This window comes from Chiloscyllium plagiosum, unplaced genomic scaffold, assembly GCF_037043375.1.
Source record: "Chiloscyllium plagiosum isolate Xiang-an unplaced genomic scaffold, Cpla_swu_hap1 HiC_scaffold_21, whole genome shotgun sequence".
NCBI classification, from domain to species: domain Eukaryota; kingdom Metazoa; phylum Chordata; class Chondrichthyes; order Orectolobiformes; family Hemiscylliidae; genus Chiloscyllium; species Chiloscyllium plagiosum.
The window spans coordinates 48,714,028-48,786,116 of NW_028270159.1; the positions used below are offsets into that span (position 1 = coordinate 48,714,028).

General features: G+C 41.4%; 2 protein-coding genes across 3 annotated transcripts; both read right to left on the bottom strand.

The window, feature by feature from the left end:
* Nucleotides 1–1,022: 1,022 nt before the first annotated feature.
* On the bottom strand, nt 1,023–45,550 carry wdr31 (WD repeat domain 31). 2 transcript variants are annotated; one of them, XM_043719862.2, is made up of 10 exons: nt 45,119–45,550; nt 44,501–44,645; nt 23,128–23,257; nt 22,641–22,715; nt 20,405–20,549; nt 19,376–19,476; nt 15,924–15,991; nt 11,648–11,672; nt 6,072–6,234; nt 1,023–2,355 (listed from the first exon to the last, which is right to left on the bottom strand). In XM_043719862.2, the coding sequence occupies exons 2-10, from the start codon at nt 44,545–44,547 to the stop codon at nt 2,195–2,197; spliced, it is 915 nt and encodes a 304-aa protein (XP_043575797.2). In that variant the 5' UTR covers nt 44,548–44,645; nt 45,119–45,550; the 3' UTR covers nt 1,023–2,194. The 2 variants fall into 2 exon arrangements, with proteins under 2 accessions (XP_043575797.2, XP_043575794.2); XM_043719859.2 differs by having other exon boundaries at nt 11,531–11,672.
* Nucleotides 45,551–48,533: 2,983 nt separating this feature from the next.
* LOC122564727 (ganglioside GM2 activator-like) lies at nt 48,534–60,248 on the bottom strand. The gene is made up of 4 exons (XM_087998550.1): nt 59,973–60,248; nt 57,311–57,472; nt 55,669–55,851; nt 48,534–50,626 (listed from the first exon to the last, which is right to left on the bottom strand). Exons 1-4 carry the CDS (start codon nt 60,081–60,083, stop codon nt 50,471–50,473), a joined length of 612 nt encoding a protein of 203 aa, XP_087854676.1. The 5' UTR covers nt 60,084–60,248; the 3' UTR covers nt 48,534–50,470.
* Between the last annotated feature and the right edge of the window lie 11,841 nt (nt 60,249–72,089).

Consider the following 72,089-nt stretch of genomic DNA (forward strand, 5'->3'; position numbering starts at 1 on the left):
TTCCCATGAACCACGTATAACTCCAAGCAGTGCAATCAGTTTCCATTGACTTCGGTTTTAATGGAGTTCTTGAAGGTATATTGGTTCAAATGTTACCGTTTGTCAAGGCATTATTGCTGAAATTTAGCATTTACTTCCAAGTTTGCTCTAAGGTTTGATGAGTTCTAGAGAGCTCACGAAAGGGTGCACAAAGAACAGATTATTGATGAGTAAGGAGAAGAAGGTTGGGCGGCACGGTGGCACAGTGGTTAGCACTGCTGCCTCGCAGCACCAGAGACCCGGGTTCAATTCCCGCCTCAGGCAACTGACTGTGTGGAGTTTGCACATTCTCCCCGTGTCTGCGTGGGTTTCCTCCGGGTGCTCCGGTTTCCTCCCACAGTCCAAAGATGTGCAGGTTAGGTGAATTGGCCATGCTAAATTGTCCATAGTGTTAGGTAAGGGGTAAATGTAGGGGTATGGGTGGTTTGCGCTTCGGCGGGTCGGTGTGGACTTGTTGGGCCGAAGGGCCTGTTTCCACACTGTAAAGTAATCTAATCTAATCGAAGATGCCCCATTAGGCTGTTGGAAGTGGTGGCAATCACTGATTTTAAAAGAAAATTGTATGGGGACATGAGGAAAATAAATTTGCAGGGCTGAGGGTATAGAGTGAAAACATGGGGACTGAAACAAAAACAGAAATTGCTGGAGGAACTCTGCAGGTCCAGTAGCATCTGTGAAGAGAAAGCAGAGATAAGCAGAGCTATCCCTTCAGAAGGGGTAGGGCCAACTGGATTGCTCTGTATAGAGCTGTGCAGACATGATGGTTGAATGACCTCCTTGTCATTATGACTTCAAGGGGCCCATGATAGCATTACTGACACTGATTGAGGGCAGGTTGTTAGAGTGAGTTATTAGGTTGGATTTGTCCTGCTTTTCTGTGAATGATGAATACCTGGATCATTTTGTGTTTTGTTGGGTGTGTGACAATATTAGAAATGTGGTTGAAAAGTTTAAGTTTTATTCAATGATAACACAAGATCAAATCAAGAAAGAATAGATTTTAATTGCCGTGATCTACATTACAAATTCTGTTTAAAACAATATCACAAGACATTACACACTTTGGTGCAATAGTTACCAATCATTCTAAATTTACTTTTTTTAATGCTTAATCAAATTATTTTTTTTAAACCAATGATTAAGATCAGTAATTTTATCTTCCCCATTTCTATGTTAATTAAAACAAAGTTATGTACATCTTTGCACTCCAGCAAGTAATCTCCTATGATTACGGGAAGGATAACTTGCTTTGGTGCTCACTGCTGGGACAGGTGCATCACAACAGTTATCACAAAAACAATCCAGTAAGAACATTACAGACGAGAGAAACGTTCCAATTAAAATAGCACAGAAATGATATTATAAATACCAATTCTCCCATCAGTTATGCTCTTTCCTCTGTTCTCCGCCAATTATTCAGTAGGAACTATGTATGGAGGAGCCATGTACAAACTGAATAGCACCAGATTGAGGTCAGTTGCCAGCAGGAGGCACTGCATAGTTACAATGCTGCTGTATTGCATTGTCATCACTTCCCCTGACACATTCACATTCTTTCTGTTATTCACCCAGCTTTTCTCACATCATGACTAAATTGAACTCACTAACAGATTTGCAGAATACCTGGATACAGCTGTTTTTCTCCCTTAGTGTAACACCACATAGTACAGACTCTGATCAAGTGGGCTATGCTTTTGCAGTAAGCATATGGATGACATTTGACAGTAATGACTTTGTGAAGGTAAGAGGGATCAGCAGGATACAGAAGTAGCACTGTACTTACAAGTTTGAAATATAAAAGAAAATAATAACCTGCCCTGGAGCAGTTAAGGGCTCACCTCCTCCCCAGCCATTGCCTTCTTTCACCTTCTGCTTCAATCAGTCGATTCAATGACCCAATGGTTCCTGTCTGAACCACTTTCAGAATAAGGAACAAATGAATCATGATATAAATTCAGTGTAATAAATGAATCAGAACCAAATCACTCTAATCATCATTCTTGAGATCCACATAATACACAGACAAGATTCAGAGTAGAAAACTGACCAAAACCAGAGCTCACTGCTTTTTTCACCCATCGACTGCTGATTAGCTAAGGACCTGCTGCGCATGATCCCAGCTGTAATGCTACATTGTCACACTTGATCAGCCTGCTCAGAACCTCGCCACCTCAGTCAGGCTCCAGCTGTTTGAATGGTTCACTCGGAGGTGGTGAATTCCTGTATTAAAACTGCCGCACAGCAAATTTGCAGCATCACTGGAAGCTAATGACGTCAGGGGTCCTGCACCATCCAGGCAAAGGGAACTCACACAGACTATAATGCAAAGAGAAAAATATAGGTTGGTTAATGAGATTCTTCGACACCTCCCATCAGAATATCCAATATAAATAATTTACTTTTCACCACAGGAATCTTAAAAAGGTCTTAAGCTGGTTTGAACTCTTCATAATTCTATGCAGTTAGTAATTTCTCTTTTTCTATTAGAAAGAACTGCTGAAAGAAATAAAGCTGAACCATCCCACTGACTGAGCAGGCTGGGAGGAGACCACAGGAGCTTACTCTCTCAATCAGCAGTGAAATAGCATCAAGGCCAGAAAATAGAAAGGTTTGTGCAAGAAGAGAAAGTACCATTTAGCTGAGCCATTCCACACTGGAAAGAGGAAAGCTGAGTCTGCCCCATCTGCTCCTCAGCATTTGGACTGCATGATTGCCCAAACACTGCTTGAAACTAACTTTAGGGCATCCCAAAATGCAAATACATAAAAACATTCCAGTAAATGGGAATACATATTCAAAAACAAACATTGCACCCTCAAGCTAAGGTAGTAGGTGTGCAATGAGAAAGTATTTTTAAATGATTACTCTCAAAGGGTTTGCATGCCTGTTTCAAGGAAGCAGCGTGGCATCAGGACTTTAAGCATCAAGTACTTATACTGGTTAAGGAGCTCATTTTTGTATAAATATCTATTTAAACAGCCCCTCCATGTTGGTTTCTTTATGTAGTTCTGCCAATCTATTAAACATACTTGAGAAAATCTCTTAGAGGGATTTCCAACATTCCTTGTTTGGAACCATAAATTTTATCATGGTTTCAGACAGAGTGAAAAGTTCTTTATACACTTCTTTACGTTTTATTTACTAATTGTGTACCAAACCATAAGAGAAAGCTTTAAAGGATGTAGGGCCAGTTCACAGCCAATAGCAGAGAACCATCCTGACTAGTGAGATTGATTAATAATGCTAATCCTGCATTCCACCTGAACTGTACATTAGTATAACTACTCAATACTCCAACTCTGTCAAGAGAATATTGCTAGAGAGACAAAAACTGGGAAATACATAGCGATTTTCACAACTTTAATAACTCAAAGCAACTTAGAGTCATTGAGCACGGAAACAGACCTTACTGTCCAACATTTCCCACGTCAACCAAGTTTCCAAAACTAAACTATTTCCATTTCCCAACGTTTGACCCATATCCCATTAAACTCTTCCTATTCATGTACCTGTCCAAATACCTTTTAAATGGTGTAACTGTACCTACATCTACCACTTCCTCAGGCAGTTCATTCCACATAGACATTACACTCTGACAGAATTGCCCCTTGGACTCCTTTTAAATATTTTGCCTCTCACGTTAAAAATACGTCCTCTAGTTTTGAACTTCCCCACCCTAAGGAAAAGACTTTTGCTATTCATCTTATCTATGCCAATAAAGTATTTCTGAAATGTATTCACTGTTATGAATATGAAGAACAGCAGATAATTCAGTCACAGCAAAAAAGCAGTGCAATCAATGACCAGATCAGCTCCTTTGGCAATGTTGGTAGAATGTAAGATTTTAGCCAGGCAACAGCTCTTGGAATAGTGCCATGGTAACTTTAAAATCCATTTGAGACGGCAGATAGGGACCTCAGTTCACCAGCATGATTTAGCGTAAGGCAGCATGGTGACACAGTGCTTCACATTGTTGCTTCACAGCCCAAGGTTCGATTTCAGCCTCAGGTGACTGTCTGTGTGGAGCTTACACATTCTCCCTGTGTCTGTGTGGGTTTCCTCTGGGTGCTCGTTTCCTCTTACAGTCCAAAGATGTACATGTTCGATGGATTGGCCATGCTAAATTGCCCACAGTGCCCAGAGATGTATAGGTTAGGTGGATTAGCCATGGGAAATGCAGGGTTACAGGGATTTGGTGGGATGCTCTTTGGATGGTCAGTGTGGACCCGATGGGTTGAATGGCCTCTTTCCACTCGGTAGGGTTCTATGATCTCACCTAAAAGGTAGCACCTCAGACAGTATAGCACGTCCTTAATAAGGGTAGGAATGTCAAGGTTATGGAACTTATATCTATATATGGACTAATAACTGTAACTTGAAGTGTTTAAAATAACATATCATTAACATGGAGTGTGGCCTCAGAAATCAATTTCAATGCCATGAAGTCAGATATTCAGCCTAAAAGAGCACTGCGAAAGCACCACCGTTTTTTACTCTGTGAGAAGTATATGGCATTCATTCATGGTTTGCACACAGTGGAAAGGCTGAGATTGGGATTAATTCTGTAAGGATCATGGACATAAACCACATTCTCCCTTAATGGAAAAATGTGATGTCACCACCAGCTATCTAGGTTATATTGGATTTTGGCGTAAACCACTTCAGAGATATTAGTAGAAGAGCTGCAGAGCCAGAGCAGTACCACCTGCATCTGACAAATGCTGAATAAATGCTCTTCTATGTGAATGTGACTCTATATAGTTTTAAGTTTGAGGAAAGGCTTTGAACTTGCCTAATGTATTTACTTACATGAAGTTGTTAGTACCAAATTAATTTCTTAGGTCCGGACAAATGGCATCCCAGCCACAACTAAAATGTGCTTGCTTTGAGCAATGAAACCCACTTGTGTAAAATGGGATAAGCAGATCAATCACACCACAAAACGATGCATACTGGAACCTGCATCAAATAGCTTGGGTGGATCAGTTTTTGGTTTCTGCTGAAATCCTACAGTGGCTTAATCATCGGATATTACTTCTGAGATTTCAATAATTGTTACATATTTTTAGATGGATTTTAAGTTGTTTCACTCATCAAGGTAAATTGAATTATGTAGAATTTATTGCATAGAATCAGGCCATTTGGCCCTAACCCCCTCCTATTCCTTTCATCTCACCATATCTGTATAACTTTCCATTCTTTTCTCAGTCTTGTGCATCGCCAGCCTCCCCTTAAATACATGTATGCTGTTTGCCTCAATTATACCTTATGTCACTAAGTACAACATTCTGACTATTGCTGGACAAAGACACTTTTTGTCAAGCACTCAGCAGAACAATTTACAAGAGATACCAAAGTAATGGGAAACATTTGTAGCCTACCACAATACTAGAAAAGATTCTGCAATTGGGCAATATTTGCTACATAATTCAGAGTGTGTGAAGAATTAAGACAACAACCAATTTAAAGATTGCCAAACAGGCACACAGTATGGCTCACTTGCACATTCTACTATAATGCAACAGTTGCATATCTCTGCAATCCTGTGCTATAGAAAATCATGCGATGGAAAACCATTATACAAAATCATGCTGTACAAGCTTGCTATAGAAAATCTCTGTACCTGTTTAGTAGAAACTTCATGTTATTCAAACAGTGTCCGCAATTCATCAATCACGTTATAGCCAATTTGGGTTAATGAAACATGCGTTATCCCAGAACGACCATTAACTGGTGGCTATATAATACTGCCTTCTTTGCAGACAGAAAGATTATGAACACAAATACTGCCTGTTTCAACTCAACAAAGTAGTGGAAACAACTTCTCTATGTTTAATCCAATAAACATGTTCATAATTTTAGAAAACCTTTATTAGGTTACCCTTCAGTCTCCTATTTTCTTGTGAAAAGAGCTCCAACCTGCTTAATTTTTCCTGAGAAAAATTGCACGTTGCAGTATAACCTAGTTATGAGACACCAACTAAAGTTAGTTCCAAAATACTGTGAGATGTTGTTCAGTGTAAGGATAGTACCTGCAGTGTCACGATTCCAGATCTTCACAGTGCAGTCATGACCTGAGGTTGCAACTAAGGGGAATGAAGAAGTTGCATTTGGAAGAAATATACAGGCTGTAGTGGTCTGTAGGTGTCCGTTGTACTCGCACACCTTACGTTTTGCCTGTCTCAGATCCCATAGCTGGAAGAAGAGACGAAAACCATCCTGTTAAAAATCTTACTAGGTCTCTACCAATCCCTTAGCAGCTAACATTTATAGATGGCTATCAATTAAGGCATGCATTAAATTGACCTGCTGGCCTCCATTGGCAAAAACTCCTTTCTGCACAATACACATAAGTAATTGTTCTGTAACAAACTACCTTGTAAATGAAAAGTAGCAACTTTCTCTAATAGGGGCCCGACAAATCTGCTGCTGAGGATGGGAAATTGACTTGAAGTTTCAATCTGGACTATAGTTTACGTGCCAGATCAAACCATGTAAATGTCTTCAAATCCAGGGGACTATTTTTTTCTTTGTTAGATAGCACCATCCTCTTCTGGCAAATAAGGATGAAGTGTGGACATGACAAATAAAGCAGAGAAGTAGAAAGAGAAATCAGAAGTAAAGATACAATCAACAATGGTGGAACAGTTAAATGGGTTGATGTGAAAATAATATGGAAACATTGGAAGGTTTATAAGTGATAAAATGGATAATGTACAAGGTATTAAGGATAAGCTAGAGAGATGTAGGCACCTACACTATAGACTGATCAGTGGAGTTTTAATGTTTCTTGAAAATTACTCAGTGCTTCTCTCTACTCGATAGTGTGTGAACAAATAGAATAGGAAGGAAGGAGAAGAGTAGGATTATGAGAAACAGAAGGGAAAGAATCAAGCACTGGGTTCATATGAACCAGGGGTGTAAGAAACTACAGAAGGTGATGGGCACAGCCCAGACCATCACAGAAGCCAACCTTCCATCCATGGACTTCATTTACACAGCTCGCTGCCATGGAAAGGCTACCAGCATCATCAAAGACCCATCGCACTGTGGTAATGACCTCTTCAATCAGACAGAAGATGCAGAAGCCTGAACACATGCACCACAGGTTCAGGAACAATTTCTTCTCAGCTATTATTAGACTCATGAATGGACTCTCTAGCCTCAAATAATGCTGATCCTGCTAACGTTGATCTCACCTATTGCTAGCCCTGTGCAATGTAACCTGTACACCTCTAACTCTTTTTGATCTGTATATCCTTGCTTACTATAATCTGTCTTTACTGATCAGAAACAAAGTTTTTCACTGTTCCTCGGTACACATGACAATAAATCAATCAAATTTTGTGTGTTGGTTTGAAGAGTAGTCATGCCTCTTTTCCTGTGATTACAGATCATGTGCAGTCTAGCCAACAATTGGGAAGACAGCGTGTTAAGTGGAACCTGAGTCTGGTAGCCAAGTAGCAGCCTTTAGGAAAGTGAAAAAGCTGTTATTGTAATCTTTGGCCCATTACGATCCAAAGTGAGAGGTGGTGCTGACATGCGATGCCTCCTCGTATGGTATCAGGGCACTGTTGGCTCACCGTTGGCCCAACGGAGAAGAACGCCTAATAGTGAATGCTTCTCGGACTTTGACTGATGCCAAATGCAAAGTTTGGCGATCATCTTTGGTGTAAGCAAGTTCTACCAATATCTTTACAGATGTGAATTTGTCAGAGTAACGAACAACAACCCCTGCTAGGGCTACTTAAAGAAGACAAGGCTGTGCTGCCCATAGCTTCTGGTCGAATTCAGTCGTCGTCCCTTATTCTCAATGTGTACAAGTTGGAACACTGTCCAGGAGGCCAATTGGCTCGCGTGGACGCTTTGAGCCTTCTCCCACTGGCAAATATACCACCGGTGGTGCTGCCCCTGGAAGAATCTGTTCTAGTTTTAAACTTTCCGGGAACCCTTCCAGTCATTGCAGGCAATATTAGACTATGGTCACAAAAAGACCCAGTCGTAGCAAATTTAAAACAGCTGATGATGGGGGATCCAGAAAGGCCACCACAAATGAGATTGAAACCTGTCTGGACCCGACAAAACCGGATCACTGCAGAGGATGGGCATACTATGGGGAGCTAGAGTGACTGTCCCACGTAAAGAACGCTGCCAAATACTGGCTGAATCCCACCACGGTCATTCAGGGTTTTCCAAAATGAAAATGCTGGCATGAGGTTATGTCTGGTGGCCAGGAGTGGATGCTGACCTAGCTGTATTTATGGGGCAATGCCCAGAGTGCCAACAAAGGACACAAATTACTGCCAGCAGCACCCCCATATTCGTGGGAATGGCTGGGTAAACCCTGGACTCCGTTACACTTTGACTATGCAGGTCCTTTCACGGGGTCAATGTTCCTGGGTCATTGTGGATGCCAATTCAAAGTGGTTGGATGTGCAGAGTGTTCATTCAGCCATGATGTGTTTCTCAGCCCCGTTCTTCTGCTGCCTTCTCTTCATAACCCTTGGTGTCCTTACAAATCAAAACCACGGTTTTAAAGACACTCAGTGACATGGCCTCAACAGCCTTCTGCAGTAATGAATTCCACAGATTCACCACCCTCTGGCTGACAAAATTCCACCTCATCTCAGCTCGGAAGGGTTGCCCCTTCACTGGTTGATGATTGTTAGGTTTTGGGGAGTCACATAGTGGGTTATTGTCTGCGGTATTCCTAGCCTCTGACTTGCTCTTGTACCCATTGTATTGATATGGCAAATCCAGTTGAGTTTCTGATCAATGCTAACTCCCAGGACACTGAAAGTAGGGGATCCAGTAACACCATCGAATGTCAAGTATGGTGGTTAGATTGCCTCTTACTGGAGACGGTCATTTCCTGGCATTTTACGACACTAAGGGGCATTCCTGATGAAGGGCTTTTGCCCGAAACGTCAATTTTCCTGCTCCTCGAATGCTGCCTGACCTGCTGTGCTTTTCCAGCACCACTCTAGTCTAGACTCTGGTTTCCAGCATCTGCAGTCCTTGTTTTTACCCATTTTACAACATTAACGTTACTTGATCAGGATTGAGGACAAACAAGTCCTCTGGGCCTGATAGCCTACATCCTAGGTTATTACCCGAAGTGGTGGCAGAGATAGCAGATCCACTGGTTACAATATTTCAAAATTCTCTGGATATGGGAAAAATTCCAGTGGATTAGAAAAATGCTAATATAATGCCCTTATTCAAAAAGGGAATGCAATAGGTGGGAAATTACAGACAAGTTAATTTAACATCTGTTGTTGGGAAAGTGTCAAAGAAGCAATATCAGGACATTTGGAAAGTCAAAACACTACCCATCAGAGTCAGCATGGTTTTACAAAGGGTAAAGCATGTTTGGTTAATTTGATAGAGTTCTTTGAAGACATAACAAGCAAAGTGGGTAATAAGGATCCTGTAGTAGTAACATATCTGGACTTCAGGTAGGCATTTGATAAGGTGCCGTATGAAAGGTTAATTCACAATATGGGACTAGAGTAATTTATTAGCTTGGATAGGTGACTGGCTTTTGGACAGAAGACAGAGAGATGGGATAAATGTTTCTTTTCTGGATGGTGAGTAGTAGCTAGTGGGGTGCCATAGGGTTTGGTCCTTGGGTCCTAGCTATTTACAATCTACATTAATAACTTGGATATAGGGATAAAAAGGCTTTATAGTCAAATTTGTGGATGACACAAAAATAGGCAGAATGGTAAATTGCAATGAGGAAATAAGAGCCTTACAAATGGATTTAGGTAGGTTAGAAAAGTGGGCCAAAATGTGGCAGATGGAGCCAAATGTGGATAACTGAGTGGTCATGCATTTTGATTGGAAAAATGGGAAGGCAACCTATTATTTTAATGGGGAGAAGACTTTGGGTGCTCTGATACAGAGGGATTTGGGTGTCCTCATTCATGTGTCACAGAAAACTAGCATGCAAGTACAGCAGATAATAAAGAAAGCGGATGGAATGGTGGCTTTTATAGCAAATGGTATAGAATATAAAAGGTAAGGAAGTATTATTGCAACAAAGGCATTGGTGAGACCGCATCCGGAGTTTTGTGCACAATTTCGGTCCCCTTATTTGAGGTGAGCTGTAGTGGCATTGGAGGCAATTCAGAGGAGGTTCACTAAATTGATCCCAAAGATGAGGGTTTATTGTATGAAGAGAGATTAAACAGTTTAGGCCTATAATGTCTGGAGTTTAGAAGAAGGGAATCAAATTGAGGTATTCAAGATGATAAAAGATAGGGATAAAATAGACATGGAACATATGCTTCCTCTTATGGGGCATTCTAGGACGAGATGTCATAGTCTTAAGGGGCAGCAAATTTAAAACACAGTTGAGAAACTACTTCTCCCAAAGTGTTGTGAATCTGTGGAATTTGTTACTGCGAAGTGCAGTGGATGCTCGGATGGTGAGTAAATTTAAAGGAGGAGTTAGACAGATTTTTAATTAGTATGGGTTGAAGGGTTATGGGGAGAAGGCAGGAAAATTGGGGTGAGGAGGATATCAGCCATGATCAAACGGTGGAGCTGACTCGATGGGCCGAATGGCTAATTTCTGCTCCTATATCTTATGAACTTATGATATTAAATTACAAGGTTGCAGTTCCTGACCAAACTCATGCTGTACAGTCAGCTAATAGCTCAAAAGGTTCTAGCTGTACCATAATTGATATTATTTACAGTCTTACTCTCTCTCAGTGCTAGTGATGGAGTAAGGTCACATTTGGTCAACTCTTCATTATTGTCAATGTGAACCTGGATGTTACACTATAGATTTTAGTTGGTCTTAATAGGTTGTTGATGAGCTGTGGCCACGTGTGGTGTTAAGGTGGTTATAGTCTTGCCACTCAACTCCCCACCCTTCCTCTAGATAAATGGGCCAGGGCTGAATGGAGCTGGGAAACTGTTTGCTGGGCGGACCACTAACTCCCACTTCTCTCCGATCCTGACCCTGGTAGGATCTAAAAACCTAGCCTCAGATATCTGCATTGTTCTTAAGAATTGGCTAAATATTTTCTTATTCCAACTGCTAATCAATCATGAAGCGTCTTTTCTTCATTTTGCTTTTATTAAACCAATTCCTGTCTTTTCAGTGTCAAAACAGATATAATATTATTCCACCAGTCCCCACACACAGAAAACGCGAGTCTGATATCCAGGTAACAATAAAATTTGAGAGCTAAAGCGATGGAAATTTCCCAGGCATCGCAGATATCCAGTGACCCTGCAGTAGTCACAGGTTTGATTGTGATGCCTGCTGTAGTTCAATAGCCTGTCAATATGCAAAGCTTCAATGTGAAAAGTTAGATGATATAATGTGCAAGGGCAATTAGGGATGGGCAATAATGATGGACAACCAGCGATGCCCATGACTCATGTGAGAATAAAAAAAAAAGATTTTTTAAAAAAAAAAGTTCTGCCTGACCGCAAACCTTCTTTAAACTGGACTACAATGCTGGTCACATACTGTGGCTTCACAGCCCTCGCCGCTAAAACCATTGCTGCAGGTAATGCAGTATCGCCCATCAGCACTGGCATCACAGTATGTTTGGATGTGCTGTTTTATTGGGAAAGTGTGAGTCACCTGGAGTTCGCGGCTATTCCAGATTCTGTCAAGAGAAAAGACAAGAGTGAGGAAACCATCAGTAAACATTACTGGTTCGTGTGAAACCTTGTTCTTCTAGACTGTTTCAGCTCTCTTAAATCACTTTCATGGAGGTTCCAACTCCCAATTATGTCAATACTTACCTTAATTGAGATCTAACTGCAATCGTATTAACATAACTGCAATTAAGTTTAAACCCGGTCATCCAATAATTTTTAGCTATGGGGTTTATTCTGACACTCTCCAAGGTCTCAACCATGTCTTCAACAATAAAGAATCACACCAGAGATAAATTAAAACCAAGTTTATTAGACAAAAGCTAAGCAATTAAGTTGCTAAGAGTAATAACTTTACAGGCGGCATCATTTCACCCAACTCTGAGGCAGCAAAAATAATAAAAAGAACTGAGCCAACACTTTGGAAACATTAAAGAGGATGTTTCATGGGAAATTAAAACAGGTTCTTAAAAATTCACGCTGAGCTTTTCATAATTTCAGGACATTCAAACTGTTTGGTGCCTTTTCTGAGGTTTCTACACTGAATGTGCAATCTAGCCAGAATCAGCCTTTCATATCGTTAAAAATTATGACTTAAATCTCCTGGGTACAAATTTTATAAGAACCACCTTTGGACATTTACAAACTGGTTAAGTTTTATTTACATTTTCTGTATAACCTGTAACTAGCAAACTTATAACACACTGAAACAAGTTTGGCACACAAATCTGAACTGGAGTTGCCTCTTAAAATGGGTTATGTACTGACTTGAGTATCATAACTGGATAAACAGACCAAATTTCTGTCAAATTAAACAGCTCCTCTACCTACTGCAACAGAAACAGAAACTACTAAATACAAAGATGACATATAACCAAGTGTTTAAAACCTTTGAAAAACAATATTGTAACATGCACCATTCTGCTTGCAACTACTCCTATAAGTCGAGCTGATGTCGTACGTCATGCTCATCTGTCTTGCGCCATCCTCGCACATCCACTATAGCTTATCTCCAATCTCCATCATCCAAAAAAATCTCTTTCTGCTGTCCTCCACAGAGATGTCTTTAAACTTTCAGCTCTGGTCAAGTGGCTTAAATACTGACATTTTTTTCTTCTGGAAGTAACATTTCAGAGCTCTTTCAGTTTCAAGCACCTCATCACTTGCCTTATGATCTGTATATGGATTTTTCAGCATATGCCTGAGCATCTAGATTTCAAAGGCTTCTAGTCTCGCTCACAGATCTTTACTTATTAGTCACATTTCTGAGATGTAAAGGAAATTCAATAGAATGCAACATCTTTTAAGATTTTTCCTTTTATAAGTTTGAATTTTCTTGTTAACACATCCTTCGCCTTCACAAAATTACCACCTCTAATATTTATTCTAAATCCTACAAAACACATCTGCCATCTTCTGTTGTTCATGAATAGACAAACTTGTGTTTCAGTGTGTGACACCAGCCATTTCAATCTTTACTCTAGTGTCCTTGAATATATTCCTTTTAATTAACATTGTTTTTGTCCTTTTGTTGATGATATTTAATCTAACTCTGATATATAAAAGCTTGTAGGACCTCCTCTAATTTCACGTTTAGTATCAGACGTGAGGCATGTTCATACCTCTAATTTTTTTATCCCGGAACTACATCAAGTTCTCTAAATATTTGTTCTGTGTCCAGATTAAGTAATTTTGGTGGCAGTACACAGTCTTCTTGTATTCCTGTCTTCACTTGGAACATACATGGCTGTCTCTCTTCTGGCCTGATGTTCATTATTTGTTCCTAATATAGATTCTAGATAAATCTCACACCTTTACTGTCAATATCACATTTCAGCATCATATTTATTAGTGGAAGGAACTGTCAACAATTCTATCTAGCAGCATCTACTCACTGACAAAAGCAAAAAGCTGCAGATGCTGGACATCTGAAATAAATGGAAAAAATTCTGGAGAAACTCAGTAAGTCTGGTAGCATCTGTGGAGAAAGAGGGAGAGTTAACATTTCAAGTCTGATTTGACACTTCTTCAGAACTGCTTACTGGAACTCAGTATAGTTTCTGTCAGGGTCACTCAGCTCCTGACTGCATTACAGCTTTGGTCCGAACATGGATAACAGAGCTGAATTCTCGAGGTGAGGTGAAGCGACTGCCCTTTACATCAAGGTCTCATGTGACCATGTGTGGCATCAAGGACCCCCAAGCAAAACTGGCTTCAACGGGAATCTGAGGAAAACCCTCTGCTGGTTGAAGTTATACCTGGCACAAAAGATGACTACTGCGGTTGCTGAAGGTAATCATCTCAGCTCCAGGGCATCTCTGCAGGAATTAAACAGTGTTCAAGGCCCAACCATCTTCAGCTGCTTCATCAATGACTTCCTCTCCATTATAAGGTCAGAAGTGGGAATGTTTGCTGATGATTACACAATGTTAGCACTATTCACGATTTCTCAGATACTGAAGCAATCTGTCTACATATGCAGCAAGACCTTGGCAACATCCAGGCTTGTAAGTGGCAAGTAATATTTGTACAAACTAAATGCCAGGCAATGACCATCTCTGACAACAGGGAATCCAACTACTGTCCTTGACATTCAATGGCATCACCATCACTGAGTCCACCATATCAATATTCTAGGGGGTTACCGTTGACTACAAACTGGATTAGACCAGCCTTGCAAATACGATGGCTACAAGAGGAGGTTAAAGCTAGGAACTGTGCAGCAAGAAACTCAATTCCTGTCTCCCATGTCTGTACACATTCTACAAAATTGAAGTCCAGAATGTGATAGAACTCTGTCCACTTGCCTGGATGGATGCAACAACATTCAAGAACTTCAACACCACCCAGAACGAAGCAGTCCACTTGACTGGCACCCCATTTACCACCTTTAACGTTCAGTCCCATCACCACCGATGCACAATGGCAGCAGTGTATATTGTCTACAAGAAGAATGAACTGCAAAAATGCAACAAGGTTCTTACGACAGCAATTTCCAAACCTATGAAGTACAATTTAAAAATAGACAATTTCTAACTGTCAATTCCTGAAAAACAGAGCCAGGATAGACAGTTAGATCTTGGCACAGTGTAAGATGAAGTCACACATTGTTGCAGTAGTATGTAGCTGCATGCATTTCGGCAGAGACTCCAAAATAGTTCTGTCTATTCGTGAACTAACCCACATTCCCTTTCCCAGAAGGGAATAATCTGCATTCTCTGCTCAATTAGTTTCAAAATGATCTGCTTTTTCCCGGACAAATGGTTAGACATATCTTCAGTTTAGCTTCACCTACCTTTAAGTGCCTTAAGGTTTCTTTGTTATGTACTGGACAGAGTGTTACAAGGGGACGTAAATTTAAGGTGATGGGTGAAAGGTATAGGGGGGATGTCAGGGGTAGGTTCTTTACCCAGAGAGTGGTGGGGGCATGGAATGCGCTGCCTGTGGGAATGGCAGAGTCAGAATCATTGGTGACCTTTAAGCAGCAATTGGATAGGGACATGGATGGGTGCTTAAGCTAGGACAAATGTTTGGCACAACATCGTGGGCCGAAGGGCCTGTTCTGTGCTGTATTGTTCTATGTTCTACAGATAAATGATCATACTTACTAAGGTTATTCCAACTCCTTAGTAGCATCAGCCTGAAAATCTCCACTGACCTAGATCCTTCATGAGGTTACCAGCACTCAGTACTTCAATGACAAGTTTCAAAATAAAGTAACAAAGTGACATTTAACAAAATTATAAAACTGCTTCACAGATCTTATTATTCAGTGTCCATTCTTTAACCAAATGGCCAGGACTTATATTAACTGAACTGTAAACCTTGCCACGCAGAAGTTATAATAATGAGTACTCTAAGACAATACTGATGACAAAGGGGACCTGTACAGTTTACAACTAGTTTTCATCAAAGACAGAATATAGCTGACCAGGCTTGAGAAGATAGAATGGAGGAATAAATCAAAATAAAAAGTGCCTGACTTAAAAGAGAACAGTCCTAACCATCTGAAATTCACTCAATGTCATTGGTATAGCATCAGTTAAAGCAACTATTTATTTTGCAATGTTTTAAAGTTATTTAACATTTTGGAAAGTCTAAGTACTGTTATTGATCTTCCTTGAAGTTTGCTATGTTGGAGAAGCATACACAAGTATGCACCTTGAATTTCTAGGTCAATTTACTGTATGCACAAAACATCCATTTAATGATCCTTACTGAATGAGTGAACTAGTTGATGTGGACTACAGTTAACTCACCTGATCATCTTGTCCTCTGAGGTCTGAATTACAAGTGATTCTGCAGGAATCCAGCAGATGTGTGTCACCTGGAAAAGAGTTGACTACAATCAATTAATTCATCAATCAAGAAATGTTGCCATGTAACTAAACAACATACCAACAATCAAGAAAGAGTGGGACAGTTATATACAAAGCCACTAATTTAGTTTCAATGCAAAAGAAAAGTCAGATGACCAAATCACCAGTAAAAATCTCACAATCCAGAGTGACTTGAACATTACACTCTTGTATTTGGGACCGGAGTTTAAATCCAGCTGAGACGGACAGAGTCAAGCAACATTCTTTCCTGGTTGTAAAGATTGTATTGAATGGAGTTTTACTCTATGTTGCAGTTGGGGCCAAGGATGTCATCAGGGTCACATTTACATATTTAACAAGCAGCTTGCTGGCTTTTGGGCAAGTGTACTTGGGTACATATTATTTAAAATTCATTGAGATGGTAGGTCATCTGTTCCATTTTAACTGGCCCCCTTGCCTGGTTTATGTTGAAATACTTTACTCCCTTACTGTCTTTCACAAGATAACCAACAATAGACAAACACAAATCTTGAGTATTTGTTGAATCTTCAAAATAAAGCGTATGTTCAAGAAAGTGACACTCTTGTGTTTTAAGAGAGAAATAAAGACAGGACAAGGAAAGATAAATCATTTTGTAGTTCTGACTTTCTTTTTCGCATCTTCCCATTTAAATAATTATATACATTTTATAATATTCCACAACCAACTAATTGATCTAAGCTTTGCAGTCCTTCCAAATCCAGCCCCCATGAATGGGTGTGGACAGTGGAGGAGGTGGTTCCATAAATATCCCCATCCTCAATGATGGAGACCCCAACCCATCAATGCAATATACAAGGTTAAACATTTACAAACAAACAATCTACAGCCAGAAGGGCAAGTGGATCTCAACCTCCTGCAGAGGTCATCAACAAAATAATTGCCAGGCTACAGCCAAACTGATGCACTCTGTGATATCAAGTAACTGGATAGTCCAAAGACCATATGCCCTTACTATTTGGCAGTAGTTCTGAACTTGCAACTGTGTCAGTGCAGATACCTGACTATGTGGAAAATTGTCTAGCTATATGCAGTACACAGAAAACAGGGCAAATACTCAGTCCATTGGTCTAGTCTTGATCATTAGTAAAGTGATAGAAAATGCTGTCAACAATGCTACCAAGCAGCATATGCTTGGCAATAACCTGCTCACTGGCCCTGGCAGAACCCTAAACTGGGCATCACTCCGTTCCTGACCTCATTACAGGCTTGGTCCAAACATGAAGAACTGAATTCCAGAGGAGAGATGAAAGTGATAGCCCTTGACATCAAATCGGCATTAGACCAAATGTGATTTCAATAGCAAAACTAAAAGTCAATGGAAATTGGAGGAAAACTCTCCAATGGTTGGAGTCATACCTGGCACAAAGGGTAGCTGGTGGACTTTACTGAATTTTAGCCATCTCAGCTTCAGGACACCTCTGTAGGAGCTCCTCAGGATAGTGACCTAGGCCCAGCCTTCTTCAGTTGCTTCATCAATGACCCTTCCCTCTATCACAAGGTCAGAAGTGGGTATGATCACTATGACTACACAGATATTGAAGCAGTCCATGTCCAAATGCAGCAGAACCTGGACATTATTCAGGTTTGGGCTGAAACGTGGCAAGTAACATTCACACCACTAAAGTGTCAGGTGATGACCATCTGCAACCACTGCCTCTGGACATTCAATGGGATTACCATTGCTTTAATCCCCTACTACCAACAGTTTAGGATTTATCACTTACCAGAAACTTTGGGACTTATCACTTATTGAACTGAATAAATACTGTGGCTGTAAGAGTAGGTCAGAGACTAGGAACCCTGCAGTAAGTAACTTACCTCCTGACTGCCCAAAGCCTGTCTATCATCTATAAGGCACAAATCAGTAGTGTGATGGATGTTACAAGATGCTCAGTAGAAATTCACCAAGGCTCCTTAGGCCAAATCTTCTGAACCCATGGCCACAACATCTAGAAGGACAAGTTTAGCAGATTCATGGGAACACAACCATCTGCAAGTAATCCTACAAGTCACTCAACATTCTGACTTGGAACTGTATCACAATTCCTTCAATGTAGCTGGGTCAAAATCCTGGAGCTCCCTCCCTTACAGCATAGTTGGTCGACTTACACCGTGCTTTAGGAAGGCAGCTCACCCCCATCTTCTCAAAGGCAAGGGAATATATGAACAGCAGGACCATGAGAAGCAACAAGGATCAGAGGGATTTTGGTGTGCATGTACACTGATTTCTTGTGGTGTCAGATCAGGCTGATTAAATGGCTAAGAAGGCATATGGGATACCTGCCTTTTTTACTGAGGCATAGAGTTTAAGAGCAGAGAGGTATGCTGGAACAGTATAAAATGCTGGTGAGGCACAACTAGAGTATTTGTGCAGTTCTGGAATCCACCGGAATCCACATTACAGTAGTGCATGTATGAGTGTCATTACAACATTCAAGAGAACTGACACCATCAGTACTGGATAGTGGTAGCACCAGACAGGATGCAGAGGAGATTTACCAGGCTGTTGCCTAGGCTGGTGAGTTTTGGTTATGAAGAGAGATTGGACAGACTGGGTTATTCTCCTCAGAGCAGAAGAGCTTGAGAGAGGATATGTTTGAGATGTATAAATTTATGAGGAGCATAGATAGAGTCGATAGAAAAAAATGTTTCCCCTTGATGGAGGGAGTGTAGACTTAAGTCGGGGCAGGAGCATGAGAGGGGATGTGAAGAAAAATATTTTCATCCAGAGGGTGGTGGGAATCAGGAACTGACTGCCAGTAAGGGTGGTAGAGGCAGAACACGTCACGACATTCAAGAAGTTTTTAGCTGTGTACTTGCAATGCCCAGGCATACAAGGCAATGGATCATGTGGTGGAAAATGGGATTAGAATAGTTAAGTGGTTGTTTTTGACTGGCGTGGATGCAATGGGCCAAACGGTCTTTTTCTGTGCTGTACACCTCTATATTTCTATTATTCCCAGATTTTCCAACATGTGTTAAAGCTAATTGTGTACTTTGAAGTATATTCCCAGTGGTATACAAGAAATGCAGGAATCAATTTACAAACAGCAAGCTATCACAATCTGATAAATAAGCAATATGATAAATAATGATCGGTTTCTGGTTCTGTGAGGGACAAATGCTCACCCCACAACAGGACGATAAAGAACTCACTTGCTTTTTATCAAAACAGTGCCATACGACCATTACAGTCCAGCCAAGAAGGCAAAAAGAGACAGAGTCTCAGTTTAATACCTCATCTAAAATATTGCACCTTTGAGAGCAGTGCTTCCTCATTACAATACTGCATTACAATATCATCCAAATCATAGCAGAAGAACCAGTGGCCAGCTGCTAATTAGTCCTACCAGATTCCTGGAAATATGGCAGCTTTGTAGACAGTCTCCTGTCTCCACGTCCCAGATACAGATGGAATTGTCCCGCGATCCTGTACATAGTTTCAAACCATCTGAAAAGGGTAATAAGACCACATTATAACAGAAATTCAACTTTCAGGTCAACAAAGTTTGTATCTTTACAGGAACAAAGTCCAGTATAGGCACAATATCTTCTCATCCATGGGTTGACACACACATAGGAAAGAAAAGATACATTTTTTGCCAGAGATATTTACAAATTGGTAAATACAGTACAATGTAGCTTTGCTCACAGACAATAAGGAAACAAAACCTGGCATCCTTTTCTTCCCACTGGCTCTGCTTGGTGCCCAATTGTTAATCCTGCTATTGGTAATCTCTTCCTCTGTCTCCCTTTCTCTTCTCTTTCGGTCTACGTGCAAGATTTATACATTCCTTATCCTGTTGCCAACTCTTTTTCTTTTAAACACTCTAATTCATTATCATCCTTCAGATAGTTCTCCACTTGTCTTTTCCAGTCTGTTAGACACTTTCTGTTGTTATCTTTCAACTTGCCTCTGACTCTCTTCCTTTCTTCCCCCTTCTTTCTGTTAAAAAAAAGGAAAATGTTCCTTTTTCAATAAATTCATAACTTTACTATGACCTGGCTCAGTGGTTAGCACTGTTGCCTCACAGCACCAGGGTCCCGGGTTCGATTCCCACCTCGGGCAACTGTCTGTGTAGAGTTTGCACATTCTCCCCGTGTCTGCATGGGTTTCCTCCGGGTGCTCCAGTTTCCTCCCACAGTCCAAAAGATATGCAGGTCAGGTGCATTGGCCATGCTGAATTGCCCATTAGTCAGGGGTAAATGTAGGGGAATGGGTCTGGGTGGGTTAGTCTTCAGAGGGTCAGTGTGGACTGGTTGAGCCAAATGGCCTGTTTCTACACTGTAGAGAATCTAATCTAAATTTTTTTTGTGGCAAGATAAAATTACAAAAATTCTAAAATATTACAAAGAAAGACAGCTTCCTGTGTTCATACCTGGGCTCACGGCTAGGCCGGACACCATCAGTTCATGCCCTGTAAACTCCTGTAGTGGTCCAGCTTTATTATACATATCCCACATTAAGGCTGTTTTATCACGTGAAGCACTGAAGATCCTGTTTGACTGAAAGAGGCAGGTTACCTGAAAGAATATAACATGCACAATTCCAGGTTATGGGGACCAGCCACCAGTTTGTTCACATGCAGGTCACTTCAACGTAGGACAGGATATCTCCCAATCATGGCATCAGGTGAAAATTAAAGAATGCACCAACATTGTCAAATTTTTGCCTCTACTGAGAATCATTCCCAGCCGATAAGAGTGCAGTGGGTACTTGTTCTTGCACTTAATTCAGTCAAGTCACCGCAAGATGATTCTGGGAGTTATCTGATTTTGGGCAATAGTGTAAATCAGTGCTGGAAATGGAAGAGAAAATCAGGGGAGTTGTATGGCTGTTACATGCTGTGTCTCCTGACTTTCGTCTCTATCTCCCATGGTTATAACTCCTAGTTAAAAGATGTACAATTAAAGACTGAGACAATGTTGGATCTTTGGAATTCTCTATCAAGTAGGTTTAATTATTTGAGACAAATACTGCTGATTTTTGAGCACTTAGAGGAACTTGGAAATTGAGCAAAAAAGTGGAGTCCAGAAAGAATATCAGCCATGAATGGCCAGGCAGGCTCTCAGGACCAAATGGTTTAATTCTACTCCCGTTTCTTTATGATCTTTTTACGATCTGATGTTGCTAATTTTACACGATTGTTCAAGGTCAAAACTCGCTTCTCAGGAGCAGAAACTGAATGTGTGCAGTTATTGGAGTAGCCAGCTCCAGGTCAGCTCACACATTTGGCTGAAACGTTGAGTCTCATTACAAAGACTGAAAGAGCTCAAAATGGCCGATATCCACTGGGAGAAAATTGGACAGATAACAATCAAGTTATGTGTTTGAACAGATAGGATGGGAAAGAGACATTGTGTAGGGAGTGTAGAGTTACATCCTTTGAATACTCTGATTAGATTCCCCTTCCCTTTGTAAGTATTAGACAATTCAGTGGACCAGTGGGGAAAGTCATATAACCGTGCGTATTCAAGGTCAGTTCCTTTACTTGTGACATGAAATACCATGCTTCCAGATAAACCCGGTGTGGGTTTATCTATAATAATTAGAGTCAGAGAGGTCTGCAGCACAAAAATCTGCACTGGTCAAAAACAACCACCTAACTATTCTAATCCAATTTTTCACCACTTGGCCCAAAGCCTAAATATATCTTAAATATTATGAGAGCTTCTGTTTCTAACACCTTTATAGACAGTGAGTTTCAGATTCTTACCACTCTCTCGGTGAAAAGATTTTTCTTCACATTCCCTCTAAACCTCCTGCTTCCTGGTCATAATTTTATATATCTCAATCATGCTCCCCACTTCAGTTTCCTCTGCTCTGAGAAAAACAACCCCAGTCTATCCAATCTCTGTTCATATTTAAAACTTTTCATCCCAGGCAATACCCTGTTAAATCTCGTCTGCACCCTCTCCAATGCTACCACATCCTTCCTATAATGTGGATTCTAGAACTGCAAACAATATTCTAGCTGTGGCCTAACCAACATTTTATACAATTCCAGCATAACCTCTCAATATTCTTGAACTATACGCTTTGGTTAATAAAGGCAAGTAAGTCAGATACCTTCTTAATCACTCCATCAAGCTGTCCTGCAATTTCAAGCATGCACACCAAGGTCCCTCTGATCCTCAGTGCTTCCTAGGTTAAGACAAATTTTCAGAATCCTATCAAACAGAATCTGAGATATGTATGGTAAAGGGTTTTAAAGTGATTTATGATCTTTATGAGAAGTGTTTTAGCATGTGCCTATTCAAATCTCTAGATCTCAGTACCTTGATCCTAAACACAGCAACTATGGTGGGAGTGGGATTAGCTGAGTGGTACTCTGACACAGGTTTGGCAGGCTGAAAGTGCTCCTCTATGCTGTTACCAGCCAATGAATTTTGGCAGAGTGGCCTCAGAGATGAAAGATAAGATTAGAGCATTGTGCAATCAATCTAATGCAGGGATAACTTCCATCCTTTGCGCATAATCAGACATTAAAAACTAGTCCTCAGAGAATAAAGAATTAGCATGCTCCACACCCACAGTCAATGGCATGCCTCCATTTCTTCCTGCCTTTCATGAATAGTAACTATTCTATCAGGTGGTTTATTAATCATTCTTACCTTGGTCACATCACGTTCATGGCCCATGAATTTCTGCTGCACACAACCAGATTTCCAGTCATATATGACCACTGTCTATAGGGCAGTAAAATGGGTACACCTTAGTAACAGATTGCACACATTACTACTGAATTCAATGAAAGCCCAAACATTTTTACATATATGCATATACGCAAACATAAACACTTTGTTATCATAACACTGATTGCATTTAGAAATGAGCAAGATGGAACTTAAATGAACACTGAATACTAAGGCACAGGGTACTGCTGTCTCCAATTTAAAGCCTGTACCAACCTTCTGCATAAAGGAAGCTAGAGTAAGGCATTATACTGTGAATATAGTTAGATATGATGGTTTAACGTATGTGTGTGTGCACGCACTTGCATGTATATATATAAATGTCACAAAACCAATATGCATTCACATAAATTCCTGTTCATAAACATGCCCTCCTATTCCACCATTCTAAGGATGGAAATCTTACCTTGTCCTTTCCTCCAGACACACAGGTATCAGATGTAAGAGAGGCTAATGATGTCACAGCATCATTATGTGCAGGACTGTATTGTTGAACCACTTGAGTGACAGAACTGTGACCTGCATCGCCGTCAATCCTTAAAAAGTATAACATAGTTCAAGCACAATGTATAGCTCAATCTGAGAATGCCAGTGTACGCAACATTGTCTGGAATATATTCTATACCTCCTTGGCAGTTTACAAAGTATTTCAAGCACAAATAGCTCAAGCTGTGGAGGTCTAGGTAGTAAATTAATTAATACACTACCATTTTACCTCTGTGTTCTGTGCTTCACCCTGAATGGAATAAGAATCTGCTGGCTGTAAGGGTATCAAATGAAATACATAATTTGCACTTTTAGTGCACTGTTCAGGATCTGAAGATGTTCTATTATATTTTAGAAGTAATGTAATCGCTTACGAACATAGAACAATACAGCACAGAACAGGCCCTTCAGCCCACGATGTTGTGCCGACCACTGATCCTCATATATGCACTCTCCGATTTCTGTGACCATATGTATGTCGAGGAGTCTCTTAAATGTCCCCAATGACCCTGCCTCCACAACTGCTGCTGGCAACGCATTCCATGCTCTCACAACTCTCTGTGTAACGAACCCGCCTCTGACATCCCCTCTATACTTTCCTCCAACCAGCTTAAAACTATGACCCCTCGTGTTAGTCATTTCTGCCCTGGGAAATAGTCTCTGGCTATCGACTCTATCTCTGCCTCTCATTACCTTGTATACCTCAATTAGGTCCCCTCTTCTCCTCCTTTTCTCCAATGAAAAAAGTCCAAGCTCATTCAACCTCTCCTTATAAGATAATCCCTCCAGTCCAGGCAGCATCCTGGTAAACCTCCTCTGAACCCCCTCCAAAGCATCCACATCTTTCTTATAATAGGAAGACCAGAACTGGACGCAGTATTCCAAGTGCGGTCTAACCAAAGTTTTATAGAGCTGCAACAAGATCTCACGACTCTTAAACTCAATACCCCTGTTAATGAAAGCCAAAACACCATATGCTTTCTTAACAACCCTGTCCACTTGGGTGGCCATTTTAAGGGATCTATGTACCTGCACAACAAGATCCCTTTGTTCCTCCATGCTACCAAGAATCCTATCCTTAATCCTGTACTCAGCTTTCAAATTCGACCTTCCAAAATGCATCATCTCGCATTTATCCAGGTTGAACTCCATCTGCCACCTCTCAGCCCATCTCTGCATCCTGTCAATGTCCCGCTGCAGCCTACAACAGCCCTCTATTCTGTCAACGACACCTCAAACCTTTGTGTCATCTGCAAACTTGCTGACCCATCCTTCAATCCCCTCATCCAAGTCATTAATAAAAATTACAAACAATAGAGGCCCAAGGACAGAGCCCTGTAGAACACCACTCACCACAGACTTCCAGGCAGAATATTTTCCTTTTACTACCACTTGCTGTCTTCTGTTGGCCAGCCAATTCTGTATCCAGACAGCTATGTTCCCCTGAATCCCATTCCTCCTGACCTTCTGAATGAGCCGACCATGGGGAACCTTATCAAATGCCTTACTGAAGTCCATATACACCACATCCACAGCTCGACCCTCATCAACCTTTCTAGTCACATCCTCAAAGAACTCTATAAGGTTTGTGAGGCATGACCTGCCCCTCACAAAGCCGTGTTGACTGCATTTAATCAAGCCATGCTCTTCCAGATGGTCATAAATCCTATCCCTCAGAATCCTTTCTAACACCTTGCAGACGACAGACGTGAGACTTACTGGTCTGTAATTGCCAGGGATTTCCCTATTTCTTTCTTGAAGAGAGGAATTATATTTGCCTCTCTTCAGTCCTCAGGTACGACTCCAGTGGAGAGCGAGAATGAAAAGATCTTCGCAAGTGGTGAAGCAATTGCATTTCTCGTTTCCCAAAGCAGCCGAGGACAAATCTGGTCTGGGCCTGGCGACTTGTCAACAGCTTCCTCTATCTCTATTCATTTCAGCATGCACACCTGCTCTCCAAAGGTTTCATTCACTGCAAAGTTCGTTTCTTTCGTAAAGACAGAAGCAAAAAACTCATTTAGGGCTTCCCCTACCTCCTCAGACTCCACACACAAATTCCCTATGCTATCCCTGATCGGGCCTACTCTTTCTCTTAATTCTCTTAATCCTCACATAAGTGTAAAATGCCTTTGTGTTCTCCCTAATCCGTTCTGCCAAGCCTTTCTCGCGCCCCCTCCTGGCTCTCCTCAGACCATTTTTAAGCTCCTTCCTTGCCTGCCTGTAATCCTGTAGAGCTGAGCTTGACCCTATCTTCCTCCACCTTATGTAAGCTACCTTTTTCCTTTTGACAAGAAGCTCCACCACTCTCGTCATCCAAGGTTCCTTTATCTTACCACTTCTTGCCTGTCTCAGAGGGACATATTTATTCATCACTTGCAACAACTGTTCCTTAAACAGTCTCCACATGTCTATAATGCCTTTACCATGGAACAATTGCTCCCAATCCATGCTTCCTAACTCATGTCTAATCGCATCATAGTTTCCTCTTCCCCAATTAAATATCCTCCCATTTTGCCTAATCCTCTCCTTCTCCATAGCTATGTAGAATGTGAGGCAGTTGTGGTCACTATTACCAAAATGCTCTCCCACCACAAGATCTGATACCTGCCCCGGTTCGTTTCCGAGCACCAAGTCTAGAATGGCATCTCCCCTCGTCGGCCTGTCAACGTACTGAGTTAGGAAACCCTCCTGAACACATCCTACAAAAACAGCTCCGTTCAAATCTTCTGCTCGAAGGGGGTTCCAATCAATATTGGGAAAGTTAAAGTCACCCATTACAACAACCCTACTATGTCCACACTTTTCCAAAATCTGCCGAGCTATGCTTTCTTCCATCTCCCTGCTACTATTGGAGGGGCCTGTAGTAAACCCCTAAAGAGGTGACTGCTCCATTGCTGTTCCTAATTTCCATACTGACTCGGTAGGCAGATCTTCCTCGACAATGGAAGCTTCTGTAGCTGTGATACCCTCTCTGATTAGTAGTGCTACACCCCCTCCTCTTTTTCCCCCTTCCCTATTCTTTTTAAATGCTCTAAACCCTGGAACATCCATCAACCATTCCTGCCCCTGAGAAACCATTTCTCTGTTATGGCTACAACATCATAGCACCAGGTACTGATCCATGCTCCAAGTTCATCACTTTTGTTTCTGATACTCCTTGCGTTAAAGCAAACACACTTTAACTGATCCCTTGGTTCCTTCCCAGGAAAATCCTTCCCACTAGCTGGTCTACCTCTTGCTATTGCCTCATTTGCATCAACTGTCACCTCTGGTATACAGCTCAGGTTCCCACCCCCCTGCCATACTAGTTTAAACCCTCTCGAACTACTCGAGCAAACCTTCCACCCAGGACATTGGTCCCCTTCCAGTTCTGATGCAACCCGTCCTTCTTGTACAGGTCCCACCTTCCCCAGAAGGCATCCCAATTATCTACATATCTGAAGCCCTCCCTCCTACACCAGTTGCGCCCGCTCCCTGTTCCTCGCCTCGCTATCCCGTGGCACCGGTAGTAAACTAGAGAACACTACTCTGTTCGTCCTGCTTTGCAGCTTCCATCCTAACTCCCTGAAATCACTTTTTATATCCTCGATCCTTTTCCTGGCTATATCATTAGTGCCAATATGTAACAAGATTTCTGGCTGTTCGCCCTCCCCTTTTAGAACCTTATATACCCGATCAGAGACGTCCCGGACCCTGGCACCAGGGAGGCAACATACCTTCCGGGAATCCCGATCCTGACCACAAAATCTCCTGTTGATTCCCCTAACTATCGAGTCCCCTACCATGAGTACTTTTCTATTCTGCCCTCTTCCCTTGTTTGCCACAGTGTCAGGCTCAGTGCCAGAGAACTGACTGCTACGGCTTTCCTCTGGTAGGTCATCCCCCCCAGCAGTATTCAAAACAGTATACTTATTGCTGAGGGGAATGTCCTCAGGGGATCTTTGCACTGTCTGTCCCCTTTCCTCCCCCTAACTGCAACCCATTTATCCTTGTCCTGAGCCTTAGGAGTGACCAACTCCCGGTAACTCCTCTCAATTACCCCCTCAGCCTCCCGAATGATCCGTAGTTCATCCAGCTCCAGCTCCAACTCCCTAACACGGTTTTCAAGGAGCTGGAGTTGGGTGCACTTCCCACAGACGTAGCCAGCGGAGACGTGTGCCATGTCTTCCACCTGCCACATTCTGCAGGAGGAGCAAGCAACTGCCCTAGCATCCATACCCGACTTATCTGAACACCCACGAAATACGGTCACTGCTGGTTTGTTAGTAATCATAGCGGTGAATTCATTGAAAGTAAGATCCCATACATAGCAATGGGATCCATGTTCAATTAATTTGTGTCAGTAGCATGGATTGAGGGATATATAATGCTAACACACTGTGAAAACTGATTAGGCAGAATGAACATAGATTTAACGTCTCTTCCACAAGGCAACACCACTGTCAGTATGGTGATCCTTCTGTACTGCACTGTAGGATGGGAAAACTAGAAAGTTAGAAAATAATGGTTGGATTAGGCAGAGTCAACATGGATTTACGAAAGGAAAAAATGTTTGAAAAAATGTTTATCTAGCTCAGTAGAAAAAGGGAAAACTAGAGAATCTTGCATTTGAATTTTCAATATGGTCCCACATCAGAGATTTGTAAGCAAATTACAGCCGAGGGGAGTGCCAGGTAATCTATCTTCATGGATTAAGAAATCGCGAGTGGACAGAAAACAGAGAGTAAGAATAATTATATCATTCTCAGGTTAGCAGGCTGTGACTAGTGTTGTATCCCAAGAATCAGTGCTTGGGGCCTGCCTACTCAATCTAGACCAATGACTTGAATGTGGGCAGCAAGTGTATTTTTTTTTAATATGTTCATGGGATGTGGGCATCACTGCCTAGACCAGCATTTGTTGCATGTTCCTAATTTCCCTTGACAATGTGGTGCTGCATTGCCTTCTTGATACAACTGCTGTCCTTGTGGTGTAGATACGCCGAAAGTGCTGTCCGTAAAAAAAAGTCCAGGATTTTGAGTAAAGGGTGGTTCAGTGGTTAGCCCTGCTACCTTACAACACCAAGGACCTGGATTCAATCCCAGTCTTGGGTGACTGTCTGTGTGGAGTTTGCATGGGTTTCTGTCAGGTGCTCCAGTTTCATCCTACGGTTCAAAAGCTGTGCAGGTTAGGTGGATCGTCCATAATAAATTGCCCATTGTCCAGGGAGGTGCAGGTTACAAGCTGGTTAGCCGTGGTTAATGCAGAGTAATGGGGATAGGTTTGAGTCTGGATCTGTGTGAGATGCTCTGCTGAGGTCGGTGCAGGCTCGATGGAGATTTAACTCCAAATGAAAACAGTACGTGGCATGGAGTGAAACTTTAGAAGCATGGGAACCCCATCACCTACATGTCCTTCTGGGTAGTAGAGGTCTTGGGTTTAGAAGGTACTATCTGAGGACCTTGGATGAGTTGATACAGCCAACACTGTAAACATAGGGCAGGGGTGATGGATTTGTCAGAAAGTGACCAAATCACCCAGGAAAATTCAATCATCATGACCCATTAGAGAAAAGTCAACCCCATACTTGGAACAAATAGAATCTGAGAGGGGTTATTATTCCAATCAGAGGTTGGGTCTCTCTCATGCTTCCTGCTGATTGTTTCATTATGAGTCTATCAGCAGCAACAGTTGAAGGAAACAGTGTGTGATTGGAGGAGCAGCCAGAGGCAGTGTGGCAGGAATGACCAAGACTGGAGCAGGCAGGGCCAGAGACTGGAGCAGGCAGGACCAAAGGCTGGAGCAGGCAGGACCAAAGGCTGGAGCAGGCAGGACCAAAGGCTGGAGCAGGCAGGGCCAGAGGCTGGAGCAGGCAGGGCCAGAGGCTGGAGCAGGCAGGGCCAGAGGCTGGAGCAGGCAGGGCCAGAGGCTGGAGCAGGCAGGGCCAGAGGCTGGAGCAGGCAGGGCCAGAGGCTGGAGCAGGCAGGGCCAGAGGCTGGAGCAGGCAGGGCCAGAGGCTGGAGCAGGCAGGGCCAGAGGCTGGAGCAGGCAGGGCCAGAGGCTGGAGCAGGCAGGGCCAGAGGCTGGAGCAGGCAGGACCAAAGGCTGGAGCAGGCAGGGCCAAAGGCTGGAGCAGGCAGGGCCAAAGGCTGGAGCAGGCAGGGCCAAAGGCTGGAGCAGGCAGGGCCAAAGGCTGGAGCAGGCAGGACCAAACGCTGGAACAAGTCAGGGGTAGCTGGTAGACACCTCAGATTAAAGACTGATTAGACAAAGTTAAAGCTTATATTTTCTAGTCAGAATTCAATCCAACTCAAACCTCAACACATTCGAGTATTTGCTCCATAGTTATACATACCAGGTTCTCACAAAACGGACTAATAACCAACATCCATTTCTGACTTGCATTTGGTATCCGGCATTCCTGTTAGACTCTACTACATTATTAAAAAATTAACACTATTGTTATACTATATATTAATTCATTTTTAAAAATGAAAACAAAAATATAAGATGACAACTTATTGTGCAATATTTCCATGGCCAGTGGCCTTCACTAACAGAACAGAAGATGATCTAAGATTACAGAAGGACCTTGATCAGTAATGACAATGGGCTGAGGAGTGGCAGATGGAGTTTACTTTGGATAAGTGTGAGGTATTGCATTTTGGTAAAACAAACAAGGGCAGGCTTTTAACAGTTAATGGTAGGGTGCTGAGTAGTGTTGCAGAATACAGAGACCTGTGGTTTCAGGTACATAGTTCTTTGAAAGTTGCATCACAGGTACTCAGGATAGTTAAGAAGGTTCAGCATGCTTGCGTTCAGCACTCACACCATTGAGTATGAGTTGGGATGTCATGTTGAGATGGTACAAGGTGCTGGTGAAGCCACTTCTGGAGTACAGTGCACAGTTTTCATCACCCTGCTATAGGAAGGATATTATTAAATTGGAGACAGCTCAGAAAAGATGCTGCCGGACTGGACAGTTTGAATTATAAGGAGAGACTGGAACAGATGGGAGACCTTATAGACGATATAAAATCATGAGGGGCATAGATAAAGTGAATTGCAAAGGTCTTTTCCCTGGGTGAGGGGAGTTCAAAACTAGGGGGGAAAATTTTTAAGGTTAAAGGGAAAGACTTAAAAGGAAACTGAGGGGCAACCTTTTCACACAGAGGTTGACACATATGTTGAATCAACTGCCAGAGGAAGTGCTGGAGGTGTTCAATTATAACATTTAAAAGACACTTGGTCAGGTACATGAAAGGTTTAGAAGGATACGGGCAGGTAAGTGGGACTAGTTTAGTATATGAAACTTGGTCAGTGTGGACAAGTTGGACCGAAGGGTCTGTTTCCGTGCTGCATGACTCTATAACTAGGTTTTCAAAACTGAACCAGTCCCATTTGCCTGCGCTTGGCCCATATCCCTCTAACCCTTTCCTATCCATGCACCTGTCCGAATATTTTCTTAATGTTGTAATTGTAACCACCTCCACCATTTCCTGTGGCAGCTTGTTCCATAAACATACCACTGTGCCCCTCAGGTCCCTTTTAACTCTTTTCCCCCTCTCACCTTAAACCTACATCCTCTAGAGACAGAATCTTAAAGGCTATACAGTACGGAAACAGACCCTTCGGCCGACCTCATGTGCATTGACCAGACCTCCTAAACTGATCTGGTCCCATTTGCCAGCATTTAGCTATATCCATCCTAACCTTTTCTATTCATATTGCTGTCCAGATGCCATCTAAATGTTGTAATTGTACTGTATCCACCACTTCCTCAAGCAGCTCATTTCACACACGCACTATCCTCTGCATGAAAAAGTTGCCCCTTGAGTCCCTTTTAAATCTTTAATCTCTCACCTTAGACCTGTGCCATCTAGTTTTGGACTCCCTTACCCTGGGAAAAAGACCTTGGCTATTCAGCTTATCCAAGCCCCTTGTCATTTTATAAATCTCAGTCTCCAATGCTTTTAGGGAAAAAAGTTCCAGACTATTCACCCTTTCTCCTCAAACCCTCAAATCCTGGAACATCCTTGTATATATTTTCTGAACTCTTTCAAATCTAGCAGTATTCTAAAGGTTGCTCTACCAATGTCTTGTACAGCATAACATGACATCCCAACATTTGTACTCAGTGCTCTGACCAACTTAGGCAAGCATGCCAAGTACCTTCGTCACCATCCTGTCTACCTGGGATGCCACTTTCAAGGAAAAATGTACCTGCACCACTATGTTTCTCTGTCAAACAATACTCCCCAGGGCCTTCCATTAACTGTGTAAGTCCTGCCCGGGTTTGTCTTACCAATATGCAATATCTCACATTTATCTATATTAAACTTCATCTGCCATTCCTCGGCTCACTGGCTCAGCTGATCAGATCTTTTTGTACTTTTAGATAATTTAGATAACAGCTGCCTTTCTAAATCTCATACCATTAGCCATGCTTTAGCCCTATAAGTCACTTGTCCATATTTATGTGATGGCATTGGCTGTCCTCATCTCTCCAGCTTTTTTAATTCCTGCTGTTTGTCATCTTTTATTAAATTGTCACCTAATTTGTTTCTAGCCAATAAGACCTCCTGATCCCATGGGTTTCTTCGCCTAGTGGCATTCATATTCTTCCTTATATTCTTTGACCTTAAGTCTCAACCTCTTGTTACGACGTGGAGGTTGAACCCTTCTGGTAAGTAAAACTGACACACCAGAGAAGCTCACCTCGCCTTGGGACCTGCTAAGTGAGTGAAAGAAAACCCTGATTTCCACTGTTTAAAGAAAAACATTTTCCTAACTTTAACAGTGAACACTAAACAGAAACTATTAATAAATCCAAGCCCCCTTTTCCTTAACTAATTATAGATTATAGATCATAGAAAAATACAGTGCAGTACAGGCTCTTTGGCCCTCGATGTTGCGCCGATCCAAGCCCACCTAATCTACACTAGCCCACTATCCTCCATATGCCTATCCATTGCCCGTTTAAATGTCCATAAAGAGGGAGAGTCCACCACTGCTACTGGCAGGGCATTCCATGAACTCACGACTCGCCGAGTAAAGAATCTACCCCTAACATCTGTCCTATACCTACCACCCCTTAATTTAAAGCTATGCCCCTTGTAATAGCTGACTCCATACGTGGAAAAAGGTTCTCATGGTCAACCCTATCTAAACCCCTAATCATCTTGCACACCTCTATCAAGTCACCCTAAACCTTCTTTTCTCCAATGAAAACAGCCCCAAGTGCCTCAGCCTTTCCTCATACGATCTTTCTACCATACCAGGCAACATCCTGGTAAACCTCCTCTGCACCCGTTCCAGTGCCTCCACATCCTTCCTATAGTATGGCGACCAAAACTGCACACAATACTCCAGATGCGGCCGCACCAGAGTCTTATACAACTGCAACATGACCTCAGGGCTCCGGAACTCAATTCCTCTACCAATAAAAGCCAGTACGCCATATGCCTTCCTCACCGCACTATTTACCTGGGTGGCAACTTTCAGAGATGTGTACATGGACACCAAGATCCCTCTGCTCATCCACACTACCAAGTACCCGACCATTAGCCCAGTACCCCGTCTTTTTGTTACTCTTACCAAAGTGAATCACCTCACACTTACCTACATTGAACTCCATTTGCCACCTTTCTGCCCAGCTCTGCAACTTATCTATATCCCGCTGTAACCTGACACATCCTTCCTCACTGTCAAGTTCTGACCCCAACTCTAAAAATGCTGTTTCAATAACACAATTACTGAACATTACATTAACTTAATCTCTCAAAGTCCATACAGTCTCTTATGCTGTCTTCCTTCTGGTCTTCCAAATCTGTGGTCTTCTTCCTGACTCATCTTCTTACTTTTTACTGCAAGGGTTTTTGTATACAATTTCTTGGTACCTTTAATAGATGGTGCCTTCTGAGGTTTCTTTTTGAGAGCCCCTTTCAGATGACACGTGCTCTCCGGTTCAATGCACAGTCAGCTTTGACTTATTTTCAGTATTTTCTTCCTTTTGATACACCCAACATTGTACCCTTTCATGGGTCCAATATTGTCAATACAATAAATTCAAATTCAATTAGGTTTTGGGTCCTGGGCATATTTAAAATTAACTGGTAAGATTCAAATCCATTTGCCTTAACATCAAAACACAATGCCAAGCAATCAATTCTCAGCACTCTCCACCTGTTAGCTAGTCACAGACACATGTGCTGTCACAATCTCTCAGCTCAGAAAAGCACTTTCTGTCTTAAAGTGACCATGCACTTTTCGACTTTGTAACACTCTCACTTAGAGTCATAGAGATGTACAGCACGGAAACAGACCCTTCGGTCCAACTCATCCAGATATCCTAACCTAATCGAGTCCAATTTGCCAGCACTTGACCTATATCCCTCTAAACTCTTCCTACTCATCTTCCAATCCAGATGCCTTTTAAATGCTACAATTGTACCAGCCTCCACCACTTCCTCTGGCAGTTCATTCTGCACACGCATCACCCTCTGCAAGAAATAGTTGCCCCTTAGGTCCCTTTTATATCTTTCCCCTGTCATCCTAAACTTATCCCCTCTAGTACTGGACTCCCCCACCCCTAGGGAAAAGACCTTGTCTATTTACCCTATCCATGCCCCTCATGATTTTATAAACGTCTATAAGGTCATTCCTCAGCTTCCAACGCTCCAGGGAAAACAGCACCAGCCTATTCAGTCTCTCCCGATAGCTCAAATCCTCCATCCCTGGCAACATCCTTGTAAATCTTTTCTGAACCCTTTCAGGTTTCACAACATCTTTCCGATAGGGAAGAGACCAGAATTGCACCAAGTGGCCGCAACATGATCTCGCAACTCCTGTAGTCGATGTTCTGACCAATAAAGGAAAGCATACCAACGCCTTCTTCACTATCCTTTCTACTTGCAACTCTACTTTCAAGGAACTAAGAATCTGCAAGGTCTCTTTGTTCAGCAACACTCCCCAGCATCTTACCATTAAGTGTATAAGTCCTGCTAAGATTTGCTTTTCCAAAATGCCGTACCTCGATTTACCGAAATTAAACTCCATCTGCCACTCCTCAGCCCATTGACCTATCTGATTAAGATCTCGTTGTATTCTGAGGTACTTCTTCACTGTCCACTACACCAATTTTGATGTCATCTGCAATTTAGTAACTATACCTCCTATGTTCACATCCAAATCAACAAACTAGTATGGTCATTCTAACAGATGAGAGACTTAACAAACAATCAAGGTATTTTTCAATGTATAATTTCAGTTACATCATACTGTAAACTTTTGCAATAAATTCTGTGTCTTACAAATGTGTACTCCACAACCACCTGATGAAGGAGCAGTGCTCTGAAAGCTAGTGCTTCCAATTAAACCTGTGTGATTTTTAACTTTGTAGACCCCAGTCCAACATTGGCATCTCCAAATCATTTATATAAATGACAAAAAAAATAGTGGACGCAGCACCGATCCTTGTGGCACACCACTGGTCACAGCCCTCCAGTCTGAAAAGCAACTCTCCACCACCACCCTCCATCTTTTACCTTCAAGCCAGTTCTATATCCAAATGGCCAGTTATCCTCGTATTCCAAGAGATCTAACGTTGCTAACCAGTCTCCCATGGGGAATCCTGTCAGACACATTACTGAAGTCCATATAGATCATGTCCACTGCTCTGCCCTCATCAATCCTCTTTTTTACTTCTTCAAAAACTCAATCAAATACATGAGACATGATTTCCGATGCACAAAACCATGCTGACTATCCCTAATCAGTCCTTGCCTTTCCAAATATATGTAAATCCTGTCCCTCAGGACTCCCTCCAACAATCTGCCCACATTCGATATCTGGTTCACCGGTCTATCGTTCCTTGGCTTTTCCTTACCCAATTCTTAAATAGTGGCACTACGTTAGCCAACTTCCTGTCTTCTGGTACCTCACCTGTGACTCTCGATGATAAAAATATCTCAGCGAGAGGCCCAGCAATCACTTCCCTAGCTTCCTACAGAGTTCTAGGGTACACCTGATCAGGTCCTAGGGAATTATCCATTTTTATGCATTTTAAGACATCCAGCACTTCCTCTTCTGTAATGTGGACATTTTTCAAGATGTCATCATCTATTTTTTTTTTAGCTTGTTACTGTTTGACTTCCCCACCCTAATGAAAAGATAGGACCTCTTTCTACGGACATTTTTGCTTTTAGGGCCACTGTCTGCGCTTACACATTTTCTTGCCTTCCACCTTTGAACTTCATGCTCTTTAATCTATAAGCCTAATTTCTTTCTCCTCATCCTATATACTCAATCAATTGCCTTATTTTCTAATGGCCTTTCTTGCTGGCATTTGTCCATTGCTCCATCATCGGGTAAATATTTGACTTTAGTAATCATGTTTTGGGATTGAAGGCCGCATTCTATTCATCAGAATTGATCTGTCTTTCATCAGACAAACTGTCAATTGTGACAGTCTGATCTTCATAGCAGTGTGACATACAGTTATGAGAAACACCTGGTTCCTCATTATTTTCTATAGTCTTTTCAGAATCTGTAAATTTGTAATCCACACTGAGCAACCTTGAAAAACGTACTTGAACAATCTGGTTCCCATATTGCACAATCATTTTCCTGTGTTTACCAATAACCTTTCTGGAGCTACTCCACTCTTTAAACCTATACTTTTATAATAAACTGTCTATTCCCAAATAAAACTGGCTTCCAATGGACTTACGTTACAGTTTAAACTAGGATTATACAAGTTAGATGCAGGAAGGTATTCCCAATGGTGGGAGGGAGGGTCCAGAACAAGGGGTCATAGATTAAGGATAAGGGGTCAGCCTTTTAGGAGTGAGATGAGGAAAAATGTCTTCACCCAGAGTGTGGTGAGCCTGTGGAATTCACTATCACAGAAAGTGGATGAGACCAAAATATAGTGTGTTTTCAAGAAAGAAGCAGATACAACTCTTGTGGTAAAAAGGGATCAAGGGCTTTTGGGTGGTGGTGGGGGTTAGCGTATCAAGCCATGCACAATTGATTGGTGGAACAGGCTTGAGAGGTCAGTGGCCTATTCTGCTCATATCTTCTATGTAAAAGCTCGCAAATTTTTTCTCAGACAGTCACGAAAACCTTTTTTGCCGGTGTGTAGTACATTCAAGTACTCAACCAAAGTACAGCTAACTAGAACTCTTTCTTAAGCTGTGAGCAGATCATTAATTACTGACAGAACTGCTAGATTTCTATGAAGAACCAACTGATATATTCTCCAATCTTTTCCAGAGAATTTTTGGCATTGTCAGCCCATGCTGTTGCAGATGATCATTTTGGCTGAACTGCCAAATTTTTATGAGCTAATTTGCCTACTCTGGCGTAGTTTCTTTCACAAATCCTGTTACTAAGAGCATTTGCCCATCATATTCATAACTATTACAGAAATGTCATGTTTATATTAGCCCACATATCTATAAATTCATCATTAGCAAATTCCCCTCCTCCAATTAATATTCAGAAATGCCAGTGGCCTACCCACTTTTCAATGACCTTATCCCCAATTATTTTCTTTACTATGCATTATTGCCAACTTTCAGAAAAGATTTACAAGGTTGTTGCCAGGGTTGGAGGATCTGAGCTATAGGGAGAGGTTGAATAGGCTGGGGCTGTTTTCCCTGGAGCGTCGGAGGCAGAGGGGTGACCTTATAGAGGCTTATAAAATCATGAGGGGCATGGATAGGGTAAATACACATGGTCTTTTCCCTGGGGTGGGGGATCCAGAACTAGAGGGCTTAGGTTTAGGGTGAGAGGGGAAAAATTTAAAAAGGACCTAAGGGGCAACGTTTTCTCGCAGAGGGTGGTGTGTGCGCGGAATGAGCTGCTACAGGAAGTGGTGGAAGCTGGTACAATTACAGCATTTAAAAGATATCTGGATTAGTATATGAATAGGAAGGTTTTAGAAGGATATGAGCCAAGTGCAAGCAAATGGGACTAGATTAGGTTAGGATATCTGGTCAGCATGGATGAGTTGAACCGAAGGGTCTGTTTCCGTTCTGTACATCTCTATGACTCTATAGTGGCCATATCTACAAAATGCAAATTTAAAAATGTGTTTTCCTTCATCTCACATTACCCATTTTCTCATTGAAATCCCTTGATAAAAGTAGATTTACTAAATGGTGTGACTGTATCTTTCAGTGCTTCTTACAAATCTCACATTTGTCACTTATCTCTGTTGCAAACTTATTGTGTTCTTCCTTTATTGCTGTATTCTTAATCAAAATGTTTAACTTTTTGGTAGACAAACGGGCAATTGTAATTTTAACTATTTAATGTTTTGTTATGTAAATTTCTGTTCCCTAATGTCAATGATACTTCCTAATTTCTTAAGTGGAGTAGTTTCATTAAAGAAATGCAACAGTGTAATGAGTAATTGCAAATTCACAGGTTTTCCAAATACAATAATCGAATTATTTCACAAGTCCAGTATAAACTGCACATTTTTCTCCAACCAATGGCCTACTTATACAATTGTACTAATAAATGGTTGTAAAATTACCAGAATCAATGAATGACTACTTGTATTACAGATTTTAGAGTGTCATCATGTCAAATCTGAAACTGTGGAACTCTCAAGTTCCTCAACGTTGTTCCAACCCTCAGAGTCTAATTAGCATTTCAACCACCCTGTTCCACACATTGTAGATGTGCATCCACTATCTAATGCCTCACAACTGAAATATTCTGCCAACACATCACTCTATTGAACTTTCATGGTGACAAATACAATGCACTTCTTCTTTTGTATGGTTGTCTATCAGCTGCACCTCCGCTGTCTTGTCTTTGTGTACTTCATTTTCCATCCAGTGTTACGAATGCTGCTGGAACTAAATGTTTTTCAAGGAATTTTTTTACCACACTTAGCTCCCGTCAAAACTAGACTTCTGTCTAAACTTAATACTTTGCTGCAGTCAAATAGACCATTAGACACAAGAGTAGTAGTAGGCCATTCAGTCCATCAAATCTGCTCCATCACTGAGTCATGGGAGTTCTGATAATCCTCAACTTCATTTCCTGTCATTTCCCTGTAAGCCTTAATCCCTTATTAATTAAAAATCTTTTTCAGCCTTGAATACACTTAATGATCAGCCTTGAGAACTCTCTACAATAAAGAATTCCACAGATTGACTACTCTTGAAGAGGAGAAATTTCTCATCTTTGTCTTAATGTTTGACCCCTTATTTTGAGATTATGGCCTGTGGTGCTGGATGCTCCCGTAAGGGGAAACAACCTTGTCACATTTACCCTGTCAAGTCCCATACGAATCTTATAGATGTCAAGAAGGCCACCTCTCCTTCTTCTATATACTAATAAATACAGGCTCATCCTCTCCTAAGAGACAGTCCCACCATTCCAGCGGTCAGCCTGATGAACCTTCTTTGGACTGCTTCCAATGCCAATACGCTTTTCCTTAGATAAGGAGTATAAAACTGTTCACAGTATTCCAGCTGTGGTCTGTTTAGAGCATTGTACAGTTTTAGCAAATCCCCCCTAATTTATACTCCATTCCATTTGCCTTCCCTAATACCTGCTGAACTTGGATGCTAGTTTTTTTGTGATTTACAGTTGAAGATTTCCAAATCCCTCTGTGCTGCAGTTTTCTGCAGTCTTTCACCATTTGACTAATATTCAGCTCCTCTACTCTTCCTGCCAAATTTCATAACCTCACATTTTCCCACATTATATTCCACCTGTCAAGTTTTTACCCACTCACTTAACCTGTCTATATCCCTTTGACTTAGAAACAGCAACTATCCTTGTTACATGGGAAGACGATAGAGGTTAAAGTTTGGTAGGGCAGTCCAAGCAGATAGTTTTCTTGTCAGAGTTTTATTTCAAATCAGACAAAAACAAAGCTCTAACAAAGTGATTAAATCTTCCCGTTAATTGAGATAAACATCACGTGCTCCCTACTTCCATTTGGTCTCTGGAATCCCAGCCAAACCCTACGAGATGATAACAGAAGGGTGGCTGGAGCAAGTGAACATGAAGAACGTGGCTGGAGGCAGTGAGGCTCGAGCAAGCCGAGCCAAAACACCGAGAAACGAGGGTTGAAGCACACAGGATCAGTGGAAACTTGGTTTGAGCAAGCAGATTGGGAAGCCAAAGGAGGTGGGCCACTGAGGCTGGAGGTAGTGCGAGCAGAGGGTGAGGGTGGGGCTATGGGCAAAGTGAGTCAGCAACTCCATTCTGCCAAAGGGGATGTGGGAAGACAGCCTGTTGAGGTGGAGGAGCAACACAAGTGGAGGGGGTTGGGGGAAGGACTGCAAAACAGAAGTCAGGAGTTGCAAAGAGGTCAGGGAGAGGAACAGTAAACAGGAACAGTAAGGGAGGATCAGAAAAGGTGAGAGGTGAGGAGCAGAAAGATGAAGGGTGGGAACAGCAGCAAATGTTGGGGAAAGCAGTTTTAAACCTTTCAATAAAGGAATGGACATGACTATTATAATTAATGCCATCTGTTGAATAACTTAATATTGAATAGCTTTCTTTCATAAAAAAATACATTGTATTACCACATTTCAATGTATCTCATACTGTGAATTACTTGATGTACAGCTACAGTGCTGGAGAAAAATATGCAGTCTTTTAGCTGTGACCTTACCAGCCTGCAGAAAACGTCCTTACAGTAATGGATTTTTCTGTATAGAAGTTTAGTACTTGCTTTTTCAAAAAGCATTTGTTGCTAACTTATGCCCGTTATCTCATGCCAATCTAAATAATGTTATGTTGAAATTAATTCTTTATTTGTGATATGGCTTTAAGTCTAAAGGAGTGGTGATGATTATTAAGTTTTTAAAAAATTCTTCTAACTGCTTCTGTGTAGATTGAAATTTCCAATATGTCAGCATAAATACAGAAAGTAATGTAGCTAGGAACATGCATCACCTCATGAATGAGTTAATGAAAATGAAAAAAGTAGCCTCCAAAAATCAAAATGTAGCCCTTGAAAAAATAATCTTTGACCCCGGTCGCTGTGCATCTTGAAGACGGTGCACACTGCTACTACCATGTGCTGGTGATGGTGGGAGTAAATGTTGAAGCTATTAGATAGGATGAAAACCAAGCCTGCTGCTTTGTCCTGGAGAACACTAAGCTCCTTGAGTGTTGTTGGAACTGCATTCATCCAAGTAAGTGAAGAGCATTCTATCACACTGCTGGCTTATACACTCTGCATGGTGGACATGATTTGAGGAATCAGGTGGTGAGTTACTCATCACAGAATTCCTACTCTCAGACTTTTTACTGAAGCTACAGTATTTATATGCAGTTTAGTCTCTGGTCAATGGTAACCCCAAGATGTTGATAATGGGGGATTCTGCAATACAGTTAACGCCTAGAGGCAATGGTTGGATTATTTCTTACTGGAGATGGTTATGACCTGATATTTGCACGGTGAGAATGTTCCTGTCCACGTATTTGCCCAAGCCTAAATGGTGTCCTGGTTTTCCTGTATTTAAATAGAATTAACCCTGTTTCAGTATCTGAGGAGTCTGGTGTTGTGCCTTGTGCTATTATCAGCAGATCTCCCACTTCTGACCTTATGATGGAAAAGTAATTGACAAAGCAGCTGAAGATGGTTGGTCCAGTACCCTACCCTGAAGGTCTGTAGGGATTCTTGTTGCACCATAGCAGTGTCCCTACCTTTGGGCCAGGAGATCCAGATTGAAGTCCTACCTGTTCCAGGTGTGTAATAACAACTCTAAACTGGTTGATTTTTTTTTAAAACCCTGTGATCTCCTGATAAAATTTCCAGTAGCTGAGATAACTGACCTCTAATAACCAGAATTATTTTTGTGTCTCCAACCACATGATGTAAATGTAATGTTTCCAAGTTTGCTGATGAAACAAGTTCAGGAATGTGAGTGTTGAGGAGGATGCAAAGAGGCTTCAAGGGGATTCAGACAGGCTAAGTGATTGGGCAGGACATGACAGACTGGATATAATGTGTAAATCATGTGACGTTTTCTACTTTGGTAGGGAAAACTAAAATGCAGATTATTTCTTAAATGCTGAGATATCAGGAAGTTGTTAATGTCCAAAGAACCGACAAGAGTTGGCTGCTTAGGCACACGAAAGACCAGGATGTGTGGAAAAGTAAGTGACTTTTTGGCTCATGGGATGGGGCTGCTAGAAAAGGAGATGGTGATTGGGGGGGGGCAGGGGAGTGGCTTTCTACATTCAGTTTATCACTCGTGATCACTGTCTCTTTTCTTGTTTGCCAGAAACGTAAGGAATCTGAGCACTGATGGGATATGTTAGAGTTAGCAGCAGTAAGTTACTCGACTCCTCAATAATGTCAAAATTGATCTGATCAACCCATCTTGGCAGTGGACTGGGAATTATGATCCTGGGCATTCAACCCCAGAACTTAATTCCTCATCTGTTTGTTGTTTTTGCTGGACTAAGTGTGTGTGGGTGAGAGCTCTACGAGATTGTTAAAAGATTTTTCTTCATCACATGGCTTTAGCGATCTGCTCATAGTGAATATGGAGTGAGTGGCTAGTGAGTGGCATGGCAGTACAAGTTGGCACAGATATCGGTTGGGGAATGTGGTGGATGTCTGGTGGAATGAGTTTACATGGAGCTGGCATACAGAGGGCATGGGACCAGGTTCAATTCCAGTCTCAGGCGACTGTCTGCATGGATTTTGCATGTTTTCCCTGTGCCTGTGTGGGTTTCCTCTGAGTGCTCTGGTTTCCTTCCACAGTCCAAAGATTGTGCAGATTAGATGGATTAACCATGTTAAATTGTCTGTAGAATCCAGGGAATGCAGACTAGGTGGGTTAGCCATGGGAAATGCAGGGAAACAGGGATAGGGATGGGGATGGGGAACAGGATAGGATGCTCTTCAGAGGGTTGGTGTGGACTTGATGGGCTAAATGGCCTGCTTCTACAGTGATTCCACAGATTCTATATTAAAAAAATGTGCAGCTCTAGAGTGGAAATTTGCACCTACATTAGGTGGTGAAATACATGGGCTTGAAGCTTCAACATGTGAACTTCTGTATCAGTGGTAAAGGACAGTTTTCCCAATTGGCTCAGCTGACATCTCAATCTGGCAGTGATAATCCAGTTTCCAATGGCTACAGGCCCAAATTTACCAGCAGTAGGGACCTGTAGTTAAAATGCAATGACATTGCTTAATCTAGTTTTTATAGTTCAGAAATTGCACACTGTGAAATGAGCTTAAACTATGAAATGTCACACTGATAGTAAATGAAATTTGTTTACTGGTATAAATAAGTGTTCAGTGTCTGGCCATTATATAGTAATGATGACTCAGTACAACGTAGAATACATTACACAAATTCCACTCCTTTGTTTCATTTTGTATTTGGGTGGCATGGTGGCTCAGTGGTTAGCACATGCTGCCTCACAGCATCAGGGACCTGGGTCTGATTCCAGCCTTGGGCGACTGTCTGTGTGGAGCCTGCACATTTTCCTCTTGTCTGCATAGATTTCCTCTGGGTTCTCCAGTTTCCTCCCACAGTCCAAAGATGTGCAGGTTAGATGAACTAGCCATGCTAAATTGCCCATACTGTTCATGGATGAGTAAGTTTGGTGCATTAGTCAGGAGAAAATGTAGAGTAATGGGGTAGGGAAATGGATCTGGGTGGACTTGTTGGTCCAAATGACCAATTTCCACACAATAGGGGTTATATGATTTCTATGATTGAGCATTCATCAGGCTGAGCTTTTTGTGGTTACTTGGATTTTGGTGTCAAATAATTTTTAAAGTAACCCAGACTCTCATTATCAACATATATAGCATCATGCTCTTCCATCTCTGTTTTCACTGCCCTTTTTCTTAATCCTTTCTTCCTCTTTTCCTGGCCACTCCTTGATTTTGTCATCTCACATGGTATAGCCACTCCCAATGTAACAATCACGGTAAAGCTACCTCTTAACACTCCTTTTGAGTCCATCCACATCCATCTTCCCTTGTACATTTTCTTCTTCCTGTATCTACCTCTGGTTTTAAAAAAATGCATGCAGGTACTGAGTTCCAGATTATTACCACTCCAGAGCCACAAGAATGTAGTTGATTCTTTACTGTCTTCTGAAATAGCCTACCAAGCCAAATAGTTATAACACATTACCATACTTGCAATTGGTTCAAGAAGGCAGTTCATCACCAGCTTTTGAAAGGCAATTGTGGGCAGGTAATAAATATTGGTCAGAGCAGTGACACCCACATTCTGAGAGAACATAATGAACATAGGAGTAATATGCAACTTGTACAAAACCTTAGTTCTGCTAAAATTGAAACCATGTGTACACTGATTCGAACTCCACTGTAGAAAGAATATAAAGGCAGTTGAAAAGGTTCAGATTCACTGGGATGCTGCAAGTGACAAGTGTTGCTAGCCATGAATACAAACTTGAGAAATGACAGCTTTTTCCACTTCAACTAAGGTTAAGGGGAGATCTCACAGAACTCTTCAAGGTTATGAAGGATAATTACAATGACGGCCATCAATAAGAGACTACAAGTTTACAATCAAAAACAAAGTGGGTATAAGGGTTGAAAATTGTTCTATGCACAACATGTAATTACTTGTGAATCTGTCTGACTTAAAGTGCTATTCAGGCAGAATCCATAAATCTCATTCAAGGAAATTAGTTGGTAACTTGAAAAGATATAAAGAAGAGCAAGGAAGTGGGATCAAACTAAGTGGCTCATGTAGAGAAAAGCAGTGGTGCTGATTAGATGGGTTAAATAGCCTACTCTAAAAGAAAACACTAATATAAATTTAGAATTTTGACTTTTCTTTATTTAATAAGAAAGTCAAGGAGTACTTAAATATAAGGCTAGAGAAGACATTATCTCAAAGAGATTTAACTTTTAAGTTAAAGATTCATTTTATGCAATTAGTAAGGACAGCAGTCATAGCCTTGTGGTAATCAGGCTGTAAGGCCAAAGAAGCTGAGTTTAAATACCACCATGGCAAGTGGTGAAATCAAACTCAAAAAATGAGGCTTGGTGCTTGAACATCCTTTGAAATCTGTCAAATTGTGACAAAGCTTCCACCTTGAGCATGTGTGGCCATTGTGAGATTCTACTCCCCACAGTGGGCAGTAGACTCTTAATCCCCTCAGATCAATTTGGGGTCGGTATAAATAATGTGTCACCTAAATCTTAAGACTAAATAATAAAAAGATCTACTTTGAATATTTAGATAGAGCAAACCTCAGTGTGATGATAGATTCATTAATTGTGTCTGTTATTACCACCTTCGATCAGGTGCTGCACAAATATATCATACCTGTATCGGGATATGTTGCGTTTCTGCTTACTCTGCAGTTTCCCCATGGCAACAAAGCATTAACTGGAAGGATCTGACAGTCCGGTAAACAGCTTGCTGGCCAGCATGATGTAAGATGTAATTCTCAGTGCTTTTAAGCCAGAGCCTAAGAAGAAAGGAAATACAAATAGTGCAATAACAATATTGAAGTTGCAAATGCATAAATTAAATTCATGAATTAAATGTATATTTTAAAGTGTCACTTGAAGCAAGCTGGGGTGGTACCAACTGCCAAGATTTTTGATAAATATTTTGCAGAAAAAAGCACAAAGTATACTTTAATTAGATTCATAGAAAATATCAAAAAGATTGGATACAATGTGCCATCCCATAACTTCTAGTTACATAATTCCATTAAAATGTTTTAGAGATTGGCATCATATGCAATACTGTGGGCAATGCTTTGTATGTTAAGGTTGTCCACCAGTGAACCACATTTATTCAAATTAGCCAGAAAAACAAAATCTAGGCAATGTTACAAATCCAGACAAGGTTTTGCAAAGTTGTAATTACAACACTTTGCAACATCTTTGGTATGCTTATATCATGGAATTTGAACCGAAAATAGCCCTAACTTACGTCTCTGAGCACTTTATCTGATCGACAGGAGAATGCTGCCAACACTCTGTCCTCTGTTTGATATCAACACAAATCTTCTTTTATATGGAGATCAGCATCGCCTTCCATCTGCTGAGGCTTTGGGTTATCTCTCTGGATGGATGAACTAAGGTGAAGCTTTATAATGACCTTACGTTGAGGTGTATGCCCAGTTGTTTCTATGTCAGTAACCTGCAGGGTTCTTACCTTCACAGAGCTGTCTAAGATTGATTGCTTATTGTCTGCACACATTGTTCTAGCTTTGTGTTTCTCGGACAGAGTTTATTCATTCCCATTCCTGCTAGCTCTACATACTCAATCCTCTATACATTCCTCTTTGTTGCATCCGACTTTGTCTTTGCTCCTCACTACCCTCCCTATGGGTTGTACCTGGCAACGCCTCTCCGGTATCCAAGGAGGTCCCTCCCTCTAACCTGTCCCACGCCTCCACTTCCGGTCCGTCAATCTAACCCCTCCTACACCGTCCCGAGGGAGTGAGGTACGAAGGGAAGGTGTTTCGTGTTGCAGTAATCAACTAGGAACAGTTCTTATAAAGACATAAAATAATTTTTCAAAGTTGTTTTACATATTCCAACCATAAGACAATTTTATAGAGATAAGCGTCACGAAGCATTTTACCCTGCAAGCAAAATTAATATATGATGAGGTAATTGTGTGCAGAATTTCAAATGCAACAGTGAATGGATGCAATGGATTTTATCAACATTGTTTGTAATTCCACATCCCCCGAATGTACACCCTGGATTTCTTGGGGTCCCCTTTTCATCAGTGGATCATGGTTATCCAAATTAGCCAGGAAAACAACACCTAGGCAATGTGACTGGATTCCTTGGGAAGCTTTCTTGGTATCAGATTCTTCCCTTGGTGGACAGTACCATTTTAATGGTGTGTTAAGTCAACAATGTGACTCTTTCACCTCATCTCTCATCCTGTCGCTGTGGTTACATATGAATTACATGGTTCCACTGCCTTAGACATCAAGAAATGTTTCTTTCACATAGCCTTCTTGGTTCATATCTCCCACAGGTTTTGTCTCATTTGCAAAGCAACAGCTAGCTGTACCAACTGCTACACTCCCATTATGTCTGTCCTGTCTGTCAGCTCCTGTGCTCAGCATGTCAATACCAAAAATCACTTTTTCTTCTCTGTGGTAAGTCACACTCCATTTTAGTGATCATCTTATGACTTCACAAACACCTTCTGACCCTTAATTACCCTACTGATGTCGAGGCTATTATTTGTTGCTTTACTCCTAGATGTTCTTAAGGTGGCAGTGGTGAAGGTACTCCTACAATACTGTTCAGTAGAGAGCAGGGAGATCCACAGTATCTGTTCTGCTCATCCTAGCCTTATTTGTCAGAGTGCAAGTTGGCTGCATTATCCATTAATTATGAGGGGAAAATTAAATCTTACGTATGATGAATTGTATGACCCCACATTCTCTGTGCTTAAAAACATTTGACTGCACCTCAAATAACCCATTTACTGTGTACTAACTAATGACTGACTCCACTCAAAAGCAAAAATATTTTCACAATGTCTTTCTCTTGTGTACGATGTTAAACTGTGCACTTGGGGAATCTTCAAATGGCCAGACTGGGGCATTGCGTTCAATTTTAGTCACCTCACATAGTGAGGGATAATGAAACTTGGGGTGAAGTAGAGAGAATGGCTGAAGTGACACACTATCTTAGGCCTTAACACTGATCAGTGCTGGAAAATTAGTTGGAGTTAGTTTTAATCAAGATACAAAACTTGGACAAAATATAACTTGTTTCCACACTGACAGATGAAAGGAATTTGTCCAGTGGGATTGTCTATTTGGACTCAGTAGCAAGTATTAACATAAAACATAAAGTCTAATTAAGAAGTACTTCACAGAGACACATTCCTTTTGAACAGACTTTAAAAATGCATAGGAATGTGGATCCCTTGCTGTCTGTCTGAAGACAGCTGAACAAATTTCTGGAGTAGGAGAACCTTTCAAGCTGTGAGGTGCTTAAAGGCTAGTGTGATTCCCAAATCTATCAACTCTGATGCAAGCTCATTTGTGAGGTTGGTGAATTGTCCAGTTATTCTAAATTGGAATAATTTCTGTTTCTATGTGATAGTGAGATGATGGAAGGGGATAATAGGCGGGTGGGCATGATTAGTTGAGATAGACCGAAGAAACTAAGTAGCCATTTACTATCATGTGGATAAATTATCAGTCTGTTCCTAAGACTGAAGCTAATGATTATAAATGTTTAAAACTACTTTGAAGATAATGAAATGGCAAAGGAGAAATTCCACTTCCCATAAAGTATTGGAGAATCTTTCAAAATCTCAGATTTAAATGTGAGGTCTTAGTAGGATGAGATCTGACTTTACCTCATTCTTGTCCTTTTTTGTAACATGTTCCATGAGTCAATTTGTTAAAGGAACATAGTTGAACCTTCCAAAAAGTAGCTCACCAAAGCCTTCTCAAGGGCAATTAAGGATGTGCATTAAATATCATTGAAGAATGAAAGAATAAAAGAAAATGCATGTGCCAGGAATGGAGAACATATGGTAGCCATTTTGGACTTTGGATGAATAGACCAAGCTGTGCTTTAATGTCATGAATCGGGATGGAAGTTGAATTCAATCCATGTTAAAATCCTGTATCTGCAAGTCCTTCTCCTGAATCTTCCACTCTGTCTAATAGAAATGCAAGTTATTTATAATCTGAAGCATCTTTCACAACTTCAAGGCATCACAAAGTACTTCACGGCCAACTTTTTTTTTGAAGTTTAGTGACTATTGTGACTTCAGTAAGCAAGGAAGCAAATGAAAGGATGACCACATAATCTGCCTCTAATGAATATTGACCGAGAAACCAGGGAAAACTCTTAATACAAAAAGACAACACCACGGATGCTGAAATTCCTGAGTAAAAACACAAAATTTTAGAAGGTCTAGTGGAGACCTGTGGAGAGAAGAATGGAGTTAACTTTTCATGTCAGTGACTTTGCATCAAAATTTTTGTCATCACGTGTTCTTAGAAAAATGCTGCTTGGCAAACTAAGGTTGAGTTTTGGTGCTGGTAGTGAGAACACTCACCAATTGCACTGATAAAAGATCAATGATTGGAAATATTTCCAATGTTTCTTTTTATCCACAAGTCGCCAGACCTGCTGAGTATTCACAGCATTTTTTATTAATAAACAGACTTCCTTGCTATTCTCCTTGAATGACATGGAATCTATTAGCTCTCTGAGTATATAGAGCCTCAGTTTAACATCTTGGCAGACAGTGCACACTTCCATCAGCATTGCATGAGAGTGTTAACCTTTATTTTGTGCTTAGCCAGAAATTGAAAGATACTATGTATTGAATAAATAATTTGGAAATCTCACAAAGGCAGATGTGACTTTTATTTTTCGAAAACAGAGCATGTTTATTTCGTAATTTCATACAAATTTCACATTAAATTTTGCAAACAAAAACACTGCTTCAAGTCCAGATTCGAACACCCACTCAAGAAGTTAATGAGGAAAACTATTTAGCATTTCCTCATAAACAAAATGCAACATTGTGCATTTTGATACCCATTGTTATGTCCTGAAATGGCAAGTGATTGGAATAAAAATTGAATACCGTCTCTAGTTCTGGTCTCCCTGTTATAAGAAGAATATTTTAAGCTGGAGAAGGTTCAGAAGAGATTTACCAGGATATTGCTAGAAATGGAGGATTTGAGTTATAAGGAGATGCTGGATTGGGTGGGAGCTTAGGAGGTTAAGAGGTGACTTTAGAGAAGTTTATAAAATAATGAGGGGTCTAGATAAGGTGAATGATAAGTGTCTTTTCCATAGAGTGGGGGATTTCAAGACTAAGGGACATATTTTTAATGTGAGAGGAGAAAGATTTTTAAAAAGACATGAGGGGCATTTTTTTTTTAAAAAGAGTAATTTGTGAGTGAAATGAACTTCCAAAGGAAGTGGTAGATGCGGGTACAGTTACAATGTTTAAAAGCCATTTAGATCAATACATGAATAAAAAAGGTTTGAAGGGATATGGGCCAAGCGCAGGAAGTTGGACTGAAGGGTCTGTTTCCATGCCAAATGGCTCTATTTGCTTTTCCCCCCAAAACAGAGGTCTGCCAGGCACAGATAATAAATGCCCCTTTATAAGGTGAATCCCTATTCTCCTAGAATTCTGCTCGTGTTTCATTTAACATGAATCATAGAGAAAATGTGTACAAGTCAGCCTCGATCACATGAATAACCCAGCACATTCAGCAGTGTTTAATTATTTAAGCATCCACCAAAAATAACCTGCATCATGCAGTTGGTCTGATAAGTACATCCTGCGTGCTGTGACAAGGCAGCAATTGTCTAGGGTCTGGAATGCACTGACTGAGGGTGATGGAAGAAAGCTCAATCATGGCTTTCAATCGCTAATTAAATAATTATCATAGAGAGAAACATATGCAGGGCCTCAGGTAAAGGTAGGGAGTGGCAATAGATGAGCTGCAGAGAGCCAGCATGAATGCAATGGGCCAAATGGCTGCTTCCTGTGCTGTAACCGTCCTGTGATAAGGAAAACTGTTCCCATTGGAAGGAAACTTGGTAAACAGATATTAGATAATCAGGAAAAGAATTAGGGGGGATTTTTTTAACCTGCAAACTGTGCAAGTGGTGGAAACAGATTCAAAGGGGAATTGAATGAATATATAAGGGTGAGAAATGTGGGGAAAAGACAGGGTATTTGGAAAACTCTTTCAAAAAACAGCACAGGAATGCTGGGCCAAAAGGCCTCTTTCATTATCTGTATGATCATACAAGATAGATTCTTAATCAATAGGGGAATCAAGAGTTAAGAGGATGAAGTAGGAAAGCGGAAATGAGGAATGTTGGATCAGCCATGATCCCACTGAACAGCGGAACAGGTGTGCAGGGCCAAATGACCTACTCTTGTTCCTGTTTCTTATGGTTTCACTTAGCTCTCTGTTTATAGCTCGGATAAATAGTACACTGTGACAATACATTTGTACCGGTGTCATTTGTACCTGATAGTCGAATGACCCGTAACCACGATCTACACTTAGAAAAGCAGAAGCAAGTATCGTAGGTCCAGTTCATGACCACAGAATATGAGGTTAACAGAGACAATTCTTGATTCAATGTAGAACTGAAACAAATTGTTTACTGCTTCAAAACAGCTTTTGATTTTAGAGAGAAGAAAAAATACTGAGCACGCATTATTGATGTTAGCGTAGACATAGAAAGCAATTTCTGATTCTGCATCCGAGAAGTTCAACTTCTGGAATAGGAGGTGAATAGTTTGATTTGATCACTGTGTCTTGAGAGAGAAGGTGCCCTTGAGACAAGCCAGCTCCTGATTGTTTCTGGTAAGAATGCCCATAGCTTTGTAATTCCCACTGGCCATCCAAGGCGGCAGCGCAACAGGAGGGAGGTCGAAGTAAGTGTTTGGCAGAGAGTACTCACCCTGAGTGCCAAACAAAAGAGAGTAGTTTTGTGAGACAGGCATTTAAACAGGAAACATTTATCCATCTATTGAAGCCACAAGTTTTGACTTGGAGAGATTAACTGATTGCTTTTATCGTAATATTCTACTTGCTTTCCTGACCAACGTCTCCCCTCCACACCCGAGAGATTATGTTACTGAAGTTCCATGTGCATGATCTTATCCAAGTGCCCTTTGTTGATGTGCAACCAACACTTCATTCTCACTGTATTATCCACACAGAAAGTTCTACTTAAAAATTCATTTTGTATACATTGTTCATTAAAATGTTACGGAAGTAAATACTGTAGTAATAAGATTAAAAGATAGACAAGTGGATCATCTAACTTTTAATTAAATTATGTGTTCAAATTATCAGCTAGTCCACTCTGAGTACATATTCTTGTCTATCCTTCAGCTCCTGTTAAAAGCGCTTATAGAGAAGGCGACAGATGAATTCAGCAGCCAATTTGTCTTGCCTCAGAGATTGTAGTCTTTTCCCTAAGTGCAACCAATGACCAGGATCATTCTCATTGTTCATGACACTTTGTCAAACTCCTTGGAAAGATTTCATCAAGAAGATGAAATATCCTTCCCTGCCTCTGTACCCTTAGAATCCACTTTCCTAAACATCTCCCCAGGCAACGCCTTCAATAGGAAAGCATGCGGAACCACAGCCGTATAAAAGAGTTTCATTACTTATGATCAACTCAGAAAGGTTTCAGTTTGCTCTGATAGTATGACTGTTTATGACTCTTCACCATTATACCTGTGCAATGTTTCCTCCCATTCAATCTAACATCCACTTTGACAGTTAGATGCTTGGGAGTGATTAACTATTTTAATATCCTCATCATGAATCTTCACAGGAACAATATCATTAGCCAGCTTTAAAATTCTACAGCCAGTCCTTTTGTCTAGCTTGTGCTTTAAGAGATTATTATTGCTCCATTTGACAAAGGTCTCCATCAAGTCCCTATATTTACCTTGTTCTTCCCAACTGACACCCACAAGTACTGTAACACTAACATACTGCAATTGTTATGCCATTGTATTCTGACCGACATCATTCCTTTAGCAAATGAAAAGTAAAGGTGGCAATACACAACCCGAAGGAGAGCTGGTGTTTGTTAACATAGGGTCCAAGAAAATCTTGGAAACTAATACCAGCTGGATGTTATTTGGCTGGTTGTGTCCATACCAGTCAACAAAGATCTGACTACACTAATCCTATTTTCCAGCTCATGGCCAATAGCTCTGGAGGCTTTGACAATGCAAGTGAATATCTAAATTCCACTTAAATGTTACAAGAATTTCTAACTCAAACCACCTTTTCAGTCAGAGTGTTCCACACTTCAGCATCCTCAGTGACTTTCCGCTTATCCTTCTGCCAGTTGCCTTACACTTATGCGTTTTATCCTATTAGAAGAAAGAGCCTTCCATCCACCCGGTGTCTCTCGTAATCTTAAAACATCTCTAACTGGTTCACTGTCAACCTTTGCTACTCCAAGGATAACCTTATCTAGCTATCCTGTTAAAGAGATTTGTGGATATGCAGTACTGATCTGCAGTACTTTCCAGGGTCCTACCATTCATAGTGTATTTCCTTCCCTTATTAACCTTCCCCAAGTGTATTACTTCACAGATTTCCATGTAGAGTTCCGTTTGCCATAGCTCTGCCTAGCTGACCAGTCCCTTGATATCCTCCTGCTATCCTCCTCAATATTTAACATCCAACTAATTTTCTGTCATCCGTAAACTTCTTTGTTTTACCCAAATCATTAACATACACCAAAAACAGGAAGGGCTCCAGCACTGAGCACTGTGGAACCCCACTGGAAACAGACTTCCAGAAAAATCTCTCCACTATGACCTTTGTTTCTTGTCTCTTGGCCAATTTTGGATCCAATATGCCAATTCGCTTTGGATCCTATGGGCTCTTACTTTACTTGACCAGTCTGCCAAGAGTGACCTAATCAAAAGCCTTACTAAAGTCCACATAGACCACATCAAATACTTAACTCCTAGTTAACTCCTCAAAAAATTTCAATCAAATTTGTTAAACACAACCTTTCCTTAACAAATCCCATCTTGACTATTCCTGATTAATCTGCATCTCTCCAAGTGCAGGTTTAGTCTGTCACTCAGAATTATTTCCAATAATTTCCCCCACCATTAGACTAGCTGGCCTGTCATTTCCTGGTCTATCCCTTTCTCCCTTCTTTTAATAATGGGACATTTGTTAGCAGTCCTCCAGTCTTGTGGCACCTTATGTGTGACCAGAGAGGATTTGAAAATTAATGCCAGAGCTTTTGCTATCTCATCCCTTGCCTCTCTCAATCTTCTGGGAAGGTTTATAGATAAATGATCAGGATTGGAGACTTGCTGATTTTTCCTCATCCAGGTAAAAGAGGTGATTTGAGATATCCCTAACTGTGCCTGGATACAATAAGGAGAAAGTGAGGACTGCAGATGCTGGAGAGTCAGAGTCGAAAAGAGTCGCACTGGAAAAGCACAGCAGGTCAGGCAGCATTGGAGGAGCAGAAGAGTCGACATTTTGAGCATAAGCTCTTTATCAGGAATATGGAGGGGAAGGGAAGGGAGGTGGGATGGCGATCGATGCATGCACATGGGAGGTGATTATGATCGGTCTTTAGGGAGGGTGGAGTGGATAGGTGGGAAGAAGGGTGGACAGGGAGGTCAGGTCAAGAGGGTGGTGCTGAGTTGGATGGTTGGGAGACATGGCTGTAGTAGCGGAACCTCTTCAGGATATGGTTGAAGAGCTTCAGGACAGAGATGATGACCTGGGGGGTGGAAAGCCCTTCAACACTGCAGCGCCCTCTTGACCTGACCTACCTATCCATCCTCCTTCCCACCTATCCACTCCACCCACCCTTAAGACCGATCATGATCACCTCCCACCTGCATCCACCTATTGCCATCCCACCTACCTCCCCTACCCTCCACCCAGCCCCACTCTCACCCATTTATCTCTCAGTCCTTTTCCCACTCCACATTCCTGATGAGGGGCTTATGCTTGAATCGTTGACTCTCCTGCTTCTTGGATGCTGCGCTTTTTCCAGGAGCACGTTTTTCGACCCTATTCTGAAAAGCTATTCTTTTTAAGTACAAACTACAAATGTGGAGCAGAAGTAGGCCATTTCACCCCTTAAGTTTGTTTCACCATTCAATGAGATCATAGTTGATATGTTTTGTGTTCTGAACTCCACCTTGCCATCTCTCTGTAACCCTGCTGTCTTAAAAATATTCAATGACAGAGAGTTCCAAAGTTTCACAACTCAGGAAAAAAAATCCCTTCCATATTTGCTATATCAAAACCACTCAGAATCTTATACACTTCTGTCAAGTCACCCCTCAATCTTCATCTTCTTGTCATTATACCTATTAACCATATTCTGTATCTACACAGCCATCTCCAATGATGTGTGCATACATACCATCAGCTCTCTCTTTACTCCTGCACTCGTTTTGAATCATATCCTTGCAGGTACAGCAAATAGTGAAGAAGGCTAATAGCATGCTGGCCTTCATAACAAGAGGGATTGAGTATAGAAGCAAAGAGGTTCTTCTGCAGCTATACAGGGCGCTGGTGAGACCGCACCTGGAATATTGTGTGCAGTTCTGGTCTCCAAATTTGAGGAAAGACATTCTGGCTATTGAGGGAGTGCAGCATAGGTTCACGAGGTCAATTCCTGGAATGGCGGGACTATCTTATGTTGAAAGATTGGAGCGACTTGGCTTGTATACCCTTGAGTTTAGAAGACTGAGAGGGGATCTGATTGAGACATAAAAGATTATTAAAGGAATGGACACTCTGGAGGCAGGAAACATGTTTCCGCTGATGGGTGAGTCCCGAACCAGAGGACACAGCTTAAAAATACGGGGTAGACCATTTAGGACAGAGATGAGGAGAAACTTCTTCACCCAGAGAGTGGTGGGTGTGTGGAATGCTTTGCCCCAGAAGGCAGTGGAGGCCCAGTCTCTGGATTTGTTTAAGAAAGAGTTGGATAGAGCTCTCAAGGATAGTGGAATCAAGGGTAATGGAGATAAGGCAGGAACAGGATACTGATTAAGGATGATCAGCCATGATCATAACGAATGGTGGTGCAGGCTCGAAGGGCAGAATGGCCTACTCCTGCACCTATTGTCTATTTCCACTCCACGTTCCTCCTTCTAATTCATACTCCATCAGCCTATCCGCCTCGCAATTCACAATATTTTCCAAGTTTTGTGTCATCCGCCAATATTGAAACTGTGCCAGAAATACCAGCACCTAGGTCATGCATGTTGATTGGGAAAAACAGCAGTCTAATACAAACCTTTGGAGAATTGTAATATGTACACATTTCTCTCACCTGAATAACTGTTCATTACCAGTTGCTGTTTTCTGTCACTCAGCCAACATCATGCTCATGTTGCCGGTGTCCTTGTAATTCCATGGGCTTCAATTTTGCTGAAACTCTGACAGGTGGCGCTTTATCGAAAACTCCTTGTGAACCACTTAAATTGCATTGCCCTCATTCACTTCTTGCCTCGTTAAATAAAAGTCAATCAAATTTGTTAAACACAATTTGCCTTTAACATCTACGCTGGGTTTCCTTACTTAATTCACAGTTGCACAAGTGAACTGGTATTGTTTTCCAGATTAATGTTTTTTAGATGTTTTCACTTTATCAAGATTAGACTGAGTGACCTGTATTTGCTGGGTTTACCTTTGCATTCCTTTTGAAGCAACATTTGCAATTATCCAGTCCTCTAGCACCACCTTTGTGTCTGGATAGGGTTGCAAAATTACTGCTAGTGCCTCCCCAAATTCCATTCACATTACCCTTGGTCTTTCTTGGTGACTTATCAACTTTAAATGTAGCCAGTGTTTCCAATCCCTAATCCCTCAAATTGTGTAGCAACAGCAGCCTTGTTGAGGATATGGCTTCTTGTACATGTAATGCTCATGCCAGGAGTTGTATTACTGTCTACTTTGTTAAATTTGTGAGGACTCTTACCGCTTTGAAAGGACAGTGACATGGGAGTCCATATGTATATAGTGGCTCTGGGCAGTCTTGTCCAGGTGGAATCACTAAGTCCAGTAGTCGGCAGACATCGCCATAAACACAACTTCCAATTTCATCAACACACGGAATTTTCACCCAAACTCCAGCAACTTCCTTTTCCAGTGTTACGTTCACCTATCAAACAACAGCAATTTGCACTTATGTAACACCCTTTAACATGTAAAACATTTCAAGGACAGTGGTTACCAAATTTGACACCAAACAACTTTTGTGATTGGTAGAAAAAGTCAAGGGGAGATGAGGAAAGAAATCTTTCATTCAGAAGGTGGTAGGGGTCCAACACTTAGAGCCTCAAATAGGTAGTAGAGGCAGAATCCTTCAAGCCATTTAAAAGCAACCTTGATAGGTACCTCAAGTGCTAAAATTAAGCAAGTGCAGAAAAGTGGGATGAGGGAGGCTGGCTCATTTTTCTGCTGCTACAAACATAATGGACCAAATGGCCTCTTTTTTTTGCTGTCAATATTTCATGAATTTTTGATGAGATATTAGAATGGATGCTCAAAAACATACTAAGAGTTTTTTTTTACAGAAAACCTTTTATTTTACGTGCCTTTTCTATTTCCTGACTAATTTTCTTCCCCATATTCTGACTATCGTTAGGAGCCTATGTCTAACTGCCATTGGGTTGTTTTTCCTTTGCGGTCCTTCAACTCTACTCACGCAGATTTTACATCTACCTTGTCAGGGACCTGGATTGATTCCAGCTTTGAGACTGTCTGTGTGGAGTTTGCACATTCTCCCTGTATCTGTCTATGTTTTCTCCAGGACCCTGGTTTCCTCCTACAGTCCAAAGATATGCAGGTTAGGTGGATTGGCCATGCTAAATTGCCCCATAATGTCCAGGGGTGTGCATGCTAGTTGGATTAGCCATGGGAAATGCAGTGTTATAGGGATAGGGTAGGATGGTTGGTCTGGACGGAATGCTGCTCGGACTTCATAGGCCAAGCTGCCTGCTTCCACTCTGTACAGTTTCCAGATGATTCTATGAAAATCTTAGGTAGGGAGTTCCAGAGTTAAGGATTCAGTAACTGAAGTATTAAAAAAAAGGATGGAAACAGGTGAGATTTGGAGGAGTACAGATATCTCAGAGAGGTGTAAGGCTGGGTGGGTAGACAGGGGCCAGGGATGTCAAGGCCATGGAAGGCTTTGAAAAATGAAAGTAAAACTGCGAATGCTGGAAACATGAAACAAAAACAGAAATTGCCAGAGAAACTCAGCAGGTCCGGCAGCATCTGTGGAGAGAAAGCAGAGCTAATGTTTCTGAAGAAGGGTCACTGGACCTGAAATGCCGATTGTGCTTTCTCTCCACAGATGCTGCCAGACCCGCTGACTTTCTCCAGCAATTCTGATTTTGTTGGTGAAGAAATGAAGGTGTTGGTGGATTGGGAGGCAATGTATTTCAGAAATCTCTGGGTGACAGAACTCAGTCCAAGTTGGACAGTAGAGATTTGAATCAAATTTACAAAAGTTGCGAGGTGGGAGGAGAACATTGGAATTATGAAGGGTCAGAGGCAAGAAAGCCATTGATGAGGGTTCTGCTGGGAAAACAGAAAGCTGTTGTGAGGTTTCTTACCGTCAAAGGTGCTGTAAGATTAAGAGCAGTGAAACCTGCAGCACTGGCCTGTAGATCCCCAGGAATAGAGATCGGATCTGGTTGGATTGAAAGACTCTTAAGGACTGCAGGTTCCTTCTCACTCCCACAATTAGCCCAGGAAAAGGTACCTTGACTTAGAATCTGAAAAAGAGGAGATAGTGCAAGTCTGTGAGAGGGAAAAAGATATCTGTCACCTTTGAACTTAATCACTGCAAAGGATGTCAAGGGGCACGTTCAGTCATTCTCTTATCTGAACCACAGTTTCCAGTTTATTAGCACTATCTTGGACTTCAATGCCAGACCTCTGAGTCATGAGAAGGGTTACTGTCTCTGACAGTTCTCACTCCCTGTGCCATCCCTCTGATTATGGTGCACGCTCAGCTGTGGTCCTTCCTAGGTTCAAAGTTGCCTCAGTACTGACCTTCTGACAGCACCAGGCTCCCGTGGCATTGACCCTGACAGCGCAACAATCAATTAATAGTTCTCTGACAGTGCAGAGATCTGTTAAGTTTTGTCTGTGACAGTGCTGGGCTCCCTTCATACTGACCCTTTGACAGTTCAGGATTTCCTTGGCACCACCCTTCTCTCAGTGCAGACTACATGACTTCCAGATTATGCTAGCTAGTGGACAATACAAAATCCAATTCACATATCTCCTCTGTGCTTGCAGACTTATACAGGATGACACGGTGGCTCAGTGCTTAGCACTGTTGCCTTTCAATGCCAGGAACCCAGGTTCAAGACCACCCTCGGGCAATTGTCTGTGTGGAGTTTGCACATTCTCCCCGTCTCTGCGTGGGTTTCCTCCAGGTGCTCCAGTTTCCACCCACAGTCCAAAGATGTTCAGGCTAAGTGGGTTAGCCATGGGAAATGCAGGAAGACCGGCATGAGTCTATATGGTAAGCTCTCTCTCGAGATACCGTGGACTCGATGGGCTGACTGGCCTGCTTTCATTCTATAGGGATTCTATGATTGGTTAATAATCTGACAGTGCCTCAGTGTTAAAATCCTCATCCCAGATTTTGAAACCCTCCATGGCCTCCCCCCTCCCTATCTCTGTAACCTCCTGCAACCTTCCCAGATCTTTGTGCTGCTCTCATTCTGGACTCATGAGCTTTCCTGATTTTAATCACTCCATAATTCTCTTCCTAAACCTATTTGCCTATTCTCCAGCTTCGTGGCGCACTTGAAAACTTGTATCTTTAACTGAGCTTTCAGTCATCCTGAAGATCTTGACCCCTGGGGGAAGATCTCTCTGTTCTATGATCGGTCAATAAGCACTCATAATCAGTCTGGCTCTTTAAGACTTCATTCTTTATTTCTTCATACAGCCGGGCACAGATCATCCAGAAACACAGAGGTTATACATATCCATGATCCTCAGAGGAGCTGCGCACATGGCTTAATACAAAGACATTTTTATACTTTTCTTAAGGAAGGGTACAGACCATGATTGCATAGTACATTCACACAATTACCAATCAATACATGATACTGCTTTATTTGACAGTTACTCAGTCCAATGATATTTCCTGGCAACCAATTTTGTTTTCCAACACTCAGACTACCCTTATCTCATTAACAGACACTTTGCACCTGCATCTGAAGGTCAGTTAGGATGGTCGGTAATGTCTTATCTCATCCAATTATTTCTATGTTGTAAAGGGAGCATTGTCTGCTAGTCTCTATTTGAAGCAGACTGTGGTTAGTCAATTATGCAGCTATAGCAGAATTAGCAGTTAGTAACTTAAAAGCTATTTTATGCAGCTTTAACAGAATTGTCAATTTGCAGCCTTGAAGCCATTTTGTCATGTTATTTGCATCAAGAAACCAATTTATTGACACCGAAGTTATTAAGAGCATCTATTAAGTGGTTGTTTTTTTTTCCTTTTTTTGTGAAAGACACAAGGTGCACGAATCTTTATTCAATTTCCACCACCAGGAAGATAGAAAAACACCCAAGTGGCCAGTGACAAGCTGTGCCCTTCACATCAAAGGGCAATGCTGTGTGATAATATCCTGTTTTTTTTTTAAGTTCCAATATGTTTTTATTATTGTATATTTAAAATATAGCATGGCATTGAATCATCAATTTGTGCTCAGTTGATTGTCCTCAAATGTACATCTCATGGAATGAACTGTAGAACACAATGAACACCACAAAAGCAATTAGCTGAGTCTGAGAATATCCTGTTTATTTTTTTTAACCCCCACACTACCGCCTAACCGCGGTAGTGCTTATTTTTTCCCCAGCACCCATGGTGTGTGTGTGCGCAGGTGTGAGACACAGTGAAAGACACAAAGTGCACGAATCTTTATTCAATTGCCACCACCAGGAAGATAGGAAAACACCCGGGTGGCCAGTGACAAACACTGCCCTTCACATCAAAGGGCAATGCTGTGTGATCAAACAGTGAAGGGGATTAAGTAGTTGTTCCTGACAACAACTAGTTACCTCAGCCTGTATTCAGGTTTCAGATCCTCAATCCGCCCTAATATCTCACATGGCACAGTGTAAAATTGCATCTGATAAATGTCTTGGGACATTTTATTATATATAGATGCTACATAAATGTAAGCTGTCCTTAAAACAGCAATTTGCAGCAACTGTACTAGATCACAGAAACATAAAGAGACCTACCGGCTGCAGCTTCTTATAGTGTAACATCCGGTAGTAGAATGTGTCCCCATTATCCACTTGATATGCAGAGGCACATCCTAAATAAACGAGGAATACAAACATAACCTTCATTGCACTGTTCCGTGTGTAGAGATTCCTGGGGAAGAAATGCAGAAAGTGAAAGAGTAATTCTATCACTAAAAGTGAAAGAAAAGCCAAGAACACGTCTGCAGACACCGTGTGAATGGGTCTGTGCAAACACTGACATTAATAGCTGACTGAAACATCCAGACTGCCTGCCCAGTCAAGTCAGATGACAATTGCAAATAACCACAAACAAGGATCATAAAGTGAGCAGCAGGATGTATACCTTCTGCATCAAGTTCCAGTACAGATACACTCCTTCGCCCTCTGTGGGCTGGAGGGCTACACTTCAAAAATGGACAAAGCACTAGTTTGACCTCAGCTGGACCATTCTGTGCAGGTGTAGCTACTGTACATCAGAAGTATCAATGGATAGAACAGCACAGAAGGAAGGCGTCTGATCCATCAAATGTGCACTGACCTTCGTGAAGGGCATGCTGATTTACCTCCAAATCCCTGCTTGTTCCCCCATTTCCTTGCAATATTTGTCTCAAATTTTGTTTTATTCTTTCACGGAATGTGGGTGTCACTAGCTTGCCCAACATTTATTGCCTATCCCTAACTGGGAAGAGTCAACCGCATTGCAGTAGGTCTGGAGTCACATGTAGGGCAGACCAGGCAAGTTGTCAGATTTCCTTCCCTAAAGAACCAGATGGGTTTTTCCAACAATTGACAATGGTTTCATGGTTATTTCAATAGCTCCACAGAGGCTGGTATCCTGTCACTAAGTACCTTTTGTTTACATGTGCATAATACATGACACTGGTCTGAGTTCCTCAGAGCCAGTTCTCAGAGTGAGCGGAAGCTCCGACACTCCTGTTTATACATGTCAGCCAGGGTTCCCTGACTGGACCATATTAACAGCCCCAATCAGGGAACTTATATTCTATGAGGTTCATCTGGCTGACCTCGTTATAATCACTACAGCTATCATTGGACTCTTATTTCCAGATTTATTACTGAATTTAAATTCCACCATCTGCCATGGCGGGATTCGAACACAGGTCTCCAGGACATTAGCTGGGTCTGTAGATGAATAGTCTAGCAATAATACCACTCGGCCATCATCTACCCAATTCCCTTTTGAGGGGCTTACTACATCTGTACCAATCATCCTATCAAGCAATGCCTTCCAAATCCTAATCACTCATGAGATTACAGAATGGTTAGAGCACAGAAGGAGACTATTCAGCTGGTTGTGTCTGTGCTGGTCCTCTAAAGGAGCAATTCACCTCGAACTACATAGTCCATAGACCTATCCCTGAGTTTGAGCAATGTTGCAAAATCCCATCTGGTTCACTAACATCCTTTAGGGAAGGAAATCTACTGTAATTACCTGGGCTGGTCTCCATGTGATCCTGATTGACAGCAATATGGCTGCCTCCGAAATTCTCACTAAATTACTTAGGAAGCCACTCAATTCAAAGTCACTTTGGGATGGCAACAAATTCTGGCCTTGTCAGTGGTGCCTATTTCCCATGAAAGAATTACAAAAAGGGCTGAGGCCGAGCCAATATTTATGAAGGTTTAACTTTGTTTTTTCACTTTTGCACTCTGTGCCACTGTTATTAAGGCCTGGGATATTGTATGGTATATTAATCAATAGAACAAAAACAAAGAAAATTACAGCACAGGAACAGGCCCTTCAGCCCTCCAAGCCCATGCTGATCCAGATCCTCTATCTAAACCTGCCATCTATTTTCTAAGGATCTGTATCCCTCTGCTCCCTACTTATTCATGTATCTGCCTAGAATAATCTTAAATGACGCTATCGTTCCCGCTCCTACCACCTTCATTGGCAGCGTGTTTCAAGTATCCACCACCCCCTGCGTAAAGAACTTTGCACGCATATCTCCCCTAAACTTTTCTCTTCTCACTTTGAACTCGTGATCCCCAGTAATTGAGTTCCACATTCTGGGAAAAACCTTCTTGCTATTCACCCTGTCTATACCTGTCATGATTTTGTAGACATCAATCAGGTCCCCCCTCAACCTCTGTCTTTCTAATGAAAATAATCTAATCTACTCACCCTCTCTTCATAGCGAGCACCCTCCATAGCAGCAACATCCTGGTGAATCTCCTCTGCACCCTCTGCAAAGCATCCACATCCTTTTGGTAATGTGGCAACCAGAACTGTATGCAGTTTTCCAAATGAGGCTGAACCAAAGTCTTAAACAACTGTAACATGACCTGCCAATTCTTGTACTCAATACCCCATTCGATAAAGAAAGCATGCCATATGCCTTCTTGACCACTCTATTGACCTGCGTTGCAACCTTCAGGGAACAATGGATCTGAACATCAATTTTTCCCAGGATCTTTCCATTTACCGTATAGTTCACTCTTGAATTGGATCTTCCAAAATACATCACCTCGCATTTGCCCGGATAGAACTCCATCTGCCATTTCTCTGCCCAACTCTCCAAATTAGTTATATTCTGCTGTATTCTCTGACAGTCCCCTTCACTATCTGCTACTCCACCAATCTTACTGTCATCTGCAAACTTGCTAATCAGGCAGTCTACACCTTCCTCCAAATCAGTGGTCCCAGCATGGATTCTATGGAATACCACTGGTCACAAGCTTCCATTTTGAGAAACTCCTTTGCGCTACTACTCTCTGTTTCCTGTTGCCCAGCCAGTTCTCTATCCATCTAGCTAGAACACCCTGGATCCCATGCAACTTTATCTTATCCAACAGTCCACCATGGGCAACCTTATCAAATGCCTTACTAAAGTCCATGTATGTGACATCTACATCTCTTCACTCATCAATCAACTTTGTCAACTTCTCAAAGAATTCTATTAGGTTTGTAAGACATGACCTTCCCCGCACAAAACCATGTTGCTTATCACTGATAAGCCCATTTTCTTCCAAATAGGAATACATCCTATCCCTCAGTATCTTTCCCAGCAGCTTCCCTACCACTGACGTCAGGCTTATAGGTCTGTAATTACTTGGATTATCCCTGCTACCCTTCTTAAACAAGGGGGCAACATTAGCAATTCTCCAGTCCTCTGGGACCTCACCCATGTTCAAGGATGCTGCAAAGGTATCTGTTAAAGCCCCAGCTGTTTCCTCTCTCACTTCCCTCCGTGACCTGGGGACCTGTCTACCTTAATGCCTTTTAGAATACCCAAGACTTCCTCCCTCTTTATGCCAACTTGACCCAAAGTAATCAATCATCTATCCCTAACCTCAACATCCGCCATGTCCCTCTCCTCGGTGAACGTCGATGCAAAGTACCCACTTAGAATCTCACCCATTTTTTCTGACTCCATGTGTAACTTTCCTCCTTTATCCTTGAGTGGGCCTTTCTCTTGTTACTGTCTTGCTCCTTATATATGAATACAAGGGTTTGGGATTTTCCTTAACCTTGTTTTCCAAGGATATCTCAAGACTCCTTTAGCCCTCTTAATTCTTTGTTTCAATGTCTCAATCTTTTTTTATCTAACACCCAAAATAAAGAACTGTGGATGATGAATATTGGAAATGCTTACAACAGAAATTGTTGGAGAAACCGATCAGGTATGGCAACATCTGTGGAGAGAAAGCAGGGTTAACGTTTTGAATCCAATGAAGAAGGTTCACAGATGCTTCCAGACCAGCCGGGTTTTTCCAGCAGTTTCTGTTTTGTGTGTTTGTCAACCTCTCTTTGAGGAGAAAGTGAGGTCTGCAGATGCTGGAGATCAGAGCTGGAAATGTGTTGCTGGAAAAGCGCAGCAGGTCAGGCAGCATCCAGGGAACAGGAGAATCGACGTTTCGGGCATAAGCCCTTCTTCAGGAATGGGCTGAAGAATATTCCTGAAGAAGGGCTTATGCCCGAAACGTCGATTCTCCTGTTCCCTGGATGCTGCCTGACCTGCTGCGCTTTTCCAGCAACACATTTCCAGCTGTCAACCTCTCTTGACAGCTTTGAGGATTTATGCCCATATACACCCAGGCCCTCTCCTCCTGCACCCACCTTTAGAATTATGCTCTTTGTTTTATATGGTCTCTCTAACCCATACAAATCACTTTACACTTCTCTGTTTCAAATCTCAACTGCCTGTTGTTTATCCATTTCACCAACCTATGTCCTTATGATCTTCTACACTAAACTCTTCACAGTTCAGAATACTTCCAACTTCTGTATCATTAACAAAATTTTGAAAGTGTTTTTTGTACATGAAAGAATGTGTCATTAATGTAAATCAGTATTCTCCCCAAAGCCTTTCCATCCTTTCTAACATTATTGAGGCTTTGCAGAGGTTGCAAAAGAAATATACAACTATGGTACATCAAATAAAACACTTAGTTATGAGGAGAAACTGGCAAGGTTGAGGTGTTAAAATAGTGGAGTAATTCCATTGAAGTGAACACGATTGTAGAAGGTTTTCATGGAGTAGTTTCCACAGGTGGGAGATTACAGAGAACACTACAGTAGGGAGACTTTATCTTACACAATGAATTGCTGTGGTCTGCAGTGCGTTTCCTAAAAGCGCAGTGGGAATGCATGTAATAATAAGTTATTAATGATTTCATAGCAAATTGAAAAGAGTTGAAAAGGAAAATGTTGTAGTTGTAGAGGGACAGAACAGGGCATTGGGATGAATTTGATTGCTCCTTCAGAGAGCCAGTATGGGATGATGGACTGAATGGCTCCAGTTGTGCTGTATGATTCTACATGGAATAGAGGAGAAAGACTATGTAAACCAGACCTCTTTCTTTGACCTGCCTTTCCAGAAGTTTCACTAAACCTCTCTGAGTCTCCAACAATTGAGGAAAAATATTCCAGAAACTGCTGCAGACAATCCAGGATAAATATCATTAAACATTCAAACATCTTGTGTTTCATCCACTTTCTTTGCAAGCTCATGTTATAGAAAGGCTGAAGATACGAAGGAGAAAGAAAGGTTACTAGAAGCAGTTGGAGTTAAGTAATAATGTGACTAAACCTCCAGGAATATATCCAACCAGAGTTGGCAACTGTCACTGTCACTCTGGGTAACTTGCTGCGCTGTTTTTCCACTGCAATTTCCTGTTCTTTAGTTGGTATTGTCATTGGCATTGTTATTCCTGTTTCTCTTTTGTTGTCTAAGGATCATAGATCTTAGAACTTAGAAGCAGGAGTAGGTCATTCAGCCCCTCAGGTCTGCTTCACTGCTCAATTAGATTGTGACTGATTTACCTGTCAGCTCAATGCTGCCTTTGGCTGTGTCCCATAACTCTTTTTACAGTATTTGTTGTCTCCTTTCCTGTGTCCAATTCTGGACTGATGATGCTTTATCAATCTTTTTCTTGGGGGGAAATGGAATAAACAAAACACTAAGATTCACGCAAGTGGCAATGATGAGAAGATGGAGCTATTAACATGGAGTTTATCATTCGTTATTCAATCCAGCTCATTGTACCTGTTGTGCAATGTAAATGTGTAAACAATCTGTAAACAATCCAGATGCTGCACTGCTCTTTCCTCAGTATCATATGATCTTAAGCTCTATTTTCCTGTTCTTAAAATTATTTTTTACATTAAAAATCCTCAACTGTACCCTATTACAAAGGATTCTCTGTACAAAAACAAACTCTTCTAAATCTCTTTCTCCCTCCATTATAACGTACTCCTGTTTAAACATGTGCTTTGTTGCTTAATAAAGAGAGGCCTGTGGTTATCTATTGAGTGTAAAACAAAGACTGTTTTATACTCGTCTCGTAAAGACGTCTGTATATTTGCATGTTGCAAAGGATACAAAAGAATGCAGAGCAGAAAAAACAGAATGATACAGGGCCTTTGGGAAACTTACATAAGATATTTTCTTTTGTTCAAGATCAAGTTACATTTATATCTTTAACGCAGTGAAACCCAAGATGTTTCCTGAAAGTGTTTACAGACAAAAAAAACTAAAATATTAGTAGATCATTATTTGTTAGTACAGAATTTGGGTATTGCTGATAAAAGCAATTTTGTCAAAGCTTTTCAGCAATACTTATCAGGACAGTTCGCAGGAAATATCGATTCAAAGGGAAAATCACCATTTATACTGTAAGGGAGGAGAGGGCTACTTGATTGGCAGGTAGTCATTGACTTGCTGAGACGGTGCCATGGAGAAAATGCAACATTTCATGGTCAATGTTCCATGCTCGTAATTGCAGCATTGACTTCCAATTCTGGAAATTACTGCTGTGCACAGTCCTCAGAGGATCACACAGCTGGAAATTACTGCTGTGTGCAGTCCTCAGGGGATCACACAGCTGGAAATTACTGCTGTGCACAGTCCTCAGAGGATCACACAGCTGGAAATTACTGCTGTGCACAGTCCTCAGAGGATCACACAGCTGGAAATTACTGCTGTGCACAGTCTTCAGAGGATCACACAGCTGGAAATTACTGCTGTGCACAGTCCTCAGGGGATCACACAGCTGGAAATTACTGCTGTGTATAGTCTTCAGAGGATCACACAGCTGGAAATTACTGCTGTGCACAGTCCTCAGAGGATCACACAGCTGGAAATTACTGCTGTGCACAGTCTTCAGAGGATCACACAGCTGGAAATTACTGCTGTGCACAGTCCTCAGGGGATCACACAGCTGGAAATTACTGCTGTGTATAGTCCTCAGAGGATCACACAGCTGGAAATTACTGCTGTGTATAGTCCTCAGAGGATCACACAGCTGGAAATTACTGCTGTGTATAGTCCTCAGAGGATCACACAGCTGGAAATTACTGCTGTGCACAGTCCTCAGAGGATCACACAGCTGGAAATTACTGCTGTGCACAGTCCTCAGGGGATCACACAGCTGGAAATTACTGCTGTGCACAGTCCTCAGAGGATCACACAATGAGAGACAATGAGAGATGTTCATGATGTGTCCGTTTTCAGCATCATATTAGTAGATGTTAATGTACATGAACAAACTCTTAGTGAAAGACTTGGAACTTGAAGGAGTGACTTAAAGAAGAAAAGAGAGAGACAGAAAAGTTTAGAGAGGGAATTCTGGAGATTAGGGTCTAAAGAATTGAAAGCCTGGCTTCCATTGTGGGGTAATGAAAGTCAGAGCGGAAAAGTGAAGTCATGGAGATATGTGAACGCTTGGTTGAGGATAGTAACATTACTAATGGCTGCATTGGAAACCATTGCAGTGAGCACAGGGGTGAAGCGTGAACGATGTGTAGTGTGTGTAAGTGGATGTCATATCCATTCTTTTTATTCATTTCTGGAGTGTTGGAGGCTGAGGGGTGACCTTATCGAGACTTATAAAATCATGACGGATATGGATAGGATGAATAGACAAGATCTTTTCCCCACGGTAGGGCAGTCCAAAACCAGAAGGCATAAATTTAGGGTGAGAGGACTAAGATTTAGAAGGGACCTAAGGGCCAACGTTTTCATGCAGAGGGTGATGTGTGAATGGAATGAGCTGCCACAAGAAGTGGTGGAGGTTGGTACAATTATAACATTTAAAAGGCATCTGGATGGGTATATGAATAGAAAGGGTTTAGAGGGATATAGTCCAAATGCAGGCAAATGGGACTAGATTAATTTAGGATATCTGGTTGGCATGGATGCGTCAGATTGAAGGGTCTGTTTCCGTGCTGTAGAACTCTATGACTCGATAATCAATCAAACTAATTAAATGACTGTTCTGGAAACTAACTGTTGTAATTTGGTACATGTTTTGGATGTACTTTCTGTCTTGATGGAAGACAAACTGAAAAGTAATTAATTTAAATTACACTTTGCTTCATAACACAAATGCCTTCTCAGAGCGCTCAAAGCTGCCAAACAAATGATTTGGCTGAAGTTAGCATTATTTCTTTGCTCTGGGTTTAATTCCTCTTTGCATGAGACCATTTGCTTATTATGCATTATTCCTGTTTTATGACCTGAACCCCCAATACTCCAGATTTCTGTTTCCCTCCAGTCTGTGTACTTCCTATTGCTCTGCTTTCTGTGAGATACTGAACTGCCAGTCACACTAACTCACCTGAGACAAAAGTCTGCAGGTGGGGCTAGCCACCTGGTATCACGTGAACTTGGGAGAATTGAGTAACATGCTGGATCATCAGGTTTTGCAAGGAGTCATCTTTTTTACTATGCCTGGAATTTTACATAACCACATTTCCTTGGAATACCGTATATACTTGTGTAAAGGTTGAGTCTCTAAGACTGAATTTTTCATCAGAAAGTAGGGGATTGATTTTTACATGAGTTACATTTTGGAGAGGCTGAAGTTCACATTCACTTGCCACTGTTACACAGTTTGCCAGATCACAGACTGTTCCCATCAACTCCACCCCACTGGAGCAAAGACAGCGAAAAAAAGTATTTTTATTTGGAAATGATTAACAACCTCCATTATTAATCAATTTTTCTATGCTAAATTCATTAAATCAATCAGATTAATCAAAAAAACCCATCAGCCATATACCGTTTGTATAATTTAATTTTTTCACAGTACAGAAAGGAGTACTGTATAGCAGGAGAACATGCACAAAAACGAAAATCCATAATTATTCTCTGTCCTTCTCATCTTCGGATCCAAATAACTCATGCCAGTCTGCTTCCTGAATGGTATCAGCACATCAGTATCAGTTATATCAGCAATCATGTTATTGGCATAGCAAGATATCAAGTCTGAGAGGGACAGATTTTTAATCAGTAAAGGAGTAAGGATACTAAAGAAACAGTAGGAAAGTGGAGTTGAGGATTATCAGATCACCCATAATCTCATTGAATAGCGGAACAGGCTCAGTAGGCTGAGTGGCCTACTTCTCCTCCTGTACCTTTTGGTCTTATATCATTCTTTGTTGCCGACTGTATTGGATATCCCACATTTCTTGAATGTTTCACAACAATCTCCCTTTTGATTTCATCCCCAGGCCTCTACAATCCATTCACATAGAATTGCTAATGTTGGAGCCCATATGCTGCCTCCCTTGGTGATCTTCCCTCCAGCCACTTCGCTTTTTCTCATGCTATCTTTAAATGGACTTATTTATCAGACAGTGAATCCTAGAGCAAGGCTGGTTAGACCTCCAGAAATTGTTATGCCTGAACTGTTTTGTCATCTAACAGCAGCAATAAGATCTGACCACGTTCCAAATGAGAAGACTCTATTCCTCACTAAATCTTCCCGGTCAGAACTTCCAGACTTTCTTCAACCATATCTACGAATCACCTTTATCCAATCACCTTGTATTGTGAATATATCATGACTGCTTCTTTTGGAAAGCGCTCATTTGGGAAGTTTAATGGTTTAATGTTTGTTCCTGCAGAAATGCACAACAGCACAAGTTGCTGTTTTAAGGTGTGAAGGGGAAGATTTAAAAGGGACCAAGAGATAACTTTTTCACACAGCGAGTGGTTCATATGTGGAATGAACTGTCAGGGGAAGTGGTAGATGTAGGAACAGCTACAACATTTAAAAGACATTTGGCAGGTACACGCATCAGAAAGGTTTGGAGGGATATGGGCCAAATACAGGCAGGTAGGAGTAGTTAAATTTAGGAAACTTGGTCGGCATGGCCAAATTGGTCAAAAGGGTCTGTTTCTGTGCAGAGTGACTCTAGGACTACATGAAACATAAGATCTTGAGGGGACTGGATGGGGTGAATATCTAAAGAATGTTTCCTATTTTGGGGAGACTAAAACTAAGAGACATCATTCAAAAACAAGAGATGTTTCTTTTAATAAGTGGATGAGAAAATCTTTATGTTATTTTGAAAGATAATTAGAGAGAGTGGAATTCTCTTCATCAGAAGGTCATGGAGGCTTGGTCTTTAGTCTTTTTCAAGGCTGAGTTATATGAAGTTTTAAATGATGAGGGAGTCGAGGGTTAATAGGTTACACACAGGAAAGTGGAGTTGAGTTAGACCACAGCCAGATCAGTCATTACCATATTGAATGGTAAAACAGGCTTGAAGAGATGAATGGCCTATTCCTGCTCCTATGATCCTAAATTTCTATCCATTTCCTTTCAAAAGTCACACATTCCACATGGAAGTGGCCAACAGTTTCTTCTCCACTACAGCCACCTCAAGAAGAAGGATCTGATGAGAACGGCCCTTCTCACCACCAGCAGATTATGTCTTAGTGCTTGTTTGTAAGTTTTGCCATTAAGAGAGTCTGCCAAATGATTTATCAGTCTGCTCAAGGAACCTTCTGTCAGGATCCAGCATCTCCTTTTCTTGCAGGACTGTAATGTCGTTAAGTGCTGGCCATTGCCTGATGAACTTATGGTCACAGATTTGTTTTTTACATCAACAGGTGCGATAGCACAGTCCAACTGCCTGAAGGGTTTTAGCGCAATGTAATCAGACCCATCCTTCGCAACACTGAGCACAGGTAGAACCTCAGCACTTAGTGACACTTGATACAACTGTTATGATCCTAGCTAGTGGTAATATTGGTCAAGTCAGATTGCAAAGTAAAATGTGGCTCAATAAATTGTAATTTAAAAAAAATCTTTTTTGCCATGATCCAGTCACTAAACATATCCAAATAAGAGGCTGCTAATGTACCTTAACGGAAGTACACAAACCTTTGTTACATATGAAATAAGAAAACAAACTGTATTATACGGTACAAAAGCTATTTGAAACAGTATTATTACAAATATCAGAAATAAAGATTCAAACTTTTTACCAAACAACAACCTTACAGACACTCAAATCTCAGTAAAGTGTCACCCTGTCTCCATGCTAAAGCTCTTGATCAGTTAGCATGGCTGTGATCAGTTTCTCTTTGGCAAATTTCTGCATTCTCTCAATTTTGTTTTAGTTAATATGTTTTCCTGAGACCTTTAAATAAATTGCTAACAGCTCACTAGTTATTAACAATGGTTCCTTGTGGGATATAAATGAATTAATGTTATTTCTGCAAGTATAAATTCTGATACAGAATAGGAATGAGAAAATACATATTCAGCAAAAAGAAAGCATGAGACGTGAATACAGAACAGGTGGATATATGGGCAAACAGGAAAGCATCTGTTTCCCTTCCTGAAGACACAGGAACTAACCCTAATCAAAGAGGTCAAAGTGGCCTCTGGATGGAAATAGATGCTGATAGAAGAAAAGATATGCCTAATCAATAATCTATAATAGACTGACGTCAAACACCCTTATGGGAGTCAGAGATAAGAGTTTGTCACGGACAAGACAGGATAAACAGAAGTTGTGGGATCAGTCTTAAGGAAATGAGTGACGTAAGCGAAGCAGGGAACAGACAATGGAATAAGGAAAAATATGGGGATTCAAACAGTATAAATTTCGAGAGTTTGTTGGATTTGGTGTGCATTTTGTCATTACCTTACCTGGTAATGAGACAGGGCACCCACCTATAGGTGTATAAATAAATGGCGGATTCAGATATTTGTCTCGGACTGCAATTATTAAAGTGAGTGAGCTTTGGTTTCTCACAATTGGGGGCTCGTCTGGGATTTTCTTCCATCACCGGGGGGAGTGGCTGGCCTTGGACACTGGGAAGACGCGTCCCGTTCCCCATTGAGGAGCGGTCTCGTGTCCCGGTTTGGTCTGCTCCCTTGGGTGACTGATGTGAATCCTATAAGAGAGACATCTGAATCAGACAGTGATAGGAGCTCGATAGAAAATACGGTGACAAAAGGGGCCAGGCAACTCTGTGCACAGACCAAGGTAAGAAAATTGACTTTTAAGTATTGCCTTGGTGGCCGGGATTGAGTTTTAGTAGTTAATAAGGGACTAACGAAGGAACTCAATATGGCTTGCGCTTTGGGTAAGAAAAAAGCCTCCGGGGAAACAAAGTAAGGAAAAGACAATGGAAATGGAGGCGGGGTCCCTTACAACATTCCTCCGGAAAGTCCTTTGGGCAGGATGTTGTGGAAATTGGCAAAATAATACTTGTGCAAGGGAGAAAGATGATTAAATATTGTTGCTTTGTATGGACTAAGGACTCCATTCTTCGTCCCGCTGTCTTCTGGCCAAAGTACAGATCGGTCGAAGACTGGGTTTGTAAATATCTGAGTTTATATGTC

Bases quoted from the DNA above. Each gene is read 5' to 3' on its own strand.
- LOC122564727 (XM_087998550.1), bottom strand. From the start codon at position 60,083: ATGAAGGTTATGTTTGTATTCCTCGTTTATTTAGGATGTGCCTCTGCA. The intron at 57,473-59,972 runs GTAGGTCTCTTT...CCTCTTTTTCAG, and splicing joins ACTATAAGAAGCTGCAGCCG to ATTCTAAGTCAAGGTACCTT. The intron at 50,627-55,668 runs GTAAGAGTCCTC...TTTGGCACTCAG, and splicing joins GTCACTGTCCTTTCAAAGCG to GGTGAGTACTCTCTGCCAAA.
- wdr31 (XM_043719859.2), bottom strand. From the start codon at position 44,547: ATGGGGAAACTGCAGAGTAAGCAGAAACGCAACATATCCCGATACAG. The intron at 20,550-22,640 runs GTAAGAATGATT...ATATTCTTTCAG, and splicing joins ATGAACGTGATGTGACCAAG to GTAACCTGCCTCTTTCAGTC. The intron at 15,992-19,375 runs GTAGGACTAATT...ACTCTTTTCCAG, and splicing joins GCCATATTTCCAGGAATCTG to GTGACACACATCTGCTGGAT.